A 72,089-nucleotide genomic window follows, 5' to 3' on the forward strand; every position below is an offset into this window, starting at 1 on the left:
GCTAGGGGATGTTGAGTTGGCAGTGATTGTTATTGGCATTCTGTGCTGTTCCAGGAGGTCAGGTTTCCCTTCCAACAGTCTGTCAGTCTTGGCTCCAGGCCACCCGTGAGTCAGGTATGGCAGCTGGTGAAGACAGCCTGGCTACAAAACACTATAAAACACCTAGGAGATGCTACAGAATTCAAGGTAGGAAGCTAAACCATGACCCGAATCAGAAAGCATCATAGTTATTGCCAAATACATTACAAAAATGTTAAAGCCTCAAATGAGCGTTCGAGTATGAGGTAAAGTTATTTAGAATTACATTTGCGCAAATTAGGGACATGCAATTTGCTCTGGATAAGAGCATCTGCTAATGCCTAAATGTTTAAATTGTAATTACTTTCGCAAGCAGATCGCGCAAGTACTGTGGTCGGCTGGATCAATAGTGGTATGCATGGTTATAATTGGTTGTTGATGGTGACGTAATTAAGATCAATGTTGGGTGGGTAAAAGGTAACGTAGGTATACGTATACATAAATATGCACTATACAAAAATGTATACATCAAGCAGAAATGTGTTCTACAGCAAAAATCACATAAGGATCAACAGAGACGTTTGGTATACACCCTTTTATCTAATCGTTTTAGGGTTTTCCCTGTCAATACGACACTGCACACTACATCATATGATCCTGTCAGTGGTCCTCTTGGAGTCCCAGTTAACGTGTGGGAAGAATTCGAGGGATGGGACTGCTTTGGTAATATATGACATTTATCATTACTGGGGTCAGTGTGCATTATAACATGCAGTCTACATTAAGCCAATTAGCAGATGCACAACCACCTCCCAGGCCCCCCAGCTGTAAGAACATAAGGAACACTCCAACATTCACAAACAAACTTCACTTTACATCTGGTACACCACGTCACACTAGCTTTTATCGTGCTTAATGGTATTACGACGTGCATGATGCCAATGGAAACTCCCTGCGTGTAGGCACTCACCTCTGCAGGGTCTGCATTTGTAATCTTGTTGCTTCGAGTGATGATTCAGCTCCAATTCGACTGCAGTTTAGTCAAGTAAAGTGACAATAGATTAGAACAATAAACAACCGGAACGGGGGCCTATTTGTATTTATTTATGTTTCGTATTTGGCAATCGAATTGAAAGAGGGGCTGGAAAACAGCCAAGACACACACATCCAAAACCTACTTAGTTATTCTAGCCCTCTTTTCTCTAAGACACTTTGAGTATACTCTGTATGAAATGGACTATAATGGATTAAAATTGACTTAACTTGTCCAGGAAGATTGTTGACTTCACCCTGCCCTCTTCATCCTGCTTAAGAAAAAGAAAATAAAATGTTAAAACTGGTCTACATTTTTCTCAACCCAGATACAGTGCAATAAGTAATTGTTTCCGTTAGGTATTTACATGAAACTAGAGATTTCATCAAATCATCCAGACCAAATCAAATTCCATTCATGATTAAATGGAACAGCACTTTTCCTAAGTAGTGTTACAATATGCATGCTTTGTTCGCTTTTACATCATTTCATTTGTTACAAATTAAATAGATTAAAAAATTGCCTTACGTGGAATTGTACACCAGGTTTGAATCCAATTTATTTTGTGTATGTTCTCAAAATATATTTTATTCATCGTTGACCTACTCCCATATGGTTTACATTGTCGTCGTTGGCCCACTCTGGAATTTGGTTTGTAAAAATTAAAAATGTATGCATGACAACAAAGATACACTTTCATAACATCAGATAGAGGATAGGTTTGTAGTGGGAGGAGGGGATTCACTTCATAACCAGTCTGTCCAAAGCCAGTATCCCATTTTTCTTCCAATATCATCATTCCAACTAGTACTTCCACTGCTGTTGTACCCTACCCTACCGGACTGGTTCACCTGCCAGTGAGGAGCCCCCACCGGAAGAACATAGTGGCTTGGTCCTACTCCTCCCGTTCAACATTCCCCGTTGTCAAGAGCGTCGCAGCCTTGCAGTTACAAAGATCACCCTCCACTCCCAGCTTCTGCACACTGAACATCTCTCTCTCTCTCTCTCTCTCTCTCTCTCCATTATTTTAACACACACACACACACAATTTACAAGTAGTAGTAGCGCCCCCTTGTGTTCAAAACTGTCCATTACCTTAAAATCAACCTTGATGACATTTTAGAGTTGGTCATAATTTCCTCTTGTATGGAAACAAAAATACAGACTGCCTATAAGTTCACATCTTTGAGGCCAATTAGGACATGTGCTTCCATCAAGAGAAGTAAAGCCAAAACGGATGTATGATTGAAAATATAAATTCAAATAATCTCTTTATTCATTCTATATAGTTATACACCACTAAAGACAGTGATAGGAGCACACAATGGGTATGAACATTTGTCAATTATTTAGAGGAATCTTTGCAAATTTAAACAGAAAAATATATATATATACCAGAACGTTTCCTAATGTTTTGCAGAAAGTACAGCCAGGAAGGGAAAATAAGAATGTATTGTATGTGCCGGATTGACTTATTTCACTTGCTATTGATGTTTTATTCTGTACAGAGGGACAATTTGTACAAAATTAATGTAGATATATATATATATAGATATATAACACTACATGAAACAAAGTAAAATCATATATACAATATTAAATGAAGCCATATAGTACAGGTCACATACAAAAGGACACTTAGTTAAATTATCATGTTTTGGAAATTATGTTAAAACTATAAAGTTCTGCAAAGGTGCCGCAGAAAAAGAAAATAGCCCCAAATCAGATTATAAAATTTCCTGTATTTATGCATTCTTTATTTTTAAACATTACACCTCGGGTTTTGACTCATAAAATCCATAAAACATATCTCCCAGCAAGCAGGGCTGTTCTATAAAAGCATAGATCTCGACAGGTGAAATAAATCTGTTTGTTGAATCTCATTCCTCCAGGAGAAACGGTACATGTTTAACATGGTAGTTTTAATTTACATCATTTTTTTCTTCTTTTTTCGTTGCATTCAAGCAAATACAGTATTAATACAGTTAACAAGCCAAGCCTTGACGCCAGTTTAGTTTCAGCATCTGGCATTCTTATTGGCCACTTGATACCAGTCTGTTACAGCATTGGGCATTCCTATTGACCAAGACAATACCAAACAACTGGCATCCAGGCTACTACCCTCCAGGGACAAGACAATGAAGAAGCTATGGAGAAACAAACTAAAAGAGAGAGAGAGAGAGAGAGAGAGAGAGAACCTACCATATGTCCTCAGTTCAAACAATGGTACAGAGTACTGATTGACGTTAATAGGTGCCCACTAACTCCTAACCAGGATGCACCAATTATAATATATATTTTGTAAAAGCGATTCATAATTCCATTAGGACAACCCTCGTTTCCACATTAACATAGCCTGCTGTGTGTACTGTCTTGCAGGTCCCTGGTGGGTTAATCGGTGCAACTGGGAGCACCTGACCAGACTGACCAGGGGTGTTTAAGACTCATCTTGCAAAGATGCAATCATCACCAAACCACTTATCCATCTGCTGACACTATCATAGCATGGATTGCTACACCTCAGATGAAACCAGTACTACTTATTGTACTCCAGATGTATATAATAAATATACATATTTTAAAGAATCCTCAAAACAAATCTACTGGGATGCTTTGAGGAGGGGGACAGTCACCCGCTGAAGAGAGAAAGGACCTAATAACTCTTCACAGAACCTAGTGTCCTAAAAGCCAACAAAGCTGAATGGAGGTTTTAATGTAGATGAGATGAGAGATGCATTTAGTTAACTGACCTTCGCCTCAGAGCACACAAAATTGCATGTCAGTACAAAGACCAGCTCTGTGTCACTTCTCCCTTTCACCAAAGGAGACAACCCGATACTTCCCAATTACTCATTTAGTGAATGAAACATCCCTATTCAATATATAAGCTTGTGCTCACCTCTCTCTCCCATTGCACCCCAGCAGCGATCACTCTCCTCACTTTGGCTTAGCTTCTATTCAGTATTGTGCTTGCCCGTGACAAGGGGCTGACCATGTCATAATCTAAGTTCTAATCAAGCTACCATTTTATTACACTACCTTCCTAGCCGGTTGCTGGAAAAGGGAACTTAAAACGACTAAACATAATGGATACAAATGAAATAACTCATGCTTCATAGCTTCTTCTAATTATTGTAAATCAATAAGTACCATTGTTTGAACTGTCTTGTCTTGTTCCGCTTCACAAATAGACAGTGAAATGTCTTAGTCAGTAGGAAGAAATCATAAGAGATGAAAGAGCTGCATATGGCACAACACAAGAAAATGTAAAGTGTTACGTGTCCATGGGACAACTTCACCACACTCTCCGTTATCTTGCCGGACATTGCAAGGCTACAGATGGGCCTTGTGTTGGTCTAGAGAGCACTAAACTAGAAAAAGCTTAATTGAAACATCAGCGACCAAAAAGGCAGTCAGCAGACACTGCTGCCTATACCTCAGTGTCCATAATGATGACACACAGACAGACATAGCCATCAAACAAACCAGCAAAAACATAAACATCATAACAGCCTTGGCACTGACAAGATGTCCCTGGGATTGAGTGAAAGAAAAGAACAACAAATACAACAGGAGAAAGAAAAGAGTCTCGTCTTTTCATTCAACCCACAGTCTCTTCGAAGTTCGTTGTTCCCTTTGACAGAAAAGAAAACAAAGTCGACCCGCGGAGGATCCTCCAATGGTGGAGTTCACCTAGTTTCTACGGTCCTAGATCCAACCCGCCAGACACACTTACAAGAAGGAATGAAGGAGTGAATGTCATCATGGCATCTGAACTCCCAGTTTTCCACAGAGATGGGAGGGATGAGGGTGGGAAACAGAGGAGACCAATTACAACGTAGTCTTTCGAGGGGAGGGGCTGATGGCGGAAACAAAAAAAAAAAAAAAAAAAAACACAACCACCATGAATGCTGCAAGACGACCTCAAAAACACTCTTTTCCAACCAAACTCCAGAGAAACGTGGTAATCTGAGGGAAGTGGTGGTGGGATACAGGACTGCTGTACTGCACTGGCCATGGGTCTAGTTGTGCTGAATGTGCTGCAGCGGTACGCAAGGGCCAGGAGGGGAGGATAACTGGAATGGCAGCAAGAATGTGAAGAGAAACTAAGGATTTAGTAAAGGGCAATGGGAGAGGGAGAGAGAGAGAGAGAGAGAGGGGGAAATTGGGAGCCCGTCATTGGCGGACAATTATGACGTGGGCAGCTTGCAGCAGGCATGGACGAGATGGGAATGCACAGAGTTCAGAGCCTATTATTCAGGCCCTTCTGGATGTGGAAATGGGGGGGCCAGTTAAACCAAGAGCCAACAGGTCACAGGATCTAGAGTCCATCGTGGGTGGTCAACATGCCGTCGGCTCGGTGGTGGGACTCCAAGGCTTTTGCGGTGTAAATATCCTGAGGCAACTCAGATTTGCGTCGCACCAGAGGCCGCTCTTTCCACTGGTCGCGCTGTAACTAGAAGATGGAACAACGCAGGAGGGAGGGAAGGGTGGCAGGCAGAGGAGATAGTGGTTAGGGTTCATTAATAGAACAGATTTCATAATGTCATCACTTTCATAATCGTCCTACGCATCCTCGCATTGACCATAATGTTATACACGTTAACAAGATCAGCAGCACAGGATACTAAGCCAGCCACTCATGTGACATTAATATTTGTTATTATGAGCCATTCAATTATATACTATAACAAATGGTCCAGCAACAATCAGAAGATCTAAAGAAAGGTCTGATTGCAGAGTACAGTCCACGGCCAGACTTTAATCTTTGGCCCTTGGCTAAAGCACCAGGGGCCTGTTTCATGAAACCTGGATTAACCAATCCAGGATTTAAGACAAAACCAGGCTAGTTAAATCCTGGTCCACACAGCCTGGTTTGTTCCGTTCCACTAAAGCCAAGCGAGGCTTAGAATGGGCAGATTTATCGAGCCAGGATCATAAAGCCTGGCTGAATGCAGAGCCTGAATGCAGACTCATTCGGTGGAATACAGATTTACTGATCCTTCTTCTTTGTGGGGTATTATGGCAGTTCTCAGTATCAATCTCAGTATCTTTACTAATCTATTCCAGTCTTACCGATACAAATACAAATACTGCTGCTGTAATAAAAGAGACACAATACTCTCGACAGTGGATAGACTGAATGATTAACTACCCCAAAAATATAGTCTACATTTGACCACTACTCTTACCTTACACTATGAAGAATTCTGTTACATTTATTATGGCGATTTCATTATGAAGTTTTAAGCATAATGATATTGTAACTCCCTCTTCTGAGGGAGCTACCTTTGGGGAAGGGGGTTGTTATTTGTTAACCATACTGGTGAACCATGAGTCATGGGTTCAATCCTGGCTTGGGGCGATGCATTTCTTGGCCGTTGGTGGGTGAAATGTTACAATGGTAATATGTTGTATAACAATGAGTAATGGTAACATTTAGTAATGTGTTTTTTTTTTAACAAAAAAATAAATAAACAATAACGGGATGCATTTGATTCTTCTTAATTCTTTCTTTCCTAAGTCTGTATATATACGTACGTCGACGCTAGGTGGCGTCATATAGTCCGTATATATACGTAACCCAACGTAGACTCCGTCTATGTAATGGTTGATGCCTACCGAAGCCTTTAACATTGGTCCGGTTCCCATAGCAACGCCCAACCGTTTCTAGAGGGAGTGCAACGAACCATGTACAACCCCAGATTCGGCACAAACAAGGGACTAAATTATTTTTGCTCCTATGCCACCAAAATGTGGAACATTAAGACATGCGAATCCCTTGACTCCTTCAAAACCTCTCTCCAAGGGCACCTACCGGTATATCTTTGAATATATATTCTTTCAGAGCGAACGTTTTTTTTTTCGTCTAAATGGGTTAAATCCTGGTTTAATCCCTAATGCAAGTTTCGTGAAACAGGCCCCAGGTCTTGTTAACACACACTAAACTAGTATAAAAAAAAACAAGTATACTAGTATACAAGTATAATAATCCTGCACGTTTGTTTTGGTTGGAAGCATTCTAAACTAGCAGGTGGAGGGGGAGGGGGACAGAGAGAGAAGTCAGTTTTACCTGAGTGGCTCCTTCCTCAACTGTCTTTTTTAAGCTCTGAACATCTTCTATCAAAGACACGTCCGTCTCCATTGCAACAGGACTATTGAGGTCAGAGGAATCAACACATATAAGGAACTATGTTGAAAAGAAAAAGGAACAACAAAAAACAGCACAAAGGAATGGAAAAACCTTTCAGTTGCATGCAAAGAATGGATGGAGAAAATGTAACACCAAATAATAAATCAAGCAAGTTGGATTATCGTATGAATAAGAAATATTCAAATAAATAAAGGCATAGTTGAGGTGTGGTGATTGATGTGCAGTAGTCACAAGGTCTTTGGAAGTTGAATTAGGAGTCAAAATAGTTTAGCTTATTATTTAATCAAATATTTGGGATCCAATGATGCAAACCGAATTAGCCAGAGACCATCTACGATCTCTGGTTTTACTTTTCACCACAACTAAACACTTGTAAGAGGACAAGATAACAAATTCAGACATTCTATCTTTAGCTGCAGAATATTTGACATTCTACTGGAAAATACTAGTCACTGATTGGTCTAAATTTAAAAAGGTATACATTCCAAATTGGGCAGATGGAAAGACAACAGCATTGCAGTTACATTAATGGAAGCAATTCACCAAAAAATTCGGAGTGACACCACACACACACACACACACACACACACACACACACACACACACACACACGGCCCAAACCCACCAGATGCTTGTTGTGTGCGACTATTCTCACTAGTAGCTTTTGCCTTTTTCAGAGTGCATTTGTTGCCTGTAGAAAGCAGCCCAGTAGACAGTGAATCGTCATATTTTAAATTATCATTATTCACATAACTGACTTCTCTTTTCCATTGTCTTGAAGCCAGTGTCAAAATCAAGGGAAAGTAACATTTTACTCATAATTTTGCATTCTATCATGGTTGGTAGGGCTATAATTTCTGTAGCTTGTTGGAACGGCAAGCTCCACCTTCAGATTCTGGTGATATGTTTTGAGGAGTTCATCCTGAACTTGCCAATGTATTTAATAACATTAGTAGGATAAGGACTGGAGTAGCTACAATAAACGGCTAAACTGTTTGTGTAATTAGGTTTGAATTTGGTTAAGAATGTAAGTGGCAAATGGACAGCAGTTGACATGGTAGACCTACAGCATCAGCATGGATTGAGCATGGGTTTAAGCAAGATTACACAAGAGGGTGGCTTTACCATCATTAATGCACGCATGCGGTAGCCTACTGTAGGAATGAGCCAATAGCCGAGTTCTGTAAGCAGCGCTAGACCAAAAGTGTTCCAAGAATCTCGCTAGCATAGCAACCCAGTTGCATGGCTCCGCTCTGGGAGATCAGCACAGCTGATTTTCTATGTTTTGATTAGGCGTTCAGTTCCATCATGCTCATTTGAAGCACGGCTAGATGGCTACTTCAACCAATCAGATTGCTTCCTCGAAAACAACCTGTTGTATAATTTGGGTTACATTCAAGAAATTAAATTAAGAATGTCAATTGATTCTAAAAGATTTCATGGCCATCTAGTCTCGGCTGGTCCGGCGCATCACAGGAACAAGGACATACGTTGCAGAAGGAGGAGAGGACACTGGAGCAGCACGGACATTTAACCCATTCTGACCGGGAACCCATTTTGGTGTCAGCATCATGTTATGCTTTAGCTATTGAAAAACAGCAGATCTACAAGCTCATAGCGCGCCACCGAGTGGCGCGCTACGAGCTTGTAGGTCTGCTATTTTTGAAAAATGGAAGAGCGACTGACATTTTTAGAATCTGATCTCAGGTCAGAATGGGTTAATCAGACCAGTGTGTGTCCAGTGAAAACCTCGTATGAATCTGATCTCAGGTCAGAATGGGTTAAAGCCTTTTATCAGGTGCTAGTATACAGAGCGACTACGTTTCGACCTACAGTATGCGGTCTTCATCAGAGTCATGAAGAGTGGTTTGCCAGTGTATCAGTATCATCAGTAAATCAGTATCATAGTCTTCATTAATCGAACATTTTGTATACTACAAGAAAAAGCATTATACAAACAGGAACACTGGTTATATTATGCAAAACGTATGACTTGCGTTTATATTCTTTTACCCACCAATGTATAAATCGTACAACTGTACAATTTCCAAACTGTTGATAAAGTATTCAATCAATTCGTCCTACAATGGTGATCATCAATCGATTAAGTATCGATTGAAGATATGTAATGTATCTCTGTGAAAATATGCAGGCGGACAGTCCTATTTTTATAACCAGACACTGCCAAATCGCGGCAGTAGTTCCCTCCTCCTGCCTGCATCTGGGCTCTCTCAAGCCGAAACGATGAAATAATAATTTTGAGTTGTAGTCTTGTTAGGTTGAGTTTACATTTGCGCTGTGGCAGCGCTTCAATATGTCATAAGTCTCGTGTTGATCCCGCCTCTGGCGGCCCCATACAGCCACGTATCACTTCCGGACAGAATTGGTCCGGAGTATATCGTCTCTGCCCGAGAGATACCCGACTCACCCTTCTGGCAGAATGCAAATGTTGTCCAGCAGGGGGAGTGGTTCGACCAGGCTACTATTTTTATGCATAAAGCAGAAAGTGTGATGTGCGCTAGTGCTGGCCAATGAGAACTGCTGCATCCATTAACATGGGAGTGGTCTCTGTGCTTTTAGGCGTCTGGTGGGTTTGGACCTTGAGGAGGCAAGAAAAGTCCTTGAAAGACTTCACACATTGCTCACCTGTGGATTTGATTTGGCAAGGCTCTCGATCCTGATCCAAGCCTCTTCTCGTTCTTTTGACTTGGCCTTCTCTCTGTTGAACACAGCAAACACCGTAGTATTAATTTAACACAGGTTAAATGTGTCAATTTGTGCACATAAAAATGGATACATTAACAAAATGCATTTAACACTGAGGATTTTAGTGTACAGTCAATTGTCACAATTTGCCAAGTTAGATAAATCAGAGATTGATTTAACAATTGATCACAACAAACATGTTGGAAATCAAACGGTTGCATATCAAAAAGAGCAACCTAGAGGTGTGGATAGTTCAGCCGTGAAATGCCAAACTTTGTCGATTGCGTAGAAACAGGCAGTGTCATTGCAGACAGAGTGACATTAACTGCTAGACTCTGCATACAGACTAGGTGAATAATAGTACATACTTATTTTTCTCAGCCCTGAACTGCTGTGTGCAGTCGTCAAATAGCTTCTGATTCATCTCCATGAAGAGTTTCAGAGCATTGTAGATGAGGCCATGAATAGTCCTGTGAATGAACACAAGCAAAGCGTACACGTGACATGAGTCAGCCTGGAATCAGAGCCCAACACACACATTAACCATTACTGGCAAAGGCCAATGTTGTCCCCCAGCACAAATACCAATTAACATTCCTGGAATGACTTTCCATTAGCACTAAAGCAATTATTCTACTTTTGGCAATTCAAAAATTCTCAAGGACAAAATTATTCCTATCACATACTGTACCACATAGATATATATATAGTTTCGCTGTTGTTTAGAAATGTATATTTTAAAAACACCCTTTTAGCATGTAAACAAATGCAAACAAAGTGGATTCTGCCAATTGTAACATTACAAAACAACTTCTACAGTACCGTATATGACACATTCCTGTTGAATTTGCCATATGAAGAACTGAACTGCAGCAATGTAATTCGAGGAGACTATTTTTTATTTTGATATTAATTATTTTCTAAACAAACTAAAAAAAAACTAACTATTGAAGATGTCTCCCCAATATTAGGAGTTACATCATAGCAACACAAAGTGTTTTTTGTTTAATTCTACATCAAAACGAGTCATTGTTAACTGTCAGCCATCCATAACAGCATAGAATGCCAAGGCAAGGATGCCAACTTTCAGGAATTGGTTGGCGATGCTTATGGCTGCACAGATTCTGAATAGTATATAAAAGATATGTGTTAACCAGGTCATTTGTCCCAGTTTATCCAAGATTAAAGTTGTTTTGCTTGTACTGTATAAAAAAAGTGTAAATACAATGCAAGCAAAAACTGAACAATGTAAATTATTATGTGAGTAACAATGTGTTGATTTGAGATATTCATCTGTCTGTCCATCCATCCGTTTGGTGTTTGTTTTTCATGGTGCCATGATCCTGATTGGATCGAGTGTGTATGTGTGTGTACTGTGCATCATTTTCAGAGAACCGCATGGTATTACAAATTTATACTTGTAATAAACATTGTACTGTATTAACCCATTTTGGGCGGGAACCCCTTTTTGTGTTAGCATTATGTTATGCTTTAGCTATTGAAAAATAGCAGATCTACAAGCTCATAGCGCGCCACCGCCGCCTTAACAGGGACACGGAAGTTTGATCACATCTCCCCGATCCTTGCCTCCCTACACTTTTAAAATTTTAATGTTTGCTTTTAAGTCTGTAAATGGGTTGGCACCAGTCTATATTTCGGAACTTGTAACTCCTAAAGTATCGACAAGGGCCCTGAGGTCGACTGACCAGTCACTTCTCAAGATCCCTAAATCAAAGCTGAAATCCCGGGGGTATAGGTCATTTTCTGTTGTAGCACCCACACTGTGGAATGAACTTCCACCTCATGTCAGAGCTTCTCAATCCTTGTCCGTGTTTAAATCACGTCTGAAAACTCACTTGTACTCCTTGGCATTTGAACATACTGATTAAGAGTAGCTGCTTCCACTGCATTGTGTCCTTATGTGCCCTGTCTATGTACTGTTGTTGTTGCTTTTTAGTATTTCTTTGTGTACAGCACTTTGTTTCAACCTTGTTGTATAAAATGTGCTTTATAAATAAAGTGGATTGGATTGGATTGGATTGGATTCTCAGAATTCATGACTGCATTCACTTGACATCTGTTATGCTTCTGAATAGATTTATCATCTGCCTTGCATTTCTGTAGATCTTGAATCAGCTGTCCATCAGCACATGTCCTTCATCTGTCTGCCAAGTCTCCTTCCTTCCTTCTCTCACCTCATCTCTTCCCCCACTGTCTATAACTAATATACATTATACACTGTCACAATCTGACAAACTATATTTCTACTTGTACTAGCTTAGAGTTAATTATCTCACTAGAGGACTAACAACCCCGTTTCCCTGTGGTATTTTCAAGCAAGATAAAAACTGCAAAAAGCCGTCTCTAACCGTTCCGACTACTTAAATACACACCCCACGTTTGACTTTATTGAACCAAATTAGTCACATTAATTTGCTTGTGGAAAAAAAAAACATTAATTACAAAATTACAAGAACGCGGGGGCGACACATTTTAATCGCCGAATAATTATAGCCTAATCACGCTTTTCTTTTGGAAAACCGAACAATTTATGGACTTCAGTCTTTGTTTATTAAATGTAGTACTTTTAAGGTTTTTCAATAACATGCAGAAACCCTTATATGCGTTTGTGTGAGCTGTAGGCTATTAATTTCACATGGGTGAAGAAGTGAACGCGGTATTGTGCATAAAAAGGTATTAAAATGAAAAGCCAAGTCACATGGCTACAGGCAGAACGTCATCACCTGATCACTATTAACTTTAGTAACTTATTTGAAAGATTCTTTGGAAGTACTTTACAAATATTAAAAGGGAAACGCTTCAGAACATTAACATTTTGTCAGAGGACCATAATAAGTGGCCATATTGCAGGGTTCCCCAATAGGCGGCCCCCTTGTGGCCCCTGGAAGAATACTTTTTGTGATATAAATGGCATTAAATGGGGGTCAGTAGCCTATGCATGTCAAACTGGGCATCCTTTTCAAATGGGGTCTTGCCCTGAACATTAATTTTCAGGGCAAGACCTCGACCTCGACTCGGCCCCCAGCCTGGTACCCTAGTCAAAATATGGCCCTTGAGGGAAATGAATTGGGTAACCCTGCCATAGTGTGCAACAGGACATTGTGTTGGCACTTGGTAATGACAGTTCGGGGAGAGGATACAGCAAATAATGTCCACCGTAGTGTGAAATGTACTAGACTCTAGATTAAAGATCCAACCTGAAAAGGTGGCTAAAAACAACTCAAATTTGTAATCATGAGTAACTAACTATCAGCACTATTTAGTATTCATCACCGGTGTCATTTCTCACTTCACTTGCCGTTGTTCTGTCCCCTGTACCATGTCGATCTGTTCCTGTACTGTATTGTGTTTTTGTATGGACGTAGTGTTGGGTGCTTGCACATATGCACACATGGCATCAACGCATGGTGTTGTGTGCAGGCACACTACACTTTGTCCTTCTTTTATCTGTATTGTATTGTGTTTTGTATGGACGTAGTGTTGGGTGCTTGCACATATGCACACATGGCATCAACGCATGGTGTTGTGTGCAGGCGCCCTACACTTTGTTCTTCTTTTTTATCATTCATTCATTTTTTAAGAGCCTGCCCAGGGACTACAGATGAAATTTAGCTTCGGCTAACTCTGGCCCATTTACATTGATGTGAAAACTGACATGTTGATTAATGCGCTTTGTCCCTGTCAAATAAATAAATAAATAAAGCATAATGAGCAAACGTACTTGTTCCAGTGGGTCTTGGAGTTGCGGTAGAGGGCGGGGAACATGATCGGCAGAATCTTCGCTGCGTTGTCACTGATCAGACTCATGATGTACTCGTTGTTCCAGTAGTAGAGAGCCCTCTCTGCCACCTGAGAGACAACACAGACACATGTTATTCCAGTAGTAGAGAGCCCTTTCTGCCACCTGAGAAACACACGTTGTTATGTGCAGCAGCTTCAACTTCAAGCAATTTCAGACTGCAAAGTGCATTTTAAAATGTGTTAATTTAACTCTGAGGGCCCCATATGGGGCTAGCTCTAAGATGGCACTAAGCCACATAGGGCCAGCGCAAAGCCCACGTCTTCCCGACACACATCCCATGCGACTGTGTTTAGACACCACATGGTCTGGCACAATGCTATTTTGCTCACGGACTTTGCGCTTCAAGTTAAAGACGGGGTGCAATGGCTTTTTGGTAATTTAATTTGAAGTTTCCGTCTAAATGGAAGGCTGTGCGCTTCTGAACCAATCAGTCGCTTCCCTTCAGGCTATGGGACAACAACTCTGCGACGCTGGAGTTGTTAGTTTACAAAACATTGCAAGTCAGATACAGAGCATGCAGCTACTACGTGGCTTATTTCTAAACGATAATATTTTCAGATACATATTTTAGCGTGCTGATTAAGTTTAGAATGAGTAATACACTCTCTGGATGTCATCTTGAATGAGATTAAAACGGAGTAGTTATGTAATCGACAGCAGCTGTGTTTGGAGGACCATGTAGCTATGGGAATCAAACAGGTGAATGAAATCAAGATTACTTTTTATTCATGCAGGACTCACGTTTTCATTCAATGGAAGTAATTAAAATTGGATTTAGAAATAAAAATACACACAAATTGAAATGTTCCCATTGTTTTGGCATCCATTGTTAGGTATGCCCATATGATGACCACGGATATGGTCTAAAAGTGTGAAAAAACACATTTTTTGGGACTGTCCAATAATTTCAAGGTTTTGGAAAAAGGTTAATAAGGAAATCGAAAAATGTTTAGGGTTTAATATTCCTTTTGGTCCTGAGTTGTGTCTGCTTGGTATTATACCAGAGGAGGTGCGTGATTGGAGTTACATATTAAGGATACTTGTACTGATTGCTAAGAAAATGATAACAGTAAATTGGAAGGAAGTAAAGCCTCCTACTATAACCCAATGGAAGCAGAGACTGAAGCAGGTTTATATAATGGAAGAAATGACCGCAAGGTTACAATTAAAAATAGAAAGTTTCATACTTAGATGGACTTCTGTGATATTGTATTTGGGTGTTTCAATGTATGTGTAGAGGTTGTTGGGTCTATAAAAGTGTCATGTAGTGGTTGTTGTGTCTGAAAAAAATGCTTTTATATAACTGAAGTCTATTGTGAGTCATGTCTCCAGCTCTTCTCCTGCCTAACTCAACTTGGAAAATGCTGTACTATAGTAGTTATGTCAAGCTGTTTTTCTGTTGTTCTTTTTGTGTTATTGTTATTGTGTTTTCATTGATTCGTATGTTTTACTTGTGTTCGATTATTAATTGGTGTAAAAAAAAAAAAAACGTTTGAATAAAAACAAAGGTATTTTTTATTTCACCATGTCTTTAAGACCAGCTTGGAGATGGTCTTATCGCATGGCACAGTGAAACACAGGTGTTTCGTTGTTACTTTGTCATTTAGAAAGCAAAGTGCATTGAAGGTGCCATGGGTTCACAATGCGCACACATTGATTGCAATTAAAATCGTTCGATCTGAACAAAAGACTCAACAATGAGGTGGCATTTCAAGAACTTGCTGGAAGTGCTGGTGCCGTGTGCGTTAGACAAGCAGTGAGGGAAAAGAAGCACAGCATGTCCTTATTTACAGTAGTTGCATGCCATGCACCCAATTTATTCACTCTCAAGAGTTAAATGAACACTCAGGATGTGACAAGGTGGCGTTTGTCAGTTGTCAGCAGTTACCTGGAAGTGCGGACTGGACACACACTTGGCCAGTTGTCTGAAGAGCGGCTCCTGGACCTTGACGAACTCGGAGGGCTCGATGACGTCCAGGATCTCCTCGAGCTCATTGAGGAACATCACCTCCTTGGGACTGTGGGTCTTGGGCCAGTATTTCAGTAGGGCCATCACCACCTGTCCAGACGGTCAAATTAAGATGATGGGGGTCGGATGCTAATCACAGTTTAAAGAAAAAGGTGGTATTTTGGGATAAATAGAGGCAAGCAGTTCATCATCAGTAGCTCTGAACAATAAACAGAGTTTACATTGGGATGCACGATATATCTGCCATGTATACAGTATACATTTCTGACAATATTCCCCTCTTTGACATAATCTGCAAATAAGTGTACATTCACCGATTGCAGAAGCCAATTTGTATCTGTTGTTTGTGATGCATGAATTTTGAATTTCCATCAGTGCATCCTTTTTGCAGTATAGTCACACTGAATGTGTAATTAAGCGGACATACCGGTTCAGTGAGAGTGCTGTCCTTCTCCAAAAACTGCACCACACAGTAGGCCAGCTGTAAAAAGCATCCATACATTACACACTCAAATCAGGAAGCATTTAACCACACGAACCCTAGCATGATAGCATCCCTATTCTTGGCCTGACATAGGGGAACTGTGGGTGGAACATTTGGTGAAATTAGCTGATGTTAAGGGTATAAGATTACGTGGTTAAAGCAGGGGGGTGGTGAGGGTCCAGGGCGTTCCAGCTATTTGTATCTGGAACATCAGTTTAACTTATTTAACCCAATATACCCCTGAAGATGAGAGATATCGTCTGTTCTGTGATCTAGATGAAATTGAAAACAAAGATCACTTTTTGTTTTACTGCTCTAAATACGACGACATAAGGAATATTCTGGTTAATAAGATGTCTTCTATATATGTGGGGATTTCCTAGATTTAAATGACCATGTAAAAATGGAGATATGTTTTGCCAAAGGGACTTTCGTTGTAGCAGATTATATCTGTCAAGCTTGGGAAAGAAGACAGAGTACTCTGTATACATCTGAGGTGTAATATAATTAATTATGTATACATCTGAGGTGTAATATAATGAATTATGTAACGTAAACATGCTGTAAATGCATAAATTATGTAATGTAAAACATGCTGTAATTGCAACTGTGAAATGGTGTCTTATAAACCCATGAGGTTGTGCACACGGTGTGCACGAAAATAAATAATCAATCAATCAATATACACACACATTTTTTTTAAACATTTTAACAACTCTGGTACCGAGACCCCCACAGATGGGGATCCACGGTCAAATACTGTACATTTGGTGGTCCCTGTCATGAAAAAAAAAACACTACTGGGTTAAATGATCAGGTGTTTGAGTGAACACACAAGCAAAGTCAGTGTAACACAGGATGAGATAAGCCAGCTGACGCATCATTTCCACCGGGCTACAGAGAGACAGACTGGCGTAACTGTCGTAACCATAGTTACTAACTCAGCCGTCAGAATGCCAGGTGTCCAATATCACCGCCTTCTCGGTCTGCCGCTCTCTCTAAAATAAGGAATGCAGGCTATAGGGCTGCAACTGTCCATTACTTTTTCGATCAATATTTTTGTGTTGTTTTACATAACAAAAAGAGTAACCACATAAGTGTAATTTTATACTTTGTGATCATGTTCATTCGCATTCATTTTGTATGACGTGTCGCAGCGTGTTGTGAGCTTGTAGATCACTACTTTTAAAATTTCATTTAATTTTTTTTTGCCCAAAATACGAAATGATTGTTAATTATTTTATGTAATGGCTTCAAAATACACACACACACACACACACACACACACACACACACACACACGACCAGAAGTATATTAGATATTCTGTTTTAACTCAATGCAAAATATCGTTGCCAAACTCAATGCGTTGCGCCTTGTGAGGTTGTATCTGCCATTTTCAGTTCTTCAAATACACAATTGCAGCTGCCATAGTAAAACACAGAGACCTCTTACCTGTGGATGGTAGACACTGAGTGATTTGACTTTGTGCAGAGGCAGAAGAACCTTCAACAGGAAGATCTTGTGCTCTTCTTTTAGTGGTAAGGCAAACCCGTTGATTATACTGCAAGAGAAACAAAAGATATACTGTATGCTCTGAGAGAGAAATCCAAAATGATGATCCGACTAGCATTCTGAGGCTTCGTACACACCTACACAACAAATGTTCGGTCCGTGTGCAATGTCTGATTGCTGTTTGATTGCGGCTCCAATTCATTTTCAATGTTTGACCAAACATCTGTTTGATGAGCGGGGCGCAATCAGCAATCATCAAATCAAACACAAATGTTTGGTCAAACCATGTGACTCCCATTGGAAAAGCATTGTGGTGACCCAAAATGAGGTGTGAATGAGTCCCGAGGCTTTCGTCATATTGAAATATCAATTGCAGATTATGACAATTATGAAGCTGTCACACCTCAGGGAAACAAAGACATTCTCGACTTTATTCCACATGTGACACGGTGGTACAGTAGAATGATTTGCAAGACCCAATACACATAATTCGTGCAGACATTTAGGCCATGTCGTTCAATTATTAATAGCGTGATTACATTGCTCCCCATACCTTCCAAGAATTTCCAGGAGTTCAGCTATGCCATTATGGTGCTCCGTCTCATAGATAAACCTACAGGGGAGAACATACAAGGACTTTATTCTTCAGAGAAGCAAATTAATCAAGTTGTTGTCAAGTCAAGTTAAGTTGTGTTGTCTACAGTGGTGTATATTTACTACGTACATTTACAAAAGTACTGTACAGCACAATTTTGAGGTCCATTTTTTGTACTGGAGTAATTTGCAATTTTCAGTACTTTTTACAGTTATTTTTGACAACTTGTGTTACTTTGTAGATTTAGATTATTATTACAAAATATACATCAATTACTTCAGCCCTATATATACACATTTTGGCCATTTGAAAATAGCAGATCTACAAGCTGCGACGTATTGTGAGCTTGTAGATCGGCAATTTTCAAATTACTTTAATACATTTGAAAACAGGACAGTCTGCATTACGAGCACTTTCTACTTTTTTGTGCTTTAAGTACATTTTGATGCCAATACTTTTGTACTTTTACTCAAGTAAATTTTAATTCCTTTTACTTGTAACAGAGCAGTTCTACATTGCAGCATTATACTTTTACTTAAACCATTTTGACCTGAGATCAGATTCTAAAAACGTCTTCTACATCCTGACAGTATTCTGAAAAAGCTGTTTCTTTGTCAGTCGTTCTTCGATTTTTCAAAAATAGCAGAACTACAAGCTTGTAGATCGGCTATTTTTTCAATAGCTAAAGCATAACATAATGCTAACACCAAAAGGGGTTCCCGCCCCAAAATGGGTTAAACAAAGGGCTGAACTCACCTATAGAAAATATTATTGATCTGCTTTCTGATGTATGCTCTCAGGCCCAGGAACTTCCCATAGATTCTGTGGAGGGTGGTTTTTAGGAAGTCTCTCTCTCTGGGATCTTCACTATCAAATAGATCTAGAAGCTATAACAAAACAAAGACGTTAAGTTAGTAAAATCCATGATGGTCCTCTAGTCTAAACGTTCGTGTCGGCTTACAATAGTCATGTTTACTACAATAGCAACAAATAGGCTGTGTGTTCCCATAAAGGTGTGGTTTTCCTCATAAAAGGTTTAAAGTTATATTGAAATCCCCCCCCCCAAAAAAAGAAAAGAAATATATATATAAAGAAAAAATATATATTGATGATTTTTAGTCTAAATTACTATTAATATAGTACAATGTTTATTACAAGTATAAATTTGTAATACCATGCGGTTCTCTGAAAAGAATGCACAGTACACACACACACACACACACACACACACACACACACACACACACACACACACACACACACACACACACACACACACACACACACACACACACGATCCAATCAGGATCAAGTATTCCCTGTGGCCATGGTATATAAAGTATTTAACTATGGCCATGGTATATAAAGTATTTAACTGTGGCCATGGTATATAAAGTATATTTAATTACTTTTGGTTCTGGGCTGAACAAGGTAAACTGAACCTTTGGCTCTTACCTGCATTACAAATTTCTGGTCGATGTATTTCTTTGCTATGTTTGGCTGAAAGTCAGGGGATTCTAAAAACCTAAGGAAAAACTCATAGACGAGCTGGAGGAGAAAAGAAGAAAGCATTAGGAACAGCAGTTGCTCTTTGATGCTGCAAATGGGACTACAAATAAAAAACAGCTTTTCTATTTGCTCCGTTTGTCTCTAAAACAGATTGGAATTAACTTCCATTGATGCAGATCAGTTCATCACTTGAGCCGTACACACGTTGTCAAACAACAAATAGCGAGAATAGCCGATCCACAAGCTCACAACATGTCACGATGCAAAGCGCTGTGAGCTTGTTCACTAACTATCATTTGACTAACTATCATTTGGAAGAATTGCCCAAAATAGTGATGGCTCATTAATATTAATATTCCTTAAACAACACAGAGGAGGCAGTGCTAGCCAATGTTTGTCACTGCTGGAGTGAGGACTTTTAAAGCACTTCTAAGAAATCTAATGTTTAAATTTATGAAAAGGCTTTCAAGCCCCTCAGTGAGCTGTTCACGTTATACATCTAGATTAAGGGTACACTGGCTAGAATGCCTGTATGTTCTGCCTGTGGGTTAACTTATATACTTTTGTTTTACATTCTTTTATGATTTGTATTGCCTGTTGTATCTCTTGTATGTTAACCCCGGGTATGTATCCCTATGGACCGAGTCTGCTAATAAAGCTGAATTGAATGTGGTTAACCTGTAGGTGTGGCCATGCAGCCTCGAGTGTGGGCTCATCCTCTTCAGGGTCAAACTCTGCTCCAGTGGGGTTGGACGATGGAGGCAACGTTCTAAACATATTCACAGCAAACTGGAAAGGAAAGAGACAAAAACAATCAGAATTGAGAGGAATTACAATTTAGGCATTAGAGCGACTTACAGTACGCAAGAACACATGGTAATACATCAAATACAAATACATAGAAAGTCATCAAGGATCATGTAAGTAAGCTAAAATCCATCCGTCTAACAGTACAATATTTGTACAATGAAACTATAAATATACAGTATATAATTGAATGTCTACATAAAATGCTATCTTACATACCTTTAGCCTTTCTTCTTCTTTTTAACTACTTTGTATACATCTGCACATTTTGAATATGTCCTAATAAAATACTTTTAGGTCTTTATTGTCAGCACCTATAGTTTGAAGAAAGTATCCTCCAGCAAGCAATAGTGTTTTGAATTTAATATGACTAATTATACAGTAACTTCCTCTCAGGGCACAAATCTCTTCTGCCTAGAGAATGTAAATGCTGTGCATGCCAGCACGATAGATGACTTGAATTAGACTATTATTCGTTTTTACAAAGTTTACTAGACATCTCCAGTTTTCCTTAAAATCTGGTCGGCAGTGGTCGCATGGTTGGGCCGAGCTATTCACGGACGTTTGGTCAAGGGAATTTAGCATGTCATTTAGACAGATGCTAGGTTCACTGGTTTTTCTGGCATCCTATAGTTTTCCACGTATAGATTATTATTATTTTTTATATCCTTATGTTGTTTAGTCTGATGCCATGTTCTTGGTTTACCTTGATCCTATATTACTGAGGCACTACACTGTACACTGCATCTCTGCATTTGATGTATGCGTTTACCGTGCTTACTGTAAGTCGCTATGGGTAAAGAGCATCTGCAAAAATTCCTTAATTGTAAATTGTGTCATTCATGCTAGCAAAAGCTACAGCATCTGCTCTGTTGAGACACCTCCAACAGTGCTGTGCCACTGAGCATTGAAAAACTTAGTATCGCTAAAGATGTGAAGAGTCTTAGTTAAATCACTTATTCCTGTGTTCATTCTTTGCCGACACTCTAATATCAGTTCTCAACTTCTCCCAATGCATGATTGATTGGTACTGAAATAATTACGCCAACTTTCATGTTCATGAATGTTTCAAAATGGTCCATCTTTAGCCATCCACCAAATTAAAAAATCGTACCTCTGGCTCTGCATCCTTGAAAACTGGCCCTTAGGTTTACATGGGCTTTGCCCCACAATGATCAAAGTGTGCGTTATGTTCTCCGCCTCTCACAGTGTCAACTGACTCCCCTGTGGGCTGCTATTCCCAGTCACACAGATCATGGGACAGTGCAGGTGGCCTACTAAAAACACTAGGACCCTTGTTTGTAAAGAAGGGCTTCTAGGTAGATTTTAAGTGTATGATGCACTATAACTCTGAACAGGCTGTAGTTATGATACTTTGTCTGTGCATTATTTGATACCCTCAAGAAGGCCAACCTGCTTGCCGAAACGTTGGTTTAATAAAGTTTATAGCATCGTGACTACGAGCTGTGCGGCCTCTTTTCCTTTCTTAGTCAAGGACATGTCACATGAACACTTGACAAGCTTCCACTTACATGTAAGTAAAACCCATTTCTCTTGCTCAACCTGAGCAGAGTTGGCTCCACTTGGTTCACTCCTTTTGCATAGCAACATGCAAGTTGATTTTAGAAAATGATAACTAGATATTGAGATCACTATACTGATCATTTTTTACATGATGGCTTGCACTTAAGCGAAGTTTAACATCAGGTTTCTTAGTCGGAGTACTACTAAATATCATGGCTTGGATAACCAAGTTGTTATTATGTAGATGTTGCACTCCACCTCAGCAGTCCATCTCCCAGGATGGACTCTATCTATGTTCTAAATAAATGAATGCTCCATTTTATATTTTGTTGTTTGACAGCTTGACAGTTTGACAGCTCAAAATGTGCAAAAAATATGTGCAAAACAATTAACATTAGTGAGAACCAATTATATGAAGATATGTTTGAAAAGTGGTCCTTTAACCCATTCTGACCGGGAACCCATTTTGGTGTTAGCATCATGTCATGCTTTAGCTATTGAAAAATAGCAGATCTACAAGCTCATAGCGCGCCACCGAGTGGCACGCTACGAGCTTGTAGGTCTGCTATTTTTGAAAAATCGAAGAACGACTGACATTTTTAGAATCTGATCTCAGGTCAGAATGGGTTAATCAGACCAGTGTGTGTCCAGTGGAAACCTCGTATGAATCTGATCTCAGGTCAGAATGGGTTAACATTTCCAGTGACATTTATCCTCATCTGCTTGTACAGTACCAGTACTATGTACATAGTTTAACCATGTTTGCAGCACTCAAAACACAATTGAAACGGTTTGATCCGTCTACGTATTATTGGTCATACACTCATACTGTACACATGATCTGCAACTTACCGCACACATGTTGGCACTAAATGTGTGCAGCTTGCACAGTGCATAGCATACCTGCTGCTTTTTCTCCCTCATTCTAACATTTAAATGTTATGAAATTGTGTCTTTTTTTTCTTTTTTTTTTACAAAAGTCTAACCTTTGATGAGACGCTCTATACGTGCTAAAATCCTGGATGTTTAAAAAGAACAAAGGTTTTCCTGTTTAAGAGAATTTGGACCAAGATAATCAATTCCGCGGTCTGTTTCCATTTACAAAAAGTGTGCACATAATATTAGTTAAATCGGCAAACATTTTGTGCTGAAGCTAATCCAGATCTCCCCCCGTCAATAGCGTTTTATCTCATCATCTGAAAAGCAGCTCCATTTGAGCAGCTCTACTGACCATGTGCACCACCTCTGGGTAGATGGGCTCTGTGATAACATTCCTGTTGTGGGTGATGTACTCCACCATCTCGCTGAGCGCCGCACGCTTCACCTCCTTCCATTTCAGGTCACTCAGCGGGTCGGACAAGAAGTCAAAGAGGACGCAGCACTGCCGCAGCTTCTGGATAAACAGCTTCTCCTGTTCCGCCGGGGCCACATCTGAGGAGGGAGAGAGAGGAACAGTTAGAATAAATGGTAAATGGTGCATTTATATAGCGCCTTTATCCAAGGCGCTTTACATAGATTGGTGTGCATTACCCATTCACACGCCGATGGCAGCTGAAACCATGCAAGGCACCAACTAGCACATCGGGAGCAATTAGGGGTGTCAGTGTCTTGCTCAAGGACACTTCGACAGTAACTCTGGGGGAGCCCACAGGGTTCGAACTGGAAACCTTGCGGTTCCCATCCAGGCACTCTACCCCTGAGCCACCGCCATCTGAGGAGGTAGAGAGGAACAGTTAGAACGGACCAAAAGGAACCCGATTTAGAATTCGTCACACAATGGTGTTGCACACGGAAGAGTGTGCAACACCATACGTGTTGTATAAATCAGGCTGTAGGGAGCACAATTATAATATGATGAATGAATGAAAGGAGTCGATGGATTGTGGGCATGAAAATGGTGGGAAAGTTCCGTGCTTGAACTGTATTCAAAGCTGCATCCAAGACAGAGGAAGAATGGAACAGAACTGCAGGCAGCAATGTGCAGCCGACGGAAGGAACAGAATTTTTCATGTAAATATTAGGAGAAAGAAGAAACAAAGGCTAAGATGTAAAGAGCAGGGTGTGAATGAGGATGATGGATGTAGAGGAGGAAAAGAACAGATTAACCCATTCTGAACGGGAACCCATTTTGGTGTTAGCATCATGTTATGCTTTAGCTATTGAAAAATAGCAGATCTACAAGCTCATAGCGCGCCACCGAGTGGCGTGCTATGAGCTTGTAGGTCTGCTATTTTTGAAAAATCGAAGAACGACTGACATTTTTATAATCTGATCTCAGGTCAGAATGGGTTCATCAGACCAGTGTGTGTCCAGTGGAAACCTCGTACGAATCTGATCTCAGGTCAGAATGGGTTAAAAATAAGAGATGATGACGACGATGGGAAGAAGAGGAATTGTGGAAGTAGGTGAAAGATCACACTAGAGCTTTTGGAATAGCCAATGCCTTTGAACTTCAAAAAAGAAAATATATTTTTGTAGCGTATATAAAAAAACATAGCCACAAAGGCCACGTTGTTATTTTTATACACAGTGGTTTAAACACTTCCTCATTCTCGTTTTCCAAGTGCTCAGAATACACTGACAATCTAGATTCAGCGCCACTTCTCACAAGACAACGCAAAGAGCAACTAACCTCTCTGAAAAGTCCTTTCTACTTTCAATGAATTTATTGTCATGTCACATCAGTTTTAAAAAGGTTTTTGTGCAGTTCCCATCCCATCCCAATGTGGTGCAGCTGGGGTACAGTGTGACACTATAATAGAATTAGAAAAAGGACATCAGTGCAGTAGTTTTTCCTCACTCAAACACTTGCCAGTAGTAAGTACTGTGTCTCGCTGGGTTTTGAGTCCACTGGCTGTCTTCACAGGAAAAGCTCATTCTTACCCCGTTAAAAGAGCCAATCTGTCAAATGAATTGGTGCCAATGAACTAGCAATATACTATTCGGTTTCTATGAGGAATTCTAAATGTAAACATGCTGGACAAACCACCCCTTTTTGTCCAGTTAAATAAAAAAGGTCAACATTAGACACTTTTCTTTTCAGTATATGGTGATGAAGGAATGCCATGTCTTTTCTTCACAAAGCCTTTAACGGGCAGGTGGAGGGTGGAGAACTACATCAGGGTGTGGCATAGCTTCAGTTCATTCACAAACAGAAGGAGCTGCATGTGGCACAGAGAGACGATCGGGCCTGTCAAATCAACATGCGCTCCTTGGCTCCGCTGTCTGTTGCCTGGCAACGAGCCCTGACAAGCCCCCCCCCCCCCCCCCCCTTTCCAGTGTGTCCAGGTATGGTTGTGTTGAGTGTTGATACATGACAGGACACTCTCAGGCCTCTCAATTAGAACTGGTACCCTCTACCCAGGTCAATATCTTGTTTGAGACGAGTGAGTGAGCTGGAGTGGGTCATTGGTGTGGAAGCAAGGAGCCAAGGGCAGCAATGATTAAATCAATCTTTAATTAAAATAATAATGTGAATGTTTCTCACATTGGTCACTGACTCAGATATATAGAATGTATTCATCCTTAGTCGTCTAAACATAAATGTGGACTGTAGATGTGATTGAATATAAAAATGTTATATCGACCCTAAATGCCCACAGGAGGAAAAGAAAACATATGCTTAATTTGGGGCTGAGTCATATCTCTCTGCAAAATGGACTGACAGCATTGTTGAGAAAATCAACCAAGATGAAATGTTGCCATAGTATTTAATGTGGTTTAAAGCTCAAAGTAAGGACACTGGCATTCAGAGTTGCATCAACCTTAGCTGACATAATACATGCAACGCTTTCTTTCCTCTTAAGAAAGGTTGGGGTCTGTGGTTTCAAAAGGTAACAAACCAACAAAACCAGTGCACAGAGGACTGTGTTCACTGAACCTCATCATTTGGCATGGCCCTGAGGCAGTCTGTAGATCGTGGCGCCACTCCTGGGCCAAATTAGATTGCAAACACAAACAAAATTGCTAAACACATCAAAATGATGAAGCCGTTTCATACAGATTATGCTGGGACCTGTGGTCCTCCTGACATAATCAATTAGTTAATAACCAAGTTAGACTATAACAAGAGTTCAACAGTGACAAGGCTGCAAAAACAGGACATTGACAAAATGAAGGTGCAACATTTAGTCTTATTGTAATTTACCACATATGCTAGCCTATAATAACACCTCCGATAAAGAACTTTGCCTCTGAAGAAAACAATCACCACCAGCCAAGATCCATCATATTGCACATAATTACACAAAATGGTGTTGCAGTTGGAAAGTCACACAGTGTTGAACTTGACAATAATGAGAGGGCAAACGTTCTACAGAAAGTATTGGACGTACTGTACACACTAGGAAATAAAAGCCATAGTGCCAACTACAAATGCCCTGATTTCACAGAGGCCCCTAGTACACAAAGACTGGCAAACGCTATAAGACAGAATAGAGGACACCCATGCTCCTCCTTGACATTCTTGCAGACGGGCAGATTCTGGGTAAGTGGAGATATCCTATAAAGACAGCGGAGACTTGGCCACCCCACCCCACCAACACACACACACACACACACACACACACGTCTGCCAATTTATCTTGATGACAGCGAGAGGTTGGGAATTCCAGAGGTGAGGGGGGGGGGGGGGGGGGGGGTGCACGTTTTTGTAATTTTCATTAAGTATGACAATGAAAGGTGTTGTCCCTATAACACAGCAGAATATCCACACAAGCTCTGGAAAAGTTGCCATCACGTTCCAGCGCCAGTGATCATGTAAAACAAAAGTTGATGCTTCTTACGAGTAATTTATCACTGCATTTTCAACTTTGTTGTGCAACAAATATAAATGTACTGATGCCGAGTATACTTTAACAATTACAGTAGATGGACACTGGGGCAACTTGTTTATCTGAACCACTATTAGGTGACATTACAAAAGAATTTCAGCTAAGATATAGTATTTCTAAATATGCCTGGAATCGTAATGAATATCAACCAGCATGTGATTTCAAATGTGTATTTACATTCAGAACGGGATCTTTAGATAACTCCCTTCTTCCAGGAAAATGGAATTGCTTTCAATTTCAACCTTGCATTGATGATTGGCAAAGGCAACAAACAAACACAGCCAAATGTGACCCACCGCCTTTGAGTGAGCACACAAGTCTGTTACATCATTCTCAAAAAGGAGACGGTCTGTAGAGGTCTCGTTTATTCATCCTAGGACTGAGACTGGACTGGAATGTGTCCCGGTGACTTGCACTCTCGTACACACCTTGACCACGACAACCCTCTGCTTCCCCTGCCTGTGTGCGTTACGTGTATGTATGCTTCCTCTGCCTGTGTGCGTTACGTGTACGTACACACCTAACATATCCAGTAGGTTGTGTAACGAACAGCTAAAAGGCCCACTGTTGTTGTGATGCCAATATTGACATTAATCACAAGGTGACCGACGTCCTATTAATACCATTCACAGTAGCCTGAACAAGGATGCAAGACGAGCATGTGCGTGTGTTTTCCTAAGAGGACAGAAGGATGATTTAGCTTCTTGTCCCCGTTATGGAAGGAAGATTATAATAATAAAAAAAAGAGGAGTCACGCTGAAATGCCATGAGTCCCACCTGTGGCTGATATTGATTTGGCAGCACTATATTGTTATAGTGACAGCATGGGATGGATGATGGGCTGTTTTTGATACTGTTCACGGTTCAAGTTCAATGTTGTACTTCGTCGTTACATTTTGTGTAGAGGTACATGAAGTAGCTCCCAACTCAGCTTACTATTAACCACTTTAACGCCCCAAACAAACACCTCAAAACAAACGTTTCAAACAAAAAAGGGTGAAATACTGTTTACCATCATCACGCCTTCCATCTTAAAATTGTATAGATAAGTAATATAGCAGCAGATCACATCAGAGCAGGAGAAAGAGAGAGTTTGATTGTTCACTGGATGTCATTCAATGCAGTGGTCCATGCTGGCTTCAATCAAGAGCCTAATCAATAACAGCCCATGGCTACATTCAACACTGAGACGCACCACAGACTACAGTGGTAAAATGTAGGCATGTCCTTTACAGTTTACAACAAGCTAGCTTCTGTTCTACCTGTATCAGAGGCAGAGTTCCTGCTGCCAAAGGAGGACATTGATTAAATGAACCCTAAATATAAGACACACAGTTCTGCACAGCAGAGACCTGGGACGTTACATCCATTTCGACCGACAACAGTTTATCTATCTCAGACTCAGACTGATTCGTGCAGAGATGTACAGGAGTGTGGAAAAAAACCCCAGGGCAACAGTCTACCAGCGAGACAGAGAAGACAAATATGAAATATGGATTTGTCTGATTAATTTGTCTAAAAGCACTACATAATGACATAACACCAACGAGAGACAAGACACACAAACATTAACATGAAAAGGTAGGGGAGACAACCCTTCCCTAGTCCATGACCTCACTTCCTTTGACATCACTAGGCTGGCGGGGGGATGGGCACAGAGAGGAGAGCTAGCTAGTAAAACCAGCTTTTTATGCAGCTCCCTGTCCGCACAGCTAGGCATACAAGCCTTGTGAATGAGCATTCCCCAGTTACAGTCAAAGCACAATACAAGAGCTTAATCGACTGGTCCTCTAAGAAACAAAAGACATCAAACACCTGATTGCTGACTAACCAGGCAGTAACCAGTGGATGGGAACAGGAGGAGCAGAGCAGCATAGCTCTCTTTCCCTCTAATTCCCTAGGACAATAGAGAATACATTGTGCTTACATACCTCTGAAGTGCATAAGGGCCACCGGCTGAAAAGGCCCATTGGAATTAGGTGCATCCACAACCATCCTGTCCCCCGATTTATTGCATGTCAACATCTAAACCTCGACCAGGAAGGCGATCCACTCAGGGCGAGAGGCCAGCCTCCATTTTAGCACAAAGGCAGATCAGAAAATGAAGCTCTCTGCTGCTGGAGGGAACTGGCTAGTTAGTGATGTCAGCAGGGAGGCAGCCCGCTGGTTGGCTGAGCGCAGGGCTTCTGTGGAGCAGGAGCAGAACCATAGAGTTGAGCAGAACAGGCAAGGGCTGCTGAGAGAGGGAGAGGGTGATTGGCTGAGAGGACACGGACAGGGCGGGACATGCAGAGGAATTTTGGACTTGCCCCCTTCCGCCTCCTCAAAGCTCACTCACTGCTCTCTGATGACGCTCTGACTGCTGCTACAGATCTTAGATCAGCTTTACTAAAGACTATTTCACATGTTAACCACTGGCGGGGCTTAAAACATGATCTGATCCAGGATAAGAGGCTATAGGAGTAACTTACTTATGTGTGCTTAGAGGGGGAGAGAGAGGAGATAGAGAGAGAGAGAGAGAGAGAGAGAGAGAGAGAGAGAGAGAGAGAGAGAGAGGGGCTGAATCTTCAAAGTGTTTGATTGTTTCCTTGTGCACTCTTTGCTTGGTTCTTTTTTCGAAAGGAATTGGAAGAGAAGGTCAGAAAGGAGGGTCCTTTTGTTTCAGTAGGGAACAGAAGAAGGAGACAGACAAGCATATATCATACATTCAAAGCAGAACTACATAGATCTTAATACCCTTATCAGGACTAAAATAGCATCCTGTATTGGGTAATGTACATGTGCTCAGCAAGTAGCAACACTAATGATAAACAGGAAGGAAATGAATGTGTGACTGAACATTGCTCAGGAAATGGTTGAAGCACTGACCAATTAGTCTGTGCTGTCTGAAATGTTGTACCTTAAAACTTATAGATAGATAGATTTGTTAAATAAGGGTTAAATAACTATATTATGATAGCAGTCATAGCTATAAACGAACTAACTAACTAACTGATCTCTGTCTGACTCTCTACAGCTCTTTAGTAAACAAGGTTGAGGTACTAATTTGATCCAATCCGGAGAGAGAATTCCTACAGAAGTGGTTTTCAACCAGTGCCCCGGACCACCAGTGGTCCTTGAGGGGGTTCCAGGTGGTCCCCAACAAATGGTGGAGAGTTGCTAACCAAATACTCTTAGTAGATCTTTAACTCTTGAAGATTTGGTTTAATTTTTTTTAATTATTGTTAAAACATCTGCATTACTTAATTTACAAGAAGTCTACACAATTAGAGACTCTAGAAAGAATTGTTATTTTGATAAACGTTTGCCTGTTATCTCTCCTACCTGGTACCATAATACAGCATGGAATTGTGTCTGAGATCAAATGGTGGGTCTCATCAAATGGTCGTCCGTGACTCAAATGCAGAACAAAGGGTTGAAAACCACTGTCCTACAGGATACAGGATAAACAATTGAAATTGAAAGTGATGACACAAAAAAGGGAGCAACCAAAATTGGAACTGGGGTGAGGAGAGGAGAGGAAAACCAAATTTATCACTGAGCACTTTTCACTCAGGGCATTCTTGCTGAGGCCAAGCCCTCTCAAAGAGGTGCCGTTACATTCCATAGCCATAACAACCACATGCACACGCACACACACGCACAGTCGCACACACACACACACACACAAGCACACACTCACACACACACACACACACACACACACACGAGCACACACACACACACACACACACACACACACACACGAATGAGAAGATTTTTCTGATGGTTGCCAACATAACATTTTGGTGTGTGTGTGTGTGTGTGTGTGTGTGTGTGTGTGTGTGTTGGGGGGGGGGCTAGGCTTCTACCAAAGGTTTTCATCATAAAAACAAAACATAATACTTCTGACTAGGTTTAATTTAAATATTCAGTGACACGGTTTCCTCTTTTCCACTTGGGGCGTCCACTCAGCAGTACCACGTTTAACCAGAAGATGGCAGCACAGATTCCAGTATGATCACTGACAATACAAACAAGACTGGAATAAAAGCTAGTATTTGGCTGGACTACTCTCTATTACTAGGGCAAAAAGAGAGAAGCCTATAGATCGATTTGGGGTTTTCATTGTTCTGATCAGAAATAAGGACAGAGCAGTTGGAGCAGACACATTGCATTAAAGTTTCTTTGAATTGTGTGAATGACGTGAAACGCATAGCATTAATGTGTGCATACTGCATACTGCATAGTGATAAAGGAGTTCTAACACACCAAATCGATATGGCGATCAACGTGAGAAGCAGATATCTCTGGTGTAATAAAGCCTGCTAGAAGAACCACTGTCTGATATGACAAATGCATCAGATGCAACATGCGATGACAAGTGGCAATCAGAGGGACATTCACATAGAAAGGACTCGAGGTGTCAGGTGTAAAGGAGCAACTTGGACACTCAGGCATGAAGGAAGCATGAGTTCAAGTCCGTTGCTCTCCCCTTGTCCCTCATATATGGGGACTAGGTTGGCGGAGGGTGTGTAGAGCGCAGGATCACATTAGATAATTGACACAGGGGTGAAAAATGGGTTACAAAATCGTGGGATAAAAATTATATATATAAAATAAAAAAAGGAGGTGGCATTCATTCACTGTCTGCGTTTCGCCCTTCAGCACCATAGCACCAAAACTTTTGAACACACTGCCCTTACAGATCAAACGTGCTGAATCAGTGTCCTCTTTTAAATCCCTTTAAATCCCCACTTTTATAGATTAGCGTTCACTGCCAATCTAACATTTTAGTATTGCTGTATATATTTCTGTTTGTTGTTGTAAAGCACTTGCCAATTTGAAAGGTGCTATATAAATAAAGTTTTATTATTATTATTATGATTCACCAGGAGCCTGCATGGCTTGGTTCCAGCTTAAATGATTCGATTCTCGCTGGGGAGGTTGTTGGTTGGCGCTGCAGGGGGTGTGTTCCCTCCTCCGCGTCATCAGTGCCCATACCCGAGGCGGGGTTGGCGAAAGGGCCTTTCTGTGTGGAGTTTGCATGTTCTCCCCGTGTCCCCTAGGGTAGGTACCCTCACAAAAAACATGCACCCCCTTGGTCAGCCGGGGGGTGCCTGATGGAGGGAAAAGGAAATGGTAGGAATAACGTGTTCCTTCCACACGTTACGTCCGGCCGGGGAAACTCTCCCCTGTCAGGTGAAAAGAAGCTGCTTGGACTCCTCATGCATAGAAGGAAGCATGAGGTCAGTCCGCTGCCTTGGTTTATGGTTTTCCCCTAACCATAAACCAATCACAACAGATCAACGTATCCGGTCCTCTCCATTTAAACTGTGTAGTTTGGTCCACTCAATATGGAGCATATTTTGAGTGTGCGACAGCCAAGACCCAAGCACTGAACGAACTGGTGAACAAATCGACATTTGAACAGAATCCAGTCCAGTCAGTGGAATGGGTGGGCTGTCACCTGGATGAACCATGCAATCTTGCTCAAGGACACTTTAACATTCTGTGGTATATTGGTGTAACCTATCCTATATTGCTGAATAGAAAGGCTTAAGAGTTATCCTTAATAATGTATAAGGTCCTGTCCTGAAAATTTAACGCTTCTGGAAGGAAGAACCAACACTTATCACAAACATTCTGGGTTTCAGAATCGGTAATACATTCACATCATTGGACAAATCCTAGATGGACTAAAGGCCTATTCATTGTCCAGTTTTCGGTGAAGAGGTGACCACCGTTTCGGTGGTTAGTAAAAACAGAGATATGTGTTGTGTGAGCGGTGGGCCCGGCCCTACCTGGGCCCTCATCAAACCCTGTACACTCAAGAGAATGTCCCCGCTACCACCCTTAGATCTCCATATAGTGAATGGAGCTGACCTGTTCTGACATTCCATATGTTGATCTGACCTCATCAAACCCTGTACACTCAAGACCTGATCTGACCCCCCATACCAAATAACACCAGTGCTCGCCCAAGGAATCTTCCGCCAACGAGACCTCAGGCGTCTTACTGGTTTCTTGTCTTTTATATTTTCTTGTACTATTTGTTTTTTATATCTTACATAAATTCAGAAAATCTAAAATAAAGAGTTAAAAATCAAACCAGGAAACCTCCGGTTCAACGGTGGCCACATTACATCCGGAGCCACTGCTGCCTCTGCATGTTACACCTGATCCATTTCTCACACTAGTATTTAATACAACACCGGCGAGTGGTATTACACATACAGGTACAAGGCCAGCTCGCTCACCGATATCCTCCATTAGTTCTCATCTAAAATGTTGTTCTGCCGCCTATCCAACGTTTGAATCAAGAGACTATAGGCATATCTCACTACCACCGATGGCACAGTGCACACACGTCACTCAACAATTGTTTTTCGAGCCAAAGAGCTCATTTATCATTATCATTATTGGCATTGGGTTAAGACATGGGCTCTTTGCCAAAGAAGCACACATCAGAGGTGACAAGGGGGCCAGGATCTGGCTTAGTATTGTGTAAGTGAGCTTTTATTTGATTATTATTATTATTATTATTAAGATGCTGTGTGTTATGCTTTTAATTTACCACTAATTAATGTATCAAAGTGTCTCCAAACTTTTGATAAATGCAACAATTTTTACAAGTAAACCAGTACCAGGAAAACGATACCCAGCCCTACTGACCCCCAATGCCGGTCTCCCAACGCTGCTAGATCAGATAATGTACCAAGAAAAGAGCTCGGAGCCTGTCAGCGAGCCAATTAGAACATCACATGACAACACATGTGCTAAGCCACTATAGGTTGGCTCTGTGGCCCTCGGTTTGGCAAAGAAAAATGTGGTTACGTTAACTCAGTCATTCGATCACTAACCAACCCACCAATTCTAAGTTATCACGCGGAGGCAAATTTGTGTGATGCATGTTGTTTACTCAAGACAGTTCCTGTTGACCTCCTCCTTTGGTCAAAAAATGTAGCCGTCTTTTAGTCCTCTTATACCTCGTCCACTTCTACTCAAAAGACAAATATAAACAGATGAAGTATGTAATCTACACTCAGTCAGAACAGATGACAAGCATGAATAATTCCTTCACCTCCTCAATTATCTTAAGTTGTCTCCTACTTCCATATCTCCCTCCTCCAACACCCAAAGCCCTTCATCTGTTTGGTTTAGTGGCGTCATCCAACACATCCAGGTATAACGGCATGTCAGCACGTCATGCCACAGTATAGCTTACAGGAAACCACTTACACCAGATCCTGCCTGTAATGCATGCATGTAAACAAAGAACCTATGAAAGATTAATGTAAACGTGCAAACCTCAACTGTGTTGTCTCGTCCTTGCATGATCGCCAGCGATGTGGAACCATAAATAACAACAACAACCGTTTATATCATTACTAGCATCTGGTGGAAAAACTACCAATTACAGCAGGTATTGGTTAGCTTCGCGTAGCGATATACTAATACTGTATCACTGCGTGGGGCAATATGCATTGCGAAGGCAGATGAAAGCTGGCTTTACAAGGCTAGGTAAAGGGGGCATAATAAATGTAGTCTGGTAAAAATCAATATATATATTGAAATTTTATTTAATTTAGAGGATAGCTCCTTGAGATGCATCATCTCGTTTTAGAGGGGGTCCTCGGGCACAACACAATGAATACAGTACAATACAATACAATACTGTATTCAAACAAAAGTAAATGCGTTACTATAGTATTATACTATACACTGTAAATACAGTCTGTAGTTGAAATTATGGCTTGTTATTTATTTGGTTATAGTTTGGTTAGAGTTAGATTGGACACAAAACCATGATTTTTAGCATTGTTTGCAATTAAATAGGTTCCTCCCACAAACTTTAGAAAGCAATTATAGCCAACTGAAATAGACCATGACTGCAGAGATAATGTGTAGCGATGTTTGTGAGTTTTGGATAAAATCTTTGGGAGGAGTAGTAAAGTAAGTAAGTGTATTGTGAAGAAAATACAAAATCTAGTTAGGCAGGAATGGCTGTGTTCTATATAGGTATGTTGCATGATCCAATCCAGAATCCAGGGGAAAATACATTTTGATTGTACAATCTATAATATAGATTGTACAATCAAAATACATAATTACATTCCATATAATTGAACCATGTAGATTCTATATGGTCTACCTCTCTGCTTCTTGAACACAGCAAAATCCTGATTATTGAATTAATTATTAATCAAACTAAGAGTGTATCAATGAACCTGTCCCATCACTCCCTTGGGTAACTTTTCACACTCTCATTGTTAAATTATCACTCAGGGTTTTTTGCTGTGTACCTCAGAGTCAGAGTTACAGCCAAGATCTTATTTTCTAACAAAAAGAATAGGTCATGAAAACCTAAAATGCTTTAAAACAAATGACCTCTTGCAAACCTACTCCCAAATTGCGACGGAGCTTCATTTATTTTCCAATCAAACCAATTTTTAATCCTGCATATTTCGGATGCGTTAAAACATGATTGGCCAATAACAAAACACGTCAGACGCTGTGCAAGGGCATTAAGACTGGAGATACAGCTGAACGCACAAGATTAGCATTCCAGATAAACTTGCTGGGCAGTCCATGGGGCTTTATAAATTATATAGTGTACCATGACCTCAAGGTTAAAAAGGCGGTTATGAGGATCTACCGAGGCAATTAATAATTAATGTGACCCTATTCACCCATACAGGCCAAAAACATGCAGTCTTGTGCAAACGACCTAATTATTATCTCCCCCCCCCCCCCCCCCCCCCCAGAGTGACAGTAAACACTCAATTTATTATATATGGTAATTAGGTTTGTTTGCATACTACCGTAACATGGATGTTACAATAGGGAGCTCAGGTTAAGTGTATACTATAGGAAACAGTTCACAGTTCACAGTTTCACGAGGTGAGATGAAATGTATAGCATGCGTAGAGGGGGGTAATAGCAGCAGAGCAAAAGGCTACGTATCTGTTTGCTAGATGGGAGAGAGGCAGATACAATGTGGATTGTTTCTAAAAGCTTCTCCTCTTCTTCTCCTTGTGCTTTTAAGAAGAGAAGAGAAGAGAAGAGAAGAGAAGAGAAGAGAAGAGAAGAGAAGAGAAGAGAAGAGAAGAGAAGAGAAGAGAAGAGAAGAGAAGAGAAGAGAAGAGGTGTAACTAAAGAGTGTACTGTATGTGAGAGTTGTACCGGCTAGCGCAGGTAGTTTGTGCAGCTCTCGGTTTGTACTGAGGGGGAAGCTGGCAGTGCTGAACCTCTTCTCTTTCTTCCCACCGTTCTTTACCCTCATGATCTGAGCTGTGGGCGACACCTTCTTATTGGAGTTCTGCAGAAACAAGAGTCGCAGAGGAAGGGTTCCCGTTACTGGAGCTGAGGCCAAGGCTGTTCCTGCCCCAAGGAAACCGCACAGGACTCACAATTACTCAAATTGCCTTTTAGAGTACAGTGGAGAGAGGAGAAGATTAAAGTTGCTTTCCACTCAAACAGGTTGTTATTATGTGCAGAACTTGCCAGTTGCCACCAGAGTGACGTTTTCACATTCTTTCACTAGTCATGTATGCCTTTTGCATAAGAAGATTTTGCGAAACATACACACGTGAGCACACACACACACACACACACACACACACACACACACACACACACACACACACACACACACACACACACACACACACACACTCCCTGCATGGCTGCATGTGATTGTGTACCAGCTTACTTGTAGCCAGTCTGTTTACATTAAGTAGCTAGTTAGCTAGCCCACTAATGTGTGCATGTCAGATGGCGCGCACATCAACACACAGGCCATCAGCTGCTCTGCGTTGCCGTCTACCGGATCACTCAGACTCACGACCCTCAAGGCCTCGCTGTCTGTGCCTGCCTTGTTATCAAGGGATAAGAAAACTCACAGCAATGGGGATTGGTTTCCAAATGCATGCTCAGTCTCTCACTAAAGGTGGGGACTCGGGAGCTTCTACAAATTAGCCACTTGGTGAAAGCTGAAACTTTGCTTTGGCCAGCTGTGGTGGTCAGAGCCCAAGGCCTGTGAAATGTGCATATTTTAATATTAATAGATCAAAAACAGAGAAAGAGTATATATGCTTCCTGCCCCTGATTAATTGATTGATTGATTTTTATTTATGTGGGAAAAGTTAATCACGCGTGTTGATGTGTAAATGTTAAACACTGTATCTAGTCAATCTGTTTGATTGACTGATATTTTTGACCTGATTGCCCTGTTGTGTTGTACCACCCACTGATTGATAACGTGACCTTTGGGTGTCTATTTATGTGGGTGAGGTACACACATCTCGAGTTTGACCCGATGGCTTGAAACATTGTCAATAACTTACATTGGAGCAGATGTGTGTGTGGGTTTATTCGTTTTCTTCAAAACTAAGTTAGACCAGACCACATCTGGGCGGCTATAGCTGGATGGGTATAGAGAGGCCGTCTGTGAATCGGATGGTCCCTGGATTCAGTGACAAAAATACTTTAAAGAGGCAAGGAAGAGGTGGGTGGGGGGATTGGAGAGTGAACACATTGAAAGGAGAGTACAGGAGAGATGTCATTGCTGTGTGGCTAAGGGTCACGTTGCTTTCCGAATCAGATCAGGTGATTCCCGGGAAGGGAACCCGATCCCAATCCGACCGCGTACCCTACTGTCTCTGTTGACAGCACATTTAATGGGATTCAATGGAAAGAATGATTGAGAACAGATCAGAGCGATAACGCTCTCGGAGCCTGGGAGGCAAGTCCGGCAGTGAACAGAATCCATCTCAGTTGGACGTCATGAACTGTCCACGTATTGTATTGTATTGTACAGTACAATATGTGGACAAGACGTACGGTACAACCTGTCAGTGATACAGCATACATACAGTATGCAACAAGTATAAAGTACAAAAGAGTAGCACAAACATTGAAGATGTATTTGGAGCTAGGAGTTACTGCTATTCAGAGGAGTCACACACAGCAGAATGTTCTGTGATGTCACAGAGAAAAGAAAGACTACATTTTATCTAAATGTTCTAAAGAGCAGCGAAGAGGACTCTACAGCTGGCAGTTGCCAAAAATACAGATTATGTTTGCTGTAAGCAATTTACTGGTCCATGTGAGGATAATTTTTTTTAGAAATGCCATGTTAAACTCCTACTCAACACATCTCCAGGGAATGTGCCCTGTCAGACAAACCAATATAAACTGGTCTCCAGTGTGTGTGTGTGTGTGTGTGTGTGTGTGTGTGTGTGTGTGTGTGTGTGTGTGTGTGTGTGTGTGTGTGTGTGTGTTAGGGCATTCACTTCTAGTCATTTTTACTAGTTGACTAGTTGCCTAGTTTACTAGTCGACTAGTCGACTAGTTGTTTAACCACCTATTATGTAAAAAATAAATTTAAAAAATACACAAAACTGTGTACATTGGTGACTATAACTATAATCTACCTGATCTTGAGGCCTACAAAATCTTTGTGTGTGTGTGTGTGTGTGTGTGTGTGTGTGTGTGTGTGTGTGTGTGTGTGTCGCGCGCATAACTATCTGTGTGTGGAGGAGAAAATAATCCTACGTGGAAAGTAAGAACTGTGAAAATGCACCTTGTATTCTTCAGGTTGTGGCTAAGAAAGTTTGTAGATCTACGGTTACAATAAAAGATTCAGGTTGGGGTCAGGTTTAGATTAGGCATTTAAGTTTTAGCATTAGGCACTGGGCACTGGCTGAGGTTACAATAGCAAAAAAGAAGTGTGTGTGGTGTGTGTGTGTGTGTGTGTGTGTGTGTGTGTGTGTGTGTGTGTGTGTGTGTGTGTGTGTGTGTGTTTGTGTGACGTGTGCGTGTGCGTGTGCGCGTGCGTGTGTGTGTGTGTGTGTGTGTGTGACGTGTGCGTGTGTGCGTGTGTGCGTGTGCTAAGATGGATAGAGTTCCACTACTTTATATTTTAAAACTCTAACCCTGTCCATGAAAGGTTAAAAACACATAGTGCTATAGGATCAAGTTTAGGGTGAGGTTAAAATAGGATTTGATCTCAAGTACTGGCCATGGTTATAAGGGCTTCTCAGAGAGAGATTGAGTGAATGATTGCATGGGACTCGGGAGCGAGAGGGGCTTACAAGGTCGCCAAGTAGAACAAAGTATAATAAAACAACAACAAAAATGATCTATTAAATACAAAGAAAACAGTAGTAAAATACAAATATTGTTATATCTGTTGCCTCTTTCTGATATTTGTCAATATAGGAATTTGGGCCAAATGTCTTAATAATGCTATAGGCTACAAATATTCAATATATTCAAAAATGTGTGTTGTACCAATTGTCTTAATTGCAACTAAAGCCTTTTAGTTAATTGCAATTAAGACAAACCGAAAAAAGTTGGCTGCTTTAGTAAAGGCTATTATATTACTCTGTTGGCAAGTGAAACTATAAAAAGTATTAAAAAACTCATTACCTCTTGGTCGAGTCCATTTTTATTTCCAGATCTGTTCGATTTTCCAGACTTGGAGGAATCCTGTACAAGTATAACACAAAATACAAAATAAAACATTTGAACGTAAAAGAAACATTGCTCTAGATTCTTTATCCAGCTCACTAAGTAAGTACAATAAGCCTTAGCCCACCCCACTTTACCTTATCTTTCTTGCTCTTATGAGGCATTCTGAGATGGGACCCCCACGCAGGATAGGCCTATCGGTGAGATACTTTGCAGTAACAATTCGCTCCCGGTTTCCTCCTCTCGCCCTTTGATAGAGGAAGCCTCGTCTGTCACTGATGCGATGTGTGTTTCACACCGCTTACCCACATCATGTGACAGCTCCTTGCCTCCTTCCATTCAGCCTGAAGGCGATCTCACCAGATTCCTGCCTCTGAATGTAATAGGTGCGTATCATAATACACGCTTTCGTGTATTAGTCCCAGCTGTTAGTTTCCGAAACTATGGATTAGGTTCGCTCTGTGTAAGCAACTTAGTGGTGCCACAGCCACTGCCAACTATCAACAATGCCATACATACAGGCAGCCAGCACACTTTCTGCTATTACCTCTCCGGGTTTAAGAGTTGGCGTTTGTTGCAACATGTATACATTACCACAAGATGGCGGTGTTGCGTGGGTGTCGGAATATACTCGTCTACTGCGTTGACTTTTTAGTTTGTGGCTGTGATAAACGCTGATCTTCACAGGGTGGCACTGCTGTATGCATTTTAAATTAAGGATTACGTTTCCCTTGAGGGATCTTCTAGAATCTAGAAGAAGGCATGCAGCCCACTTTCTTTAACTTTTTTATCAAGTTTCAGGTGTTAAACTAGTTGTATAACTAACGTACAAGGAGACTTTTGAGTCAGATAATCGGATATTTGGTGGCGGAACACATTTTCACAAAGTTTGAGCTGTTTCTCAAACTGTTGTTGCTTTACCTCCTGTTGCACATTTTAATACACATGCTTTCAGGTTTTCTAGGTTTTATGTTGATTTCATTAATCACATTTCCTGAACTAAACATATTATGCAGCCTACTGAAGGAAACCGTCTATCTAAGCACGCAGCCTGCATGGTGTAAAGTAGGCTAATACAAGAATTAAGATCATTGATGTCACTTACTCCTGCAATAATCGAGACAGGCTGTGATGGTCCTCAGGAGTCAGGATGCGTTCTTCACTTTGGTAAAGGGGCGATCAGTCGTTTGGTAATATTCCTCAGTCAAAACAATGTTGTGCAAGAAAACATTAAATTGGTAGGCCTACTCATCACAAATGCACCTGGAAAATGGAGAGAGGGGAGAGAGAATTAAGTGAGGGTTGAGGGATGAAAGTAGTCAAATTGATGTTGTTGTAAAATGTCATTTCCACCAACGCATATATTATGGCTATCTCTATCATAGGTGAAAGGAGAGGGAAAACTGAGTGCTGTGAGCAGTGAATGAAAGCTTATAGTACATTAGACTGTTCGCTTCTCTGGGTGTAGTCAACAGTAGTGGCATAGCTGCATAGGTGCCTATATTGATTGGATTGTGAGTGTTTTCTGTGACAATGTGTTTCCATCTCCCAGTATCCCTGATCAGAGATTCATCACCAGTGTGGCCTTATTACTGCACTGATAGGGCCTTCTTCATTTCCTGTCAGAAGAAACCAGGGCGAATGCAACAATATTGAATGTGTGTGTGTGTGTGTGTGTGTGTGTGTGTGTGTGTGTGTGTGTGGCGTGTGCGTTCGTGTGCCTGTGTGTCTGTCTCTGTTTGTCTGTCTTTCTCTCTCTCCATTGTGGATGTGGGTGGGTGTGTGCTGGGTCGGATGGCTGTGTGAGGCAGCACAATATGTCCTATCTTCTTTAGGAAAGAAATGCAATAAAGGACCTAGTGAGCCGTGTGATGAAAAATAACTAGTGTGAGGGTCCTCCCCCACACTATTTGCATTCTCATCACTGCCCAAAAGCACGAAGACCATGTCAACTTTTTAACATTGCTTTCTCATTAAAAAAAAAACCCCACCTCTTGTCTTTCTTTAAATCATTGATGTTACCCTCAACTTTCACAGCAATGGCTAAGGGTTGTCAGCTCTAAATGTGTGAATGTCTGAGAGTGTTTGTTTTCAATTCATATGCGCAAGCTGTCAGGAAAACGGGGTTAAGAGAGATGACGTGAACACGTGATTGGAGGCAGCAGAGGAATACAAGCAAGAGATCTAGACCGCATTGTCAGGATTGTGAGATTGCTTGTGGTAACACAAAACTGTATTGATTTTGATACAACCATGATCTTGCCCTCACACACAAGCTGCTCAGTTACTCTTCCACTCAGTTAGGCCCTATAACACACACACACACACACACGCACGCACGCACACACACACACACACGCTACCACGCGCGCGCGCACACACACACACACACACACACACACACACACACACACACACACACACACATCGATTGACATTCAGATTTATGTTTTGCAATCATCCCCTGTTGTTTGGGGTTTGAAGAGAGATTGTGAAAACTGATGTTCTTGGAAGAGTTTGTTCTGGTGGTACAGTATATTGATCTTGTGATGTTTATTGACTTGACCTGCAGCCTTTGAAAACAATGGAGAGAGCTGTCTACCCAAACCTATAGCTCTGGTCCATAGCCAATGCTTCTATGATTCATAGAAGCATTGGCTATGGACCAGAGCTACCCAAACCTTATGACCAAGCAGTAAGTTTATTTTACTTTCTTTTGTTATCAGTTTTATAGAATAGTTGTCCATTCACCCCACTGAGACAGTTGTAAATAAGAAGATAAATATATAGAAAATAACAGCAGAACAAATATTGACTATAATGCAAGATGGCACATAGCCTACTAATGTAGTTCTCAGAGTGAGATTCCTGAGTGAAGAGATCTTTGACATGCACAAAATACAATCCTCAGTGGTACTTTGTACTCTGAAGAGTGTACAAATGGAACTAAATCAAACCGGGGTGTGAACTTTTGTTTCATGCCAGCCACTCTCAGTACATTCCCACAGGGTGTTCAACCAGTCTCACCCAAGGACGTTACACGTGGCGTCAGCTGCGTCATAATGAAGTCCTAAAGATCCTTGCATCCACCCTGGTTGACAAACAAGCTGCCACCCAACTCCCTAGCACCACCATCCAACCACCTTAGGGGGCTAAGCAAGGTAACCAGGAACGGGCAGGGCTGGACTGGGACAAAAATTCGGCCCGGTCATTTTCGCGTGAATTTGGCCCAGACCGGCCCACCACAACCAGCACGCAGATAGCAGAAACTCTACCGCCGACTCCGCCGAGGCACACACAAACAAACAAGCCCTAATACCACCACTTTTACAGAACAACATAAATTATACAAACCAACAGACAACTACACAACCCTTTGTAGAGGGTTTATTTGTCACTGTGATACAGGTACAGTGAAATTATCATGATGGCACTGGCAGAATGGCAGCACGCCCGGACCTGCCTGCCTTTTTTTTTTCTTTAAAAAAAAAATCATAGCGGCCCCCTACGGTCGCAGCCCACCGGGAATATGCCCGGTACGACCTGTGGCCAGTCCAGCCCTGGGAACGGGTCTAAACCATCTGAGCTAGGCCAGTTACCTCGCTTACCAGACTGCAGGCAGACCTGCATGGGACGATGGGAGTCAGAGGCCATAGTCCATCAGCACTCAAAAGAAGTGGCCTTTTATGAAGAGGAAAGACCCCTGTAGCGAGCCATATGCGGTCAGCCTATAGGCTTGCCTCAGGGAAAAGGATGCCCTGGCCCCCTGCCATGCATAGTCCCATGAGAAGTCTGCCACTCTGTCATGACTAGGACATAGGCTTTATGCACATACACCATTTTGGAAATAATAACTTCCTTCACAGGTGTTACAGATGATACTAATTAAGGGTCTGTTCCATTCTGGTCAAACCAGAGAAGTATAGAAAAGAGTTATTTCTGGCTTCTGAACAAGGCGGTCGCACAATCAACTGAGGGTGCTTTCCCGGCTGAAAACCAAGGCTGCACTGTCTGCACAGCCTGCTGTGTTTATTCCTCTCACTATCTGGACTTTGAGACAACGTGACCATGGGACCCAAATCTGGGTGGGCTGCTCAGGATACGCTTACATCAACAATGAACTTATCATGACATTTCACACACACTCCTACACTACACGCCGCCTTCACCCGCTTTGATGCAAGAAAGATGTATCTGGCGCTGCGCCATGAGATACAAGGGCTACGCTTGCATGCGGGCCCTTTGTCTAAGACAAATTTCTTCCTCGGGAGACAAATAATAAAGAACCTTCAGTTATTTTCCAAAATAGCGTATGCACAGTATGTGTGTAGAGCCTATTGTGAACGACACAAGCTCAGGGCTGATCACCCTGGAGCTGGCCACCTTTTTACAACCTAACCCCAGCTCCTTGTGTCATACCATTCATCACCATGAAGACGACACTCTAATCTGTATGTGCTTGCACAAGGAAATCTACATTTTAGCCTCCGTTTCATAAATGGGGTGGTTGGTTAGTTTGAGCATCACAACACAAACATTTCTGAATATATGGTTTGACCAAGGAATTTATCTGTGTTTATTTATCGGAAATGATATACACAAGGTCAATAAAAATGTGAAGGAGAAAGCCTAAAAACCCTCTAGGCGGGGCTTGCAAGTGGCTTCTCCAGGCATGTTTATACATTCATAGTTGTTTTTGTTTGTTTAAAGAAGAAACAATCATATTGAACATGCAGATCTTAAACATTAGAATACAGATAAAATACAGGGACAGTGAGAGGACGGAAATGTACTGTACAACAAGAAAAAAAGCAGAAGTCAGACAATAAAACCGCTATAGGAGAACATTGAGTATACACCAGGTTAATTAGTGCTAGTCAGTTAGTTAGTTAGTGCACAGAGTCACTGAGCAGTGACCACATGCTGCTACTAACTATAATAAAGTTGTGAGGACTCGAGTTCAAATCCAACTCGTCATGTGTCACATGTTTCCCCTGTTTTCTCTGCCCTGGATTTCTTGTCTCTGTACTAAAATCTATCACTCACACACACACACACACACACACACACACACACACACACACACACACACACACAAGTGTATTAGTCTAAATACTAAATCCTTTACCACAGAAACAGTATATGGAAGCTATACATGGACACAGTATTTGTAAATAAAACGTCTGGGTTTCCGAGGCTACAGTATTTGTGACAACATACATTTCATGGCTTTTCAATCATCCATGGAGTTTCCTCTTCTCATTTAATCATTTAATCCTCATACGTTAGAAAAGCTTGGCTTCCTTTCTCCATAGCATAAAGAGCTGTCTCCTTTTAGCATGAAATATACTTCAAACCCCTTTCTTTTATTCGTAGGGTGAGTTCAGTAGTCCTTGGGGTAATGACAAACTGTGTCTTTTCATTTTTAATGCATAATCTTTAAAGGAGGATATATATCCTCGTGAGTTGTTTTACAAAGGTCCAACGTGTAGAGAAAATACATTTCAAAGACCTTTAACCAAAGACCTTGTCAGGAACGAGTTACGGAGTAGGACCCAAAAGCAGGCAACCAGATGCAGAGTAGATTATCTTCTTTTTTATATATATATATTTTTTTTATCCCACGATTTTGTAACCCATTTTTCACCCCTGTGTCAATCGTCTAATGTGATCTTGGGCTCTACACACCCTCCACCAACCTAGTCCCCATATATGGGGGACAAGGGGAGAGCAACGGACTTGAACTCATGCTTCCTTCATGCCTGAGTGTCCAAGTTGCTCCTTTTACACCTGACAGGGGGGAGTTTCCCTGGTTGGACGTAGCACGTGGAAGGAACACGTTATTCCAACCAGTTCCTTTCCCCTCCATCAGGCGCCCCGGCTGGCCAGGGGGAGGCAGTTTAGTGACCAGGATTACTGCATGTTTTTTGTGAGGGTACCTACCCTAGGGGACACGGGGAGAACATGCAAACTCCACACAGAAAGGCCCTTTCGCCAACCCGCCCGGAGGAGGAAACACGCCGCCAGCACCCACAGCGTCCCGAGCGGGAATCGAACCCAGGACCTTCTAGCTGTGAGGCGACAGCACTACCAACTGTGCCACCGTGCCCCCTAGAGTAGATTATCTTCAAGGTGTTTATTTATTTAACTATAAATCAGGGGTATTTATTCCAAAAGGAAAAACATAAGCAACATCAGACACAAAACTCACTCGACAAAGGTCTACGGACCAACAAGGACACTGCAAACAAAGGGCTTAAATAGACAGGGGTAACAGGACACAGGTGAACTCAAAATAAAAATCAAACACAGGATAGGCTAACAGGCAAACAGAACACAGGTGACTAGGATACAATAACCAGGTAGGTAAGACAGAACAGGAAACACCAACAAGAGGTCGAGGCAGGAAAGCACAGAACAATACTACAAAACAAGACACAGCCAAAACAACAACAGAGTAACAGTAAACCAAAACCAAACACCACAGGGCAAAATACGGAACATACAGAATAAGTCCAAAACCTAATTTAGGACTGTCATAAGTGTTCAAAGGCAACACACATGACAAGCGCTTTCTTTAACATTCAAGGCAATATATACATTCAAGGCATTACAGAACATGAACTAAACACAAAATGGTCACGCCATAATAAGAGTTCAGGGTCTAGAGTCATAGGGCTGTATTTTGCGTGTCTTAAGTACCAGGTCTTATTCCCTAACTTGAGTAAACTAAAGACCTGGAGGCGTGATCAAAGCCATTTGGCTATTCTGAGTGGCCAAAGAGCATTGATCACGCCTCCAGGTCTTTAGTTTACTCAAGTTAGGGAATAAGACCAGGTACTTAAGACACGCAAAATACAGCCCATATATTCAAGGCTCAAATACAAAGGCAGAGGAGTGGGGCGTGACAGACCTTTAACCAAAGACCATTTCAAATACTTGTAAACCCATGATTTGTTAATATACCCTATATAAATGTTTTCATGCACACAAATAGAAATAGATATCTCTCTATAACGTATTAATGTATTTCCCTATGGGTGGTCAAAGGCATTATATGTAGCCAAGAGTAGACCGAGAAGTATAGATTGATCTTTCACTCGTTTGATTTCTATCCCTCAATTCCTTCAGCAATTATTTCTGTTAATTGAAAATGCAGAAGATGAATGCTGCATCCCTCTGGAGAATCAGAGACTGATTAATTAAACCATAGTCTGCTTCTTAATAAAATGGAGAGACAGGCACATTGAAATATGCCTGACACTTCAAGTTTCAAGTTACTGAGAGAGAGAGAGAGAGAGAGAGAGAGAGAGAGAGAGAGAGAGAGAGAGAGAGAGAGAGAGAGAGAGAGACAGACAGACAGACACGTGTGTGCATGTATGTTGTGTCAAGTGTGTGTGTGTGTGTGTGTGTGTGTGTGATTAGTCTTTCTGAGCTCAATAATGGCACCAGCACATTTCTCAGAGAACTCTCACAGTCACCAGCATTTCCATGTAGCCCACAGTACTTTCATGCATTAAATTAAGATGCCTTGTACATGCTTTGGGGAATGTATTTCAATGCTATCGTAGACTTGGAATTGGAAATGAATCATGTTAAGAGCATGGTCAAGGTATTATAGTTGACCATGATTTATGGATTTATGAGTCCATAAATCTTGCATACGTACATAACACGTTTTCAAGCTGTACATTCAACTGCTGCAGTGGCACAAAAAGAGGGGGGGAAAGTACTGTACTGTCCTTGCTACATGTACATAGTTAGACAGTCAGCCAAACTTTAAAAATGAGATGGGAGTCAGGATGTAGCGTCCAAGCTCCAGTATTAATGTCACACTTCATATCACCAATAAATGGAGTAAAACTATAAAAAAGAAAAAGACAGAAAAAGACAACCATCAAACAAGCAGGTGAACACACTGAGCTATAATCTACACAAAATCTCAATCTATCATAGCACATGTGGAAATGAAACAATTAGGCCTATGCATAAACACACTATAAAGTTTGCATACCAAAACAGTAAAAAATAAATCGAATATGCATGAACACATCATAACTATATTCATTTTACATTATTATTTTTTATATTATTATATTCATTTTTACTATATCCACAGCTGCCCCGGCTGAACTGTGGAATTCTCTCCCCGCACAACTGAGAGCGCCACAGTCAATCCACCGCTTCAAGAGAGGACTAAAGACCTACCCTTTTAATAAGGCCTTCCCCCAAACCCACTGACTTTATTCCTTGACCAATAACACTGTTTTCTTTTTTTTATGCTAAACTGTGTGCTTTAAATCGTGTAATCGTGTTTTTTTGCATAATGCCTACTGTAGCACTTTGAGATTCAGAGGAATGTAAAGTGCATTATAAATAAAATCCATTATTATTATTATTATAAAGTTGCATACACAATCACTCAGAAACTACATGTACTGACATAAGAACATAAAAAGTTCCCACTTACAGACAATGCTGTCGACTGCACAACAACAGATGGTGTAATGAGGGTTTTCAGAGCACACACATAATCAACAGCCGAGCACATACACCTGTGTGCTTCTCCTAATCAGGGCAATACACAGCACACCTGTACTGTTCTATATAATGAATTGAATGACCAGTAAGTGGCTCTGGTAACACTTTGCCATTAAAGGGCAGAACAAGTACAGTTGTGTGAGTCTAACGAGAGCAAACGAAAGAGATTAGTAGTTCAGTCAGACAACTCTTAAGAGTGAATTTAGAATATATATTTATTGAGCATAATTGAGCATATATACTGTATATGAAGCATAGATTGGTGTCAGGGCTCTGTCCTTATTCATTCCCTGCTGTAACATTAACATTTTAGTTAAATTATAAGCCATTACAGGGAATGAATTAGACCCCCATGCAGGGGGGGATTTAGAAACAGAGCCTGTATACAGGTGGACGCTGGGGAGGCGGTGGGATTTGCAAAAACTTCATGAGCAAGCGAGGCAGGGAGACAGCAGCAGCAGCAGCGGTGCACGTCCGCACAGCCAGGAATGAGCAGGTAAGGCAGGTAGGTTTAAATATCAGGTAAACACTGTTTCCACACCTGGTGGATGGAAATTAAGCTCCACCTCCGCGGACGACTGACGCGGAGGAGAGCGTTTCCGGGAATCTGGCCGTCGCGCAAGTCGTCCGCGGAAGTGGAGCTTAATTTCCATCCACCAGCTGTCTAAAAACCCGGAAAAAGAAGCTGCGCACAGCGAGAACGTGCACGGCTCTTTAGATAGTGTGGCAGCACCTATAGAGTGCATGAGACTATAGTCACCTGATCAGGTAGGCGTGCTCACGAGTTGCCAATAGCCATCATGTCAATAGCCATATATCATGTCTGTTTCAGAGTTGAACGGTTTTAGCTAATTTTTTCTGCTGACGTCGAACACTATGTTGGATAATGGATAATGGAGACACTTACCTCCTACAGTACGTACAGTACAGTACAGTACAGTATGTCTTGTCTTAGTGACGGGCCTATCAGATGTCTTGTCTTATTGACAGGCCTATCAGGACACTCTGGTACATGTCTTGTCTTATTACGAAAAATTTTCGTCTATGAAAAATGTTCGTCGACGAATTCTTTTCACATTTTAGTCACCTGGAATGTTTTAGTGTTTAGTCTAGTTTTAGTCGACTAAATATAAGATTTGTGTCGACCTAAATCTACGTTTATTCTGGACTTTTACTTGTAACAACGTATAGTTCTATATTGCAGTATTGATACTTTTACCACCTTTTCTCCACCACTGCATACTGCATGGTTGTTTTCAGAGAGGTGATGCTTCAGTCAGCCTACATCCTCCACACTGCTGGCTTGCCAATAACAGCAGCTGAATATTGATCAACAATATATTTCTGGCTGCTTGAGACTAGGGGTGCAACGGTTTTCAACCGAAAACCGAACCGTTCGGTTCCACATACACGGTTCAATGCGCTCTAATGAACCGCGCTATTTCGGTTTGCATTAATTAATTTATTACAGCTGCGAAGAATGTATTTCTCGGTCACACACTGGCCTACTTAGAAGTCTAGCACTCTATCGGTCACACACCGTCCTACTAAGAAGTCTAGCACTCTTTCGGTCACAGAAGTGTAGCACTCTGTCGGCCCACCCCCTACACACACACACACACACACAGAGAGAGAGAGACGGCATGATGAGGAGAATCCAGCACTCGTCTTTAAACGTCGTTCTTGGAATAATTATTGATCGTCATACACAGAGACACACACAGCGGAGTAACCTCGCGCCAACAGGCTTCTAAGCACGGTCGTTGTAAGTTTGTTCAGATCTGATTCTGCATCTGCACTCGCTGTTTGAGTGCTAATTAAGAGGGTGAGAGCAAAAACAACCCGCAGCAGGACATTCATTCCGTCAGAAAAGTACCAACAAAATACTCCCATGTCCAATCCATGACTGTAGATAGAAGCCCTTCTTCTAATAATATAAGCATAATATCCTTAAATCCTCATGTAGACTTATTGTAAACTTTTGTAGGGTTAGGGTTAGAGACACGACGCATTCACTGTGAATGACTCCCCTCCCAGGAGACACTCTCCTCTCCTCTTTCCTGCATGTGCTTAATGCCCCGTGTGAGCGCATAGGTGCATTTATTTCCCCTTAAAAATAATGATGAGGCACATTAAAATAGCAATATAAGGTTTTTTTCCCCCTTTAAAATAATGAAAAGGCAGAAATGCCTAATAAAATAATATATGCTAAAAAAAGAGAAGAAAAGAAAATGCTATAAATAAACTTTTTTGAGTGGTGCAAGCCACTGCCTGGCTGGCTGGCTGGGTATGAGCATGAAAACAGCGTGGTTGTTTTTCACCACCTGTGCACAACCTAACACACACGCACATTATTAACTGTATATATGATGATTTCGTGTGTGCCAGTACAGTGACACTAGTACAGTACAGTACAGTAGAGGGTACAGTAGGGCGCGTTCCTGGGGATCACTTCACAAGGGGGTATTTTTTTTTACTGTACCGAAACCGAACCGAAACCGTGGCCCCCATACCGAGGTTCGAACCGAACCGTGGTCTAACTGAACCGTTGCACCCCTACTTGAGACTTCTTTCTCAGCAGTATACTCATTCCTGAGTGTTACTGTATTTCAGAGAGTGTACAGAAGATGGACCAAATGGACCGAATATGCATGGGTCCATTTGGTTCCATTTCTACACCCTAAAATTAACATGCAGAATTTGACTGCAGTCACCAGCCCATAGACCGGCAGCTGACAGGCTTCTTTTGTTTAAAGTGGGAAATTTGATTTTGACAGAGATGGACAGAGAGGAGTGGAGTGGAGCTTGTGAAGGGTTAACAACTACAGTACAAGGAGGAGATTCACAGACAGTGACGCAGATCTAGTGAAATGAAAGTTAAACAGTTGAACTGAGGCACACCGCACACAACAAGTTCTACAAAACATTCAACGCGACGTTTACAATTACAGTGAAAAGGTGAGTACAGCAGATAAAGACTTAATCAGTAACTGAGAATTTGTAACTGTATTGATGTGGCAAATTTGTACACTATTGTACAAATAGTTGAGGAATAAGTATTGCAAAAGCTGCCTCTCAAGTGGTTCAAAGTGATATTTATTATTTATTACCCGTATACGTGGATGTTAGTTGACAGATGTGCTCGTGGCAGGATCTTCAAGCAACAATAACATAAAAGGCATGACTCCATTATTAAGAGAGAGAGAGAGAGAGAGAGAGAGAGAGGAAGGGGGGAGGGAGAGAGAGGGAAGAGAGGTACTGAGGTAAGGGAGAAACAGGCAGACAACGGACAACGGTGAGAGAGTTGAGTGGGAGTCAGCGAGAATGCATCGTTATCTTTGTATTGGGCCTTGACTTCTCGGTATCCCAGAAGAGAAGAGGACCAAGAGAAAAAAATAATGATCAACAATATCGTTATATGAAAAGAATGGTAAATCTAGTCAATATAATTGGTTACTAAATGTCAACTTAAACTCAGTGAGCGCTATGTAGAAAACACAATAGTAAGATGGAAATTCTCCGTCAGTATCCAGATATGATTTTCCCCTATTTTCATATTTTTTTAAATGTAATTTAATGTTTCAGTTGGTATATGGTTTCCAGTTAGTACAGTAGCTTATAATATGTCCATGTCAACATTATTGTGCTCTATTGCAGATCAGATTCATAACTATTGATCTGTGAGAAGTTATTGTTTTTTTTCTTTCTTTCAGTGTTTAGACATGGCCAGCTCTGCCAGCATGCTCCTGTCTGAAGAGCAGTTCCTGTGTTCTATCTGTCTGGATGTGTTCACTGATCCAGTCAGCACTCCATGTGGACACAACTACTGCAAAACCTGCATCACACATTACTGGGACACTAGTGATGTGTGTCAGTGTCCACTGTGTCAAACAATCTTCTGCAAGAGACCAGGCGTCTTTGTCAATACTTTCATTTCAGAGATGGCTGATCAGTTCAGGAAATCCAAGCAGCTGAACAAAACATCCAGCCCAAACCAAGACCCTGCTGAACCAGATGACGTGTCATGTGACGTCTGTACTGAGACCAATAAGCTCAAAGCCTTGAAGTCCTGCTTGGTGTGTCAGATCTCTTACTGTGAGACTCACCTGGAGCCTCATCAGAGACTTCCAGCATTACAACGACACAAATTAGTTGATCCTGTAAAGAACCTGGAAGGCATTATGTGTAAGAAACATGACAGACGTCTGGAGCTGTTCTGTAAGACTGGACACATGTGTGTTTGTCAGATATGTACTGAGACAGACCATAAGTTACATCAAATTGTATCTCTGAAAGAGGCATATGAAGGGAAGAAGGCTGAGCTGGGAAAGACAGAGGCTGAAGTTCAGCAGATGATCCAGGAGAGACAAGAGAAGATTCAGGCGGTCACGCACTCGGTACAACTCAGTAAGAAAGATGCAGACAGAGATATAGCAGACAGTGTGCAGGTCTTCACTGATATGATAAGTTGTATTCAGAGAAGTCAGGCTGAGCTCATTGATGGGATTGAAGAGAAGCAGAAAACAACAGAGAAACAAGGTGAAGCATTCATCAAAGATCTGCAACGAGAAATCACTGAGTTAAAGAAGAGAAGCTCTAAGCTGAAGCAGCTCTCACACACTGAAGACCACCTCCACTTCCTCCAGAACTTCCCATCCATCAACATCCCTCCACCCACCATTGACTGGTCAAAGGTCAATATCCATCATTCATTTGTGGGGACTGTGAGGACCACTCTAAATAAGACACTTAGTCAAGAGATGGAGAAGAAGCTACGTGATGCTGAGCTGAGAAGGGTCCAGCAATATGCAGTGGATGTGACTCTGGACTCTGATACAGCACACTGCGAACTCATCCTGTCTGAGGATGGAAAACAAGTGAGACACGGAAACATCATGAAGAATCTCCCAATCAACAAAGAGAGATTCTCTGTATGTACACGTGTCTTGGGTAAACAAAGCTTCTCCTCAGGAAGGTTTTACTATGAGGTTCAGGTTAAAGGGAAGACGGATTGGACTGTAGGAGTGGCCAGAGAGTCCATCAGCAGGAAACAATCAATCGATCAGCGGCCCAGCAGTGGTTACTGGTCTTTAAGTCTGAATAGAAATGAGTACAAGGCTCTTGCTTACCCTCGTGTCCCCCTCCGTGTAAGAGAGAAGGTCCAGACAGTGGGAGTGTTTGTGGATTACGAGGAGGGTTTGGTCTCCTTTTATGATGTGGAGGCCAGAGTTCATTTATACTCTTTCACTGGCTGCACCTTCACTGGCAAACTCTATCCAGTCCTTAATCCACGTTTCCATGTTCCTCTGGTCATCTCTCCTGTCAATCGAATCGATTAGATTAATTTAACACTCAATCAGTTTTCAATTAAGACAACACGTGTATAGTATACAGAAGGGTTAATTTAACTGTCATTTAAAATAAAGCCATTTACAGTAGGCTGTAGGAAATACTTGCCATTAATATAGTGGTTGTAGTGATACTGAATACAAAGAATTGTGTTGAGACAACCTTTTTGTGATTTGGTACTGTCTTTATGTATAACATACCTAAACCGAGTAGGTTGAGATAAGTTCAATACATTTTTCAACAAGCTTAGTTTCAAGTTTATTATTGCATCAGTTAATTCATACTGATGCAACAATGTTTTGTAATAAACTTAAAAACAATAAACGAATCCTGTAGTAATATTATGTGGGGTTATGTTTTACATTTATTTCTTTTGCCAGTTTGTTTATTTCTCCTGAAGGTTGTTTAATATCAATGTTTAGATTAGTTCCACATGTGTCTACTACAATGTAGAGACAGCAGTGTGACATGCCGGGATGTCATGACAAAGTACAAAATACATGGTCAGGTAGGTGACAAAACATCTCTCAGGAGAGAATATAGTCATCTATCAGCTTAATTAGTGTTCCAATTGTGTCTGCTCATTTCTTTGTGTCACCTTGTATCCCTGACTGAGTTCTCTATCCTGATTGGATACAATTGGTATTCCGACCTGTTTAATAAAAAACTGGAAAGACATGGAGACTCCTGTTACTGAACAAATATAGAGCTTTTAAACACAAATGAATATTGACCTTGAATCATACTGAATAATGATACTGACCATGAGTGTGTGTGTGTGTGTGTGTGTGTGTGTGTGTGTGTGTGTGTGTGTGTGTGTGTGTGTGTGTGTGTGTGTGTGTGTGCATGCGCGCTCGCACGTGTGTGTGTGTCTATTAATATGTGGCTCAGTAATGGAAACTAAGGTTTGAATCTTCCACAGTGGTGCCTACCCACCCAGGTGTTGATGTAACTGGTGCATGTGGGCTATACTGGGTAGGAGCAGTTATGAGAACAAATGACATGTCTGACAAGACTGACATCTCTCATGATGTTATTAAGTGTATGGCCATATCTGGACCCATTTTGTTCTGCAATTCACCCGTTCACACTGGCAGATGCAAAAGATACAAAGATGCAAAGCATATTTATATAGCTTTGTTGTATCTTTGTAGCTGAAGTTGAAACCAGCTCAACTTTTTTTGTAGCTAGTTTTGCAGCTACAAACGTCAGATGTATCGTTGTATCTTCATGTCGCTGGCTTCCATTGAAAATTAATGGTAAACGCTGTCTTTGCATCTGCCCGTGTGGACCCAGCATAATAGACACAGATTCGTGCTGCTACACAAATACACAAGTGTTGGAGCACCTAGCACTGCTCAAAAATTAAAAACACTAGCAGTATTAAATAATAGTTCAATAATTAAATGGCAGAGGTTGGACAAAATTGGATCATTTTGTTTCTCACCCGATTCTGACAGGACATCTGACAGGAACGTCTACTAGCCAGGATAAAACAATCTACCCTCATCTGCTCACTGCAAATAAGGCAATATTTTCTAAATTTTATTATGCTTTAAGTATCAAGTGACGTGTCAAACTAGGGGGTTTTCATGATTCTGAATCCATTCCAAGCCTTAGTTTTGCACAAAAAACACACACAGATGTGATGAGGTCAGCACATTTTGGTGACATTTGGGCAAGTGGCTATGGCCAAATTTAGTCCAAGGAGTGTTTTTCATGCAAAACTAATGCTTGGAATGGATTCAGAATCATGAAACCCCCCTAGTTTGACACGTCACATGCTACTTAAAGCATAATGAAATTTAGAAAATATTTCCTTATAATATAGGTTATCAATAGGGCCATCTTGGTTGAAGGCGAATTTAGGGTATTAGCAGTGAGCAGATTAGGGTAGATTTTATCCTGGCTAGTAGACCTAATGTCCTGTCGGAATCAGTTGAGAAACAAAATAACCCAATTTTGTCCAACCTGAGAGGATTTTTTTTACTCTATTTACATAACCTCTGAATAAAGTGAAGTGAATGCAGCAATCACTAATCAAATCAATCAAATCAACCTTTAATAATTACCATATTACCATAGCTCAGGGTTTGCCACCGCGAAGGCACGGTCACCTCTTGTTCTGAGGGTTAGGGTTGTTGACTGGTCAGCAGACCTCAGAGCTCGGGAGGGGTTAACACACACACACACACACACACACACACACGGCATACGCCTGCGCATATGCTGTACAAACACCTGATATGGCATCACCACTCAGTTCACGGGTGTGTATAGCACCGTACATTATCTAGGGAGCAAGAGTAGCGTCCACCTTTGACTGCAATGAAAGAGGCAGCCATGCGTGTGCCACTGACTTGAGAGGTCACTCTCCCACAGCTAAAGGGGGCGTATATGTACTACAGTATTTCTCCCAAAGCCGCGATGGGAGGCTTGAGGGATCAGCCTTGATGAAACGAGCAGGCACTTCAAACAATGTAGCCGTCAGTCAGTGATCAGTGACCGAAGCCCCTGTGAGTGGTCAGAACTCTGTCTTTTGTGGGGTTTTTGTATGCTTCTCGTTCTCTGTAACCTGGAGGAAGGGGAAAATAATGGGAAAGCGATTAAAAGTCCCATCACTGGCACTGCTACAACAGCTGGTAACATGGGATGAGTAAAATACAAAGGGGTATGGGGAGAGAGGGAGGAAATAGAGAGAGAGAGAGATGACAGAATGTGAATGGTTATACTCTTTCTGCAGTACAGTAGAATTATATTGTTTTACATTTAACCTTTATTTAACCAGGAAGACTGGCAGCAACACAATGACCAAAGTTGAGGAAAAAACTAACTAAAAATATCATCCATAAAGTTACATTTTTAGCTGATTATGTTTGTAACCTTTAGAAAGCTGCCCAATCTTCTCCAGGAGTTTTCACCACGCTTTGATACTGAAAATCAAGGCTCCAGTCTGTCAGTCATTCCCTGCTCTTCTCCCTGCTGGACCTGCAGTCAATGATGTCCCTCTTTTCTCTGACTCCATCCCATTCACCCTTCTTCACCCCTTCTTCATTGTGAAACGATTCGATACTCTGCCTGTCTTGGAGACCCCGTGCGTTTCCTCGCTACTGATGTGCCGAGGTCACAAAACGAGCCATGCCGCTCTCTAGCTAATCTGAGAATGCAGGCGGCTGGGGTCTGAGGCGGAGGTTGATGGAAAGGCCAGGTTTTTTCCACGTAGATAAAAGGTTCTGCTTGTGTCTGGAATCAAATACCCTCTAACTTGACCTTTAAATGTAGCCTAATATAAGTCCACAGAGAAGGTGCACTCGTGTGTCTCCATGACTGGATGTTCTTCATCTAGTGGGCCCTTTCTGGAGAGTGAAGTTGAAGTTTAACCATTTAAACCCCTCCTTTTTCCCCCCTTCTACACGCTACACCAAATGTCTTTGTGGAAAATAACAGATCTACACGTTTATGAGGATATGACACTGATACACATGCTCATCAATATGACCATAACAAGCATTTCTATTTAGTTCAACTTTGTAATTAATTGAGTTGTTAGTTATAACTAAAATGAGTGCATATATAGAGGGTATGCGGTGTGACGGTAACACTTGCTATGCATCCCATGTTCATAACGCATTATGAACACACTTAAGACATTATAATCTTCTCATAACCATGTATAATTATAAGCGCTCATAAATATTCATAATCATACTATAATTCTAACAATGTCTGTCTGCGTGTGTGTGTGTGTGTGTCTGTCTGTCTGTGTGTCACTGTGACTGCCGTAGCTCCTTACTGCCTGCACCAATCACTCCCACGCATCCACTTCCAGTCTAAGCCCACCATTCACAGCTCTGTATCTCAGAAAGGACATTGAGGGGGCCGTTTCTGGTGAATACAAGGGTTTTCAACGGGCTGTAGACACTCGCGGTCTGCTTTTTCGACCACATACCGACACAGCATCCGGGCACGACATCATACACAGCAGTTTGTCATTGTAACATTCGGTTACGGATAAAAAGGTTCACAAATAGCAGATGTATATCTATCTGCTATTTTGTAATGGCCAACATATAAAATACAGAAAAAGCAGTTAAAGTGATTGTGATGCTGTATTAACACATTTTGCTGGGGACCCCCTGGAACCCCCTCAAGGAACCTTGGGGGTCCCAAGACCCCAGCCATGAGCAGTTAAACACAGTAAGCTGATGTGGGCATGTGGCAAACCAGATTTCCTTTGCCAGTCTACTCTAATTAGTCCCTCTGTTAGTTTACTGGAATCACAGCAAATATGGAAATTACTAAACCATTATATCTTGCCCCTTGGTAAAAAAAAAAAGTATCCTTGAATATACAAGGATGTTATTGCAACAGCTTGAAAAGATGGCAAATTGTGATTGAATTATAGCCTGAGAGAAAATACTGTTTCCTCAGGCCCTTGAGTATTTTTGTATATGTCAGTAGACGACACATGCCCCTTTCTGATTTACATACTGTTTCTGCAAAGTGTCTTCCTCTGGGCAACTCAACAAGAAGTAAATTAAACTATGTGTGTGACTGGAAGACAAGTTAAGGTGGTGGAGACCTCGGGGCTCGCATAGGATCTCTCTCTCTCTCTCTCTCTCTCTCTCTCTCTCTTCCTATCATGTACATATGTTCATTTGTCTCGCAGGCTGGGTACCGCTCAGCTTCACATTCCACCAGATGACTCAAGAAAGACTCCGCTGCAGGGAGTGGAATAGGGCTTACTCGGTTAACTTCCTGCAGAGTGCTCTGCCAGGTTCTGTGATCATGTGTGCTACTGAGCCTGATTCTATGACAAAACATACTAGTCATTAAACATACTGTCCATTAAAGTTGATGATGCCGTCAGCTCCAGCTATGCCCTGCTTGACGTATAGGCCTATGTCCTGGAGAGCATATCGGCAAAGCGGTTAATAAGATTTAAGATCTCCCCTGATCTGCACAACTTCTTCTTCTTATGTGTTGAAAAAATACTGCTTAAAGTAACTCAGCCTTCCATTAAATAGAAACTGTGGCTGCAGGCTCTGCTTTATTCCGTACAAGACAGATCACTGACTGAAACTGACGATGTCAGACTAATGGGCAAGAGAAGATGGAGGATTGACAATCTCAGAAGTGTGTGTGTGTGCGTGTGTGTGCATGAGTGCGTGCGTGCGTGGGCGGGTGGTTGTGGTGTGTACAATGTACAATACTGTGTGTGTGTGCTAACCAGTACCCACCACTACTATTACAGTATGTTCATGTTTTGTATAGCTATCTGCTTTTCCCTCACCCTATACACGGACCTCCTCTCACAATAGTGTAACGACCCTGCGAACAGTGTTGTCAAGTAATTTAAGTATTATATAACTTTCAGTAATATTACTTTTTTCCAGTAATATGTAAATTAACTAGTTACTTTCACAATTTTGAGTAATATTATTACATTGACTTTTTTCCAAAAGTAATATTATTACAATTTTCACGAGCCTTGGTGGAACTGTGGGTTTGAGTGTTTATTCATAATAATGGTAGACTGGGTTGGGGTGGTGCAGCTGATCCGCTCTAGATCTAGACTCTAGAGCGGATACGGAAACGATGCACACTCGTCGGTATAGGTACAGTATGTGTGAAGTATCGGATGCAGAAGGGCGGGCCTTAACCCATTCTGACCTGAGATCAGATTCATACGAGGTTTCCACTGGACACACACTGGTCTGATTAACCCATTCTGACCTGATATCAGATTCTAAAAATGTCAGTCGTTCTTTGATTTTTCAAAAATAGCAGACCTACAAGCTCGTAGCGCGCCACTCGGTGGCGCGCTATGAGCTTGTAGATCTGCTATTTTTCAATAGCTAAAGCATAACATGATGCTAACACCAAAACGGGTTCCCGGTCAGAATGGGTTAAACCGTCCGGAACACGGAACAACAACCTAAACTAGTGTGTGTAACTCCTATGGCTGTAGGATTTATTCAAGATCAAATGCATTGCCGTGTACAATACCTCAGGGTGGGGACCCTAGTTTCCAGATCACCGAACAATAATAATAACATACTCTTAACTAGCAAAAGGAAACCAAAATACAAATATCTGACCTAACAAAACAAACGAAAACAAATGACAAAGCAACTGAGCAAATGACAAAAGAACCCCTACATTACCCAATACATTACATTTATCACAAAGCTAAAAACTGTCAAAGCGCTGGTGTTTTAGGACTTGGCTAGAAGGAAGACATCAGAAGTACTGACAACAGGCAGCTTTATAGGTGAGCCTGGTCAGAGGAGTCAATCACCAGCAAGGTCCACCTGGTAGTTAGCCACTCACATTAATGCACCACTCAGTCTACTCACACAAGTTGGCGACCACTCACTCAATCACTACTCATCCCACATTCACCCCAGCTGGTCCTCTATCAGTCACTCCTCACTCATTCACTCAATCACTACTGATCCCACATTCACCCCCAGCTGGTCCTCTGTCAGTCACTCCTCACTCATTCACACAAACACTGAGGGGATAAGACAGAGCAACACAGGAATATACACATTATGACCCACAGGGCCATAACAGCTGCAAGTTGTGCATAGGGAAGAAGCTATATTCCACGTCGAAAAAATCTACTTCAAATATGTGTACAAATGGACCCATCATCATGTGTACACTATACAGTACACTTTTTAGAGTTAAATAAACACTGCAGAATAGGGGAGGGGGGACTGATAATGTTGAAAATGCAAAGTAATACTTTTGGGGACAAAATATGCAATTACTGGGGGGCGAGAGAAAAAAGTAATATGTAAAGTAATAAGTAACTAGTTACTTTTATCAGGGAGTAATACGTAGTGTAACTTTATAACTTAAAAGGAGTATAATACGGTTTAAGTAATATTTTGACAACACTGCCTGTGAAAGACCCAGCCGTAAGTTGCTCCTCCAAGTGAACTAGCTCTCTCTTGGTTGCGGCTTGTTGCTTGCCTTGTCTACTGAGTTGGAGATTGGGGTTCGACTGGGGTTAAACGTTACAATACATAACCCTCGACCAAAACTTAAAATTAGATGATCAATCTCGAGCACAATTTCACGTCTCTGCAAGTTGATTTGCATATACTGAAATGAACATGCAGAATCCAATGATTCCAAGAGTGAGTTGTAGCCAGATGGATAAACATTCCAGTCATTTTTAAGACATGTTTTTTTCTGCCAATATCTCCAGATACCCAGGGTGATTAACATTCTTCTGATCAGTCACTGTGGAGTATGTGTGTGTTGTCTACGGGTTGGTCTATGCATGTACAATACATGCATACTAATGTGTGGTGTATGCATGTGTAAGCCAATATGCATCAATTTGTTTGTTTGCGTATGGTGGGTATAGGACTGTGTCCATAATGTGTGTTTGTGTACTGTAGGTTCATTCAAGGTATTATGCAGGTACAGTATGTACCTGCATACTTTCCCGTTATGGCAGCCAAGATGCTTTAATTAAGATTTTCCTAATCCGCACCTGCTTCTATCTATACTACGTCAACAGCTGTGTATATATTTATACTGATTGTACTATGGTTTCCCTAGAAACTGTTTAGCTCCTTTTGGCAAAGGCTTAGCACTCCAGTTATGTTCTAATTGAGGTTCAGAAGGCCACAGCTATATAGAAACTAGTATTTTCCTGACCTTTTGTTCCACCAGCATTCCACCCAAAGAAAATAATATAAAATATTATAAAAGGGTAATTGTGGTTAGGCCCGAGGCTACTGTACATCGTCTGACTCTACTACTCTAATAACTGTATTCCCATCATCTCAAAATCTATTTAATTTAGGAAATTGTAATAACCCCTTTAGATCAGTTCATTTATAAATGCAGTCACATGGCAATACCCTGGGGAAATTGACAGAAATAAAAATTCAGCATAACATAACATATAGAGTCCGCAATGAGGCGGCCCTCCGTTATCCTTTGTGCATTTACAATACTATAGAACGGTGCCCGTGGGGCCTCTACGGGCACTGGCCTACTTGGAACGATGCAAGTGGGTCCGACCCACGGTTGGGGGCCCCAGCTATGGAACACCTATACAGCAATCTCATCAAATTCTACTTCATTAAAACATTTCAAACATAAGTCCAGGACCCACTTAATTGGCCAGATCACTTAATTATATTTCTCTGTATCATCTATTATTTTCTCTAATCATGTAAGATAACCACAATCATGTTCTTGTTGTGTTTTTGTTTTGTTGTTTTGTTCATGTTTTATATACTGCATCATCATGTTTTCTGGATATTCTATATCTCACGTACAATGTGTCATTATAACTGATATAGGTAGAGGCCTCGTATAAGCCCCTTGGGCTTTTTTGCCTCAGCCTAGCATTTTACCCTTCTTATATGTTCACCGTGTTGTTTTTATACTGTGCTGAATAAATAAATACAAATACAAATACAATGCTGTGGTGTGGGACGTGTGTGTCGAATTTGAAGTCGGGCTTGAAACGTGCTTTTGAATAAAATATACCGGTAATCACATGGAATGTGAAAGAATACATGGATTGAGTTAAAAAAGCCTTTTTTTCTCAACACGGCTATAATAATTGCGTACATGAAAAGAACTGAGTAAATAACATTGTTTTCAACTTTTAGGTCTTCATCAGGGTACACAGGACCACCCACCAACCAAACATACATTTGTATAGACTTGGCTGGGGGTGTCACCCAATCCTGATTGATGAGTGAATACAGGTGGGTGGCAATAATGGAGGACAATGAGAAAACGGCACACCACCCAAGGCACTCACTCAAAAAGCACCCTGTACAGAACAAATGAAACTAGATTTCAAGACAATAGTATAATATACGATACACCCATCACAATATTTCAAGACAATCAGACACATTAACCATATTATTACTGTTCTACACCATTCTGACCTGAGATCAGATTCTAAAAATGTCTTCTGAATCCTGACAGTTTTCTGAAAAAGCTATGTTTCTATGACAGTCGCTCTTCGATTTTTCAAAAATAGCAGACCTGCTAATAGCAGACCTGCTATAGGCATAGCGCGCCACCGAGTGGCGCTCTACGCCTATGAGCTTGTAGATCTGCTATTTTTTCAATAGCTAAAGCATGACATGATGCTAACACCAAAAGGGGTTCCCGTCCAAAATGGGTTAATAGAAACGAAAGGCAGTATATTATAAAAGCGGGGAAATAACATTGTATCAAGTACAAAATGATTGCTACCTCTGATGTATTTACATATCCTAAAGGATCATCAATAAGGAATGATTGATTGTACTGTATGTACCTCTTTGAAGTGTTTGTTTGATTATTCATTCACATTCTGCAATCTAATTGTGTATTATTTATGAGGCACTGGGAAAACTTTTCCAAACTTGACTATGGTAGCGGTGGTCTCAAATACAATACATAAGGGAAACTTTGACAGAAAAAGACTCGCTCACCGTATAGAAAATAGAATTAAAACTCCTTAGACTGAGACTTTATTTAATATTATTTTAAAAGCAAACCTTTTCGGTCCCAAGACCTTCGTCAGTGCTATCTGACGAAGGTCTTGGGACCGAAACGTTTGCAGTCTAAGGAGTTTTAGGTGTGTCCTACTGTGCATACAAAAACTATTATATGGACACTTGGACATACAGTATACTGGACGATATACTGCACGATATAAGTGGTGTTTCAGTTCATAAAATCTCTCCGATTGCACTTTATTACAGTTTTTTAATCTCATTTGAGGTTTCTTACTCCCCTAACTACTCCTGACTCTTTGAAATTGTCCATATAAGAGATACAAATTAGTAAATGTGGAGGGTGAAAAGAATGATAATTATATCTGTAATGGTGTTATGCACTGTCTTACCATATATTCTCATTAAGTACATTTAAATAATTGTGAAAGGATCATAATTCAGGCTTACTATCTGAGAGTTGTGAATACTTTATTTCTTTCTTTGCTTTTCAAAAAGTTTTAACTTTTGGCCCCTTATATAACTAGAACTGCACTCTGTCGAGTGCATACTTGCTTGTTGCACACTAGTAGGCCATGAATGGCCTACTAGTGCGCAAGCAGAGCGCGCAAGTACTGTCGACCGCTACAAGCTGTCAAATCTCAGTTTTCTCTGTGAAGGGACGTTTGAAATGTTGAATTATTAGGTTTAACTATTTGCTACCTGCCTCTACTTTATGCATGTAAAAAATTACTTTGCACCACTTTACTTTCATGCGTGTGCACCGTCCCAGCATATTCGATGCGTGTGCACCGTCCCAGCAAATGACGTAATGATACTTGTGCCTGATACGGCAGTGGTGCCAGATTACATACATGTATACAGTACATAGGAGCATTACCTTTAATCCTCCCGACACTAAAACATATCGTCATTACGTCACCATCGAAAACCAATTACACTCTGGCATTGGGTCCTTTAATCCACATCTTTATCACGTCATCATTGAGAGCTAGTTGTACCAGCTAGTTATACCAGTGCCGGGTGGATTAAAGGAACTGCCTCTATGTATATGTAATTTGTAAGTTGATTAGTGGTATACTGTGGTTACTTTGCGCTGTATGCAGATCAACATTATGGAATCAACAGGTCAGCCATTATGCCCATACGCATGCACGCCGGTGGCTCAGCGGTAGAGTGGCTGGATGGTAACCGCAAGGTTGCCAGTTCGAACCCTGTGGGCTCCAACCAGAGTTAGTGTCTAAAGTGTCCTTGAGCAAGACTCTGGACCCCTGATTGCTCCTGATGTGCTGGTTGGTACCTTGCATGGTTTCCACCGCCATCGGTGTGTGAATGTGTATGTGTGAATGAGTGAATGTAATGCACAATCTATGTAAAGGTGTGTGTGTGTGTGTGTGTGTGTGTGTGTGTGTGTGTGTGTGTGTGTGTGTGTGTGTGTGTGTGTGAATGGGTGAATGTAATGCAAGGTGTGTGAATGTGTATGTGAATGGGTGAATGTATAATGCACAATATATGTAAAGGTGTGTGAATGTGTGAGTGAGTGTGAATGGGTGAATGTAATGCAAGGTGTGTGAATGTGTGTGTGAATGTAATGTACAATCTATGTAAAGGTGTGTGAATGTGTGAGTGTGAATGGGTGAATGTAATGCAAGGTGTGTGAATGTGTGTGTGAATGGGTCAATGTAATGCACAATCTATGTAAAGGTGTGTGAATGGGTGAATGTAATGCACAATCTATGTAAAGGTGTGTGAATGGGTGAATGTAATGCACAATCTATGTAAAGGTGTGTGAATGTGTGTGTGTGTGTGTGTGTGTGTGTGTGTGTGTGTGTGTACGGGGGGGGGGGGGGCTTACGTCGATGTCGGTGTTGTTGAGGAGCTGAGAGGTACAGTTGTCCCGCTTGGCCGAGGCGGGCATGTCCGCGTAGGTGGTGGCCGGGGTGGCATGCTGCACCCTGGTGGTGGTCACGATACCAACCGCCTTATCTGGAGGAGGGAGAGGAGAGGAGAGGAGAGGAGAGGAGAGGAGAGGAGAGGAGAGGAGAGGAGAGGAGAGGAGAGGAGAGGAGAGGAGAGGAGAGGAGAGGAGAGGAGAGGATGTCACTGTGATGATGGAGCTATAGAGACAGAGTTACACGTCTTAACACAATGTAAAAACTACCAACGTTTTATGTTATAAATGTTTAGTATGTGATGACGTAATGTGGTTGAAAAAAAACTGGCTGTCACTTTGAAGAGACCAAGCGAAATTATTACTTGCGCGCTCTGCTTGCGCAAGTAATTCAGGTTCAACTGCCCATCTCCATCACGTGTTAAATACAAAGCTTTCTCCCAAATATCGGAATAATAAAATATCACATAATTAGAAGGACTTATCAATCATGCATGGAGGATTGGCATGAGCGTATGAAGGTCTTTCAATTCTGCTTGCCCTCGTCTAACCCTTCTGAGAGAGATCACCCAGCCATGCTAACTAATGTAGATTCGTACAGAGAATATTAAATATTTGTATCTTGTGACCGATCAACTTTCTCTTCATTACTTTTTGTTATTTTCCCCCATTACAGTATATACTTCATTGACCTGTACTTGGTCCAAGGTTATAATAGTTCATTATAGTTTAGTTTTATATAGTTTTGACATTTCATTCTACTTCTAATTCAGTTTTATTTATTATAGCGGTTTCTATTCAGTTGAGCTCTTTGCAGGGAGAACAGAGAGTGGCGCCCACAGTGCTATAAAGATGCAATATATATTTACATTATTTCACTAAGTGTTATGTGACATTTCCCCACAGCCTGGCAGCAATTGAGGCAGCACTATTCATATTCTTGATAACAACCTGATGCAACTCTCCAATGTACCATTGTGAATGTTTTGATTGTATTGCTGTATTGTTGTATTGTTCTTTCTGCTTTGGCAATGTAAACGTATGTTTTCTCATGCCAATAAAGCCCTTTGAATTGAATTGAATTGAATACAAATGCCAAAGACGCAAGGCGCAAGCAATGCAGGCTAGCACAGAGGAGGTCGAATAAAGATAGATGTCAGTGAAGGAAAAAGATGAACATTGGGTGGGCTCCCTGCATGGTTACCTGCACGGCCCTCTCTGGCAGCTCATTCTGGGGCCCTGTCAAATGCACATGGAAATGCATACAGTCTGGTCGGCGATGCAACATAGGTGTGAGGGCCGCATAGCACATCCCCTTAAGGGACACTTCACCCTTTTTGCAAAATAAATAAATATGTTAATGACGTTTAGAAGCTTTAGAACACTTTCCTGGGGGTCTTTATGTATGTAATATGTGGTTTTAGATATTTTAGATTGTAGCAGCTGTCTCTGATGTTATGGACACTGGGCTCACTTCCTTCCTGGACTACATGTTGTCTCAGTAAGACAGCTCTCCCCCCTATCCACAAGGAGGAGCAGTGCACCAAAGAATTATGGGAATTGTAGTCCAGGAAGGTAGTGAGACCAGTGTCCATGACATCAGAGACACTGTGCTCACTGCTACAATCTAAAATAGCTAAAACCACATATTACATTACACACAGATCTCCAGGAAAGTGTTCTAAAGCTTCTAAACGTCATTAACAGAAGCCCAGAAGCCAATATTTTAGTTAAAAATGTTCACTCTGAAATATATATTTAAAGATGTGTGCCACATTTTCACGATTTGAAAAAATAGCAGATCTACAAGCTCATAGCGCTATCACCGCTATGAGCTTGTAGATCTGCTATTTTTCAATAGCTAAAGTGTAACATGATGCTTTAAAACACCATAAATGGGTTAAGTTGCAAGCATAATGCAAATTATGAATCTCTAGAGCTTTATTCTTTAATTACATTTTGAAATAAAACAAACAAATACAACCTTGAGGTATAGTTTCAAACATTGTTTCCCCCAATGCCTCATGCAGTGAATTGGCCAAGTAAAGTGCCAACAGAGAGAGAGAGAGACAATTATGTTCCAAAGCCTCAGAGCGGCAAATAAGAAAATACTTTACCCGACACATTTAGCCGGAGGATCTGAGTGAGCTTTTTAAGATAATGAAATCATGTTCAAACCATTGTGTCGTCGATCTGTTGGGGTTTACTTTATCCCATAACTGACAATGTGGACTCGGAGAAATCACACTACACTATATAGCTGTGAAAGCAAGAACTCACGTTACAGAGAGACTGACCAATGCAGGATGGCAAGCAGGGACGCTGACTTCTTATCACTGCCAAGGGTGCACAATAGGCTGGTTCTGCAAATGAGAAGGTGATTCACAATCAAGGTAGAGGCCAGGGTTGGTCAATAGGCCAGAGTGTGGCTTCATAAGAGGACTGTTATTGCACATATTGTGCAGAGAATGGCAGACAGCGAGGAGAAGCTGTGCTGGTCTGTACTCTGTTCTACTTGAATGTAAGACAAAAGCATGAAGAGAACATAGAGTGTCAGTACTTATGGTGGATAATTGGAATATACATAATTTATTCATACATTCCACTACTCCATCACTCTTCAAAAGACATGTAGGCCTATGGCCTTTTTCATGATTATGGCTATATATTTTGTTGTTGCTGTTTCATGTTACGGGAAGAGAACAGGGGCTTTTAGTGAGTTTTAATTTCTTTCTTTATGCTTTCAATTGTATAGTTTGTTTGATGGCTTGATCGATGTACAGTAAATAACAGAAAGAGAAGGGAACATTGGGGATCACATCTTCCTGCTGGTTAAAAACATGCACTAATACAGTAATACTGTCTTCTGTATACAAAAAGCACATTCTCAAACTGGTAATGTGTGGGAAGTTCAAGATTTCAAGACAAAGGGTATATGAAAACATGCCACACTAGTCGACTAGTTTACCAGTCGACTAGCAAATCCACTAGTCGACATCAAATCCACTAGTGGACTAGTTTACCAGTCGACTAGCAAACATCATCATCGCGTGGGTAGTCGCTCTCTCTCACCATTTTTGTCATCCAGCTCGTCCTAGACAAATGTATTGTACACTTCAATAGCTTGTGGGCCTGCCATTGTAAGAAGTAATGCTACTTTCCTTGCATCCGACTTTTCTTCCAGTCCCATAGCTGCAATATACAGCTGGAATTGCCGTTTGAAGTCACACCAATTGCTTCAAATTCTCTGGTTTATCTATATCCATGTTGATTGCCGCAATTTCTTCTTTGCTTTATAGTTGAGTTTTTACTCCTGGTACCATCTTCTGTTTGTTGATTCAATGATGACCAAGTACTTTAACTCCAAGGCTTCTTTATTCAATCAAACAGGTATACAAATGTTTGTCCTTGACATGAACTCTATCTGATCTGACTTCCTGTCTCTGTGTGCCCTTCTATGGATTTCACTACTGACACTGACACTACTGACACCTTGTGGTTAAAGATAATAGATAATGATCATGATGATCACATCTCTCTCTTGCTCTCTTCAGTTCTGGACAACTGTCTGTACCTCCACATGCCTATACGTGAGCGTATCAGTTGGATGGATTATCATCATCATCATTAATCATCGTCATTACACAAGTTTGAATTAATTAACCCATTCTGGGCGGGGGACCCCTTTTGGTGTTAGCGTTATGTTATGCTTTAGCTATTGAAAAATAGCAGATCTACAAGCTCATAGCGCGCTACGAGCTTGTATATGTCTACTATTTTTGAAATTTAGATTTTTTAAAATCTGATATCAGGTCAAAATTGTGAGAATCATCTCAATCTGCTCATACAATAATGTATAGTAGTTGTTGCTGGATGGAAGCAATGGAAGACGGAAGATGATTGGACACATACTACGACAGGACCACAACAATGACTGCAACATAGCATTGACATGGGCACCAGAAGGGAAACGAAGGAAAGGAAGACCAAAGACCACCTGGAGGCGTACCGTTGAGAAGGAGAGACAAGAGGGAGGATGGAGGTCATGGACTGAAGTGAGGATGGCAGCAGCTGACCGTGAGAAGTGGAAGCGCTCTGTGAAGGCCTTATGTGCCAGAAGGCACGAAGTGGATAGGTAACAGGTAACAGTTGTTGCTGGTACATCTTGTGGGGTGTGATTAGTTCACCTTCCTTGGTGAGTGGCTTTGATTAGCACCCAATGACCTTTATACATACTGTATATGACACCTTATCATATTTATTTTCTTTAAAATGGGCCACATTAGGTGTTATAGTGGATACAGTATCTGCACATTAACTTGTACTGAAAGGTATTGTCGGGGGAGAAAAATTAATCCAGTATGTTTCCATTCCATTACCCTCCCATGCAATTTTCTTTGTGCCTGGCCAACACAGTAGCCTATGTGGTGTTAATGGATTTGGATGGAATGCCTTAGAGACATTAAATGTGAAATATGTATGGTTTTCATCAATCATTAATGCATGTATTCCGGACTGCATTGGCTTATGTGTGTAATGTATGTATGTGTGTGTGTGTGTGTGTGTGTGTGTGTGTGTGTGTGTGTGTGTGTGTGTGTGTGTGTGTGTGTGTGTGCGCGTGCGTGCATGTTTTAGTTAAAACCTATAAGCTAACAGTAGCCGAGTACACAATCATGCATGCATGTACACGTGCACACAGCACACGCAAACTGTGTGTGTGTGTTACTATATAATAGTGACTATTTTGGGCATGTCATTATAGGCAAAATCTTCAAACAGACAGAATATAATTTATCTGTGCCTTTTGCTTTATCTATGCAGCATATTCTTTGGTTGACAAAGAGGGAGATGATTGGCAGTTTCCTCATTTTCCTCACTGCATGCTTTGCTTTGAATTATATATAAAAGTACTTTCTAAAAAGTTTGGCTTAATTAGGATTTAACACGTCCGCTTTGTGTCCATTGTGTGTCCTTTGTGTCCATATGTAGCCCCTCAGGGGGGCTACATATGGACATATTTTTGAGGCCTCCTATATTTGGCTATTAGTGTAGATTTTCGTCTTACACAAATTCCCATGGACAATGAATGGAGAATATACGCCATATGTGGACAAGCAAATCGGCTATTCTGTCCTACACAAAAATGTAATTCCCATTGACAACGAATGGTGAATTGAGCAAATCGGATTTTTTGTCCTACATTCAATTAATTCATTGTCAATTCCCATTGACAATGAATGGAGAATTTATGTCTTTTCAAATGCATTTTGTGGTTCAGAAACACTAAACAGGTTTCAAAGAGATTGTTCCTGCCAGGCAACTACAGTACAGGTGATGGTCAACTCAGACTCCCACACCTGGCAGTGACAATTGGACTCGACTTGAGTGAGTTGCATATTTGACGACTTGCGACTCGAAAAAGACCAACGAGACTTGAGACTTGACTCCGACTTGCTAGCCAATGACTCCCGACTCGACTCGACTCGAGACAAGATGACTTGTTTTGTTTCCGAGCATACGGTATTTGAATACAGCGTCGGTGTGCAGCGCAACTCCACTCGCACACTAAGGCAAAACCTTTATTTTCACCACACAGCTGAAGTAGATTGAAAAGTTGCTTCCTACCTTTGAGTCAGTGTTGCTGAAAGACACCCAGATCCAATTGTATATTCCATATTTCCATATACTAACTAAGTGTGAAGTTGTGTCTGTAAACTAGTGTCAACATGGAGGCACACAGTGACAGTTGTGAGCATGCGCAGATTGCAAGTTACCTCTGCTCCAGCACAGGGACAAAACGGCCATTAGGGGGAGCCATAGTACAGTGAAATACAGTGGGGAATATCTATTGATTCATTGATTGAATACTTTATTGGCAGAAATGTAATCGGTATAGGGTACAGTCAAACACTGATCAAAAAGGGATCACTGAAAAAAGTCTTGTTTCCATTCGGTCCTGGGTAATCAATTCATAATCATGTCAAGTCACATGACAAATAACAAAATTCAAATTCTAGACTTGACACAACCTTGTGACTCGGCTTGACTTGCCCACAACAGAAAGACTTGGGACTCGACTTGGACTTGGGACCAAATTACTTGGGACTCGGACCTGAGGGTTTGGACTGACTTGGGACTCGACTTGGACTTGGGACCAAACGACTTGGGACTCGACTTGGACTCGGACCGGAGCGACTTGAACAATTACGGCATGCATTTGCATTCCTATGGGCGAGGGTCGCGACACGCGGAGCGGGTGAGGAGCCAAATTTCTCTTTTTTTCCCCCAGTGTTTTTCAAAGGGAGTTGGGGAGTCAGCTGCCTTCCTTGCCTGTACATACGCAGTGCCGGTTCTAGGCCTTTTGAGGCCCTAGGCAACATATTATACAGAGCCCCCCCCCTCCTGCTTTGCCACGCCGGATAAAAATTGTAAATTTGCCATGAAAATGCTTCAATCTGGTGCACTTTGAGATCAAAATTAAGAAGCTAGGTGGGGGCCACACATGTTTATAAACAAATCACAAATGTTTATAAACAAATCACAAATGTTTATAAACAAATCACAAATGTTTATGAACAAATACCAAAATGTTTATAAACAAATCACAAATGTTTATAAACAAATCACAAATGTTTATAAACAAATACCAAAATGTTTATAAACAAATCCCAAATCCCTTGGTCCTACCCCCCCGACCATGAGACTTACTACAGGTCAACTGGTAGTGGTCCTACCCCCCCCATGAGACTTACAAATCCCAAATGTTTATAAACAAATCCCAAATGTTTGTAAACAAATCCCAAATGTTTATAAACAAATCCCAAAATGTTTATAAACAAATCACAAATGTTTATAAACAAATCACAAATGTTTATAAACAAATACCAAAATGTTTATAAACAAATCCCAAATCCCTTGGTCCTACCCCCCCCGACCATGAGACTTACTACAGGTCAACTGGTAGTGGTCCTACCCCCCCCATGAGACTTACAAATCCCAAATGTTTATAAACAAATCCCAAATGTTTGTAAACAAATCCCAAATGTTTATAAACAAATCCCAAAATGTTTATAAATAAATCACAAATGTTTATAAACAAATCACAAATGTTTATAAACAAATACCAAAATGTTTATAAACAAATCCCAAATCCCTTGGTCCTACCCCCCCGACCATCAGTGCCGGTTCTAGGCCTTTTGAGGCCCTAGGCAACATATTATACAGAGGCCCCCCCCCCCCCTCCTGCTTTAAGAAATTAAGAAGCTAGGTGGGGGCCACATGTGGCCAGTAGCCCATGTAAGGGATATATGAAAAAAAAAAATCTTCTCCCTGTGACGAGGCCCCCTCAGTGGTTGAGGCCCTAGGCGACCGCCTAGTTCGCCTATGCCTAG

At 41.2% G+C, this 72,089-nt stretch overlaps 2 protein-coding genes across 3 annotated transcripts; one reads left to right on the plus strand and one right to left on the minus strand.

Annotated features, from left to right (window-relative positions):
• Window positions 1-2,291: 2,291 nt before the first annotated feature.
• Window positions 2,292-29,111, minus strand: LOC308330121 (serine/threonine-protein phosphatase 2A 56 kDa regulatory subunit gamma isoform). Of its 2 annotated transcripts, none has more exons than XM_080784819.1 (14): window positions 28,899-29,111; window positions 23,367-23,566; window positions 20,483-20,593; window positions 19,751-19,843; window positions 19,052-19,182; window positions 18,254-18,313; window positions 17,641-17,749; window positions 16,131-16,184; window positions 15,623-15,793; window positions 13,654-13,781; window positions 10,280-10,381; window positions 9,852-9,924; window positions 7,125-7,241; window positions 2,292-5,507 (listed from the first exon to the last, which is right to left on the minus strand). In XM_080784819.1, exons 1-14 carry the CDS (start codon window positions 28,990-28,992, stop codon window positions 5,373-5,375), a joined length of 1,578 nt encoding a protein of 525 aa, XP_080640945.1. In that variant the 5' UTR covers window positions 28,993-29,111; the 3' UTR covers window positions 2,292-5,372. The 2 variants fall into 2 exon arrangements, with proteins under 2 accessions (XP_080640945.1, XP_080640946.1); XM_080784820.1 differs by having other exon boundaries at window positions 5,368-5,507; window positions 7,125-7,206; window positions 28,899-29,109.
• A 21,715-nt stretch (window positions 29,112-50,826) lies between these two features.
• LOC308330120 (E3 ubiquitin-protein ligase TRIM21-like) lies at window positions 50,827-53,686 on the plus strand. The gene is made up of 2 exons (XM_080784818.1): window positions 50,827-50,922; window positions 51,678-53,686. Exon 2 carries the CDS (start codon window positions 51,687-51,689, stop codon window positions 53,301-53,303), a length of 1,617 nt encoding a protein of 538 aa, XP_080640944.1. The 5' UTR covers window positions 50,827-50,922; window positions 51,678-51,686; the 3' UTR covers window positions 53,304-53,686.
• The last annotated feature ends 18,403 nt before the right edge of the window (window positions 53,687-72,089 follow it).

This window comes from Protomyctophum bolini (genome assembly GCF_963924005.1).
Source record: "Protomyctophum bolini genome assembly, chromosome: 15".
NCBI classification, from domain to species: domain Eukaryota; kingdom Metazoa; phylum Chordata; class Actinopteri; order Myctophiformes; family Myctophidae; genus Protomyctophum; species Protomyctophum bolini.

Bases quoted from the DNA above. Each gene is read 5' to 3' on its own strand.
- LOC308330120 (XM_080784818.1), top strand. From the start codon at position 51,687: ATGGCCAGCTCTGCCAGCATGCTCCTGTCTGAAGAGCAGTTCCTGTGT.
- LOC308330121 (XM_080784819.1), bottom strand. From the start codon at position 28,992: ATGTTGACATGCAATAAATCGGGGGACAGGATGGTTGTGGATGCACCT. The intron at 18,314-19,051 runs GTGAGTTCAGCC...TCTCCCCTGTAG, and splicing joins ATCAATAATATTTTCTATAG to GTTTATCTATGAGACGGAGC. The intron at 7,242-9,851 runs GTGAGCAATGTG...TTTTCAACATAG, and splicing joins TTGCCAAATCAAATCCACAG to TTCCTTATATGTGTTGATTC.